At 34.7% G+C, this 72089-nt stretch overlaps 2 protein-coding genes across 3 annotated transcripts in view; both read right to left on the reverse strand.

Annotated features, from left to right (window-relative positions):
* Positions 1-22368: 22368 nt before the first annotated feature.
* Positions 22369-43909, reverse strand: LOC130800673 (uncharacterized). The gene is made up of 25 exons (XM_057664262.1): positions 43664-43909; positions 43390-43538; positions 43187-43296; positions 41335-41500; positions 40588-40688; positions 40427-40499; positions 40216-40351; positions 39809-39969; positions 38979-39103; positions 38768-38864; positions 37736-37832; positions 36786-36837; positions 36257-36358; positions 36029-36175; positions 35759-35921; positions 35432-35677; positions 35192-35358; positions 32380-32508; positions 32168-32285; positions 29395-29590; positions 29093-29204; positions 28848-29002; positions 24044-25457; positions 23480-23674; positions 22369-23217 (listed from the first exon to the last, which is right to left on the reverse strand). The coding sequence occupies exons 2-25, from the start codon at positions 43520-43522 to the stop codon at positions 22747-22749; spliced, it is 4866 nt and encodes a 1621-aa protein (XP_057520245.1). The 5' UTR covers positions 43523-43538; positions 43664-43909; the 3' UTR covers positions 22369-22746.
* Positions 43910-67042: 23133 nt separating this feature from the next.
* LOC130800674 (uncharacterized) overlaps positions 67043-72089 on the reverse strand; it is a 37687-nt gene continuing 32640 nt past the window's right edge. For both annotated transcript variants that reach the window (XM_057664263.1, XM_057664264.1), the window contains exons 5-7: positions 67480-68929; positions 67254-67397; positions 67043-67180 (exon numbers count right to left, since the gene is read on the reverse strand). In XM_057664263.1, the coding sequence (XP_057520246.1) occupies positions 67064-67180; positions 67254-67397; positions 67480-67896 (678 nt within the window). In that variant the 5' untranslated portion in view covers positions 67897-68929 and the 3' untranslated portion in view covers positions 67043-67063. The remainder of the gene's footprint in view (positions 67181-67253; positions 67398-67479; positions 68930-72089) is intronic.

The raw sequence follows: 72089 nt of genomic DNA on the forward strand, positions 1-72089 counted from the left end.
AAATTTTAATCTATCACCTGTCATGTGCTTGGAACACCCACTGTCGAGATAACATGAGTTATCCCCCTCAATAGAACCTGCAAAACAAATTAATTGTTTGAATTAGGAACCCGGTCTTTCTTGGATTCCTTCGATTTGACATGAATCATCTTTCTTAATCCAAATACAATCGACATAAATTCTATTAGAGTTATCATGCTGTTCCCTTTTGGCACACTGGAATTTTAGATCTCCAGTTTTTCCACAAAAGGTACAGACTTTACTACTTGGGAGATCGACATAGACCTTTTTCTTTTTATTATTCTTATTATAACCTAGGCCTTTAGTACTTTTAGTTCTAGCATTTAGAATCCATTTGGGAATATTTTTTATTTTCCCTTTTCCTTTTGATTTTAATTCAAGTTCTAAAATTTCATTTTTGGCTTTATTGGATTCTAGGTCGATTTTCAATTTTAGACAATCAGTACAGAAATCATGGATGGATGTGTCGTTTAAATCCTTGTTTAAGCCTAGTAATTTATATTGGGTCAATTCAACATTAAGAATAATATTCTCCGTTTTTACTCTTTCCAATGTTTCCTTTAAAATGATGTTTTGATCTAGCAAGTTAAAGAATCTATTTTGAACATCGGATCTAAAGGTATTTAAATAGGAAACATGGTCTTTACTAATCTTAAGGTCTTTTCCAATTTGGAGACATTGATCATTTATTTTCTTCTAATTTATCTTGTATCTCCATAAGCAACTCAATTAATTAATATTTATCTAATTTAAATAGATGGCTAGGAAATGAATTAGAAGACTTAACCTCTTTTCCTTTGGACTTCCAATTCTTGTTGTCGTGTGAAGTCATGAGACATAAATTGGTTTTTTTCTTCCTCTTCGGGGTTTTGGTGTCTTAGCTTCACTCTTGGATTCTCCCCATGCAGCAATCATGGCTTTGCGAAAGTCAGTTTTATTGAGATTTCCTTTGGTTGGTAGTCTTCCAGTTTCCCTTGCCTTTCCCTTGCCCTTTTCATTTATCCATATTGGGCAATCTTTGATGAAGTGATCAGTACTTCCACATTTGTGGCATTCATGGTTGGATTTGGAATTTGCAGATCTTCTTTCCTTGTTATTTCTTTGATTGACGTATCTGTTGTTCCTGAAGAATTTATTGAATTTTCGTACCAACATAGCAGCCTCCTCTACATCAAATTCTGATTCTTCATGATCAGCAGCTGCCAAAGCCAAACCTTTGTTGTGGGAACTATCTGTTGTTGCCAAATGTAATTCGTGGGTCATAAAGGAACCAGCCAGCTCTTCCAAATTAAATTTTGTGAAATCTTTGAATTCCTGGATGGCTGTGACTTTGTCTCTCCAGCGTTCATCTTGAGGGAGACTCCTTAGAATTTTCCTGACTTGTTCATCGGAGGGAATATGTCTTCTAAGAGAGAAGTTCATTTGTGATGTTAGTGAATCTTGTAAACATCTCTTGGATGCTTTCTCTAGGTTCCATAATGAACCGTTCATATTTAGACATCAACAAGTCAATTTTGGAACGCTTCACTTCACTTGTTCGCTCATTGGTAACTTCTAGCAGATCCCAAATCTGCTTGGCAGATTTAAAACCCATAATGCGATTATGTTCGTTTGGTCAAAGACCACAATGAAGCAATTTGATGGCAAGAGCATTCATCTCCATTTTCTGAAAATCTTCCTTTTCATATTCGGTTATAGGTTTAGGAATGATTTCGTTATTGGAGTTGGTAGTAGTTACCTCAAAGTCTCCAATTTCGATAACTCCCCAAACCGGATTGTTTTCGGCTTTGATGAAGATTTCCATCCTATTCTTATTCTTAAGAGTAAAAACCCACGGTTAATCCCTTATTCTTATTCTCATAACGAAAGAGAAATAAGTAGAAGCTTGATGTTCAAGTAAAAAGCCACGGATTATTTTTTCTAAGAATAGGCAAGGTAGTTTCACTTAATTAGTTCCAAAGTACAAGCCTATTTTTAAGGAGAAAAATAAAGAGAGATATTTTCCACTCTTAGAAAGTGTACGGTTATTTTCAGGTGGTTATACAATATTTTTCCAATTAATTTATTAAACAAATAATGCAACAAATTAATTTTAACTAATACATTAACTAAAAAAATCAGAAAATATATTTAACAGAATTTTCCAGCTAACTTAAATTCTCCAGACTCCAGTCTTGGGAACAAAACGCTGTCTCCATTTACTAGTAACGTCAGGTCATCAAACCTGGGAACAATAGACCTCCTGTCTACATTTGACATCCTAAGTGATTTTCCTTATCAACTTCCTTGGATACATTTGAGATGTACATCGTTCATAGACTAAGTCATAGGAACTATCAACGATCCTATCAAGACCGGATATCGACCTGCATACAATCTCTAAAATACATTTGTTTATATAAAGTGTAGTCATCATCAAAACCTAAGAGAGCCAACACCAACTGATTCCCTTTTATTTTTCCCTATTTACTCCTTTATTATTGATGTTTCTGCTCATTTAATGAGCATTTTGATGAATCAAGTCCATTGGTTTGTTTTCCACAAAATTTTTTCTTTCTCTTCTTTATTCTCTCTCCTCTGTAACAGATACTTCTGCTCACCATTGATAGAAGATCTCTTCTTTTACTTTGAATCCTTGTACCTAGTAATTGAATTTTGATTCTAATCTTGAATTTTCAAAAAAACAAGATCACTTTCGTGATTTATTTCTTTTGTTGTTCTTGTAATTCCTCATGATCCGACGAAATGAACTTAATTTTAGGTTTTTTTGTTTAAGACCTATTAAAAAGAAATGGCTAGCTTTATGGTTAATTTTCGTTTAATGTATGGATCTTGGGTTATTGTGATCGCATTGGCTTATGATGGCATTTTTTTTTGGCTTATGGTTATTGTGAGTATATAATTTAAGATATCCTTAGTCCCTTGATTTTCTTTTAGATTTATATTAGACACTTGATAAAATGATTTATCCATAAAAAAGGTATTATGATCGGCTGAAATAGTATTATTAGAATTGCAAACAATATTTTTGGGTGTTGTTCATTGTCATTATTGAATTTTAAGTTTTATTTTTCTGTTATAAATGTTAAAAAAACGTTTCACTTTCCATAAATAAATTCTGGCTTATTACTCTTTGTAATTGATGTTTATACCTTTTTTTTCCAATGCTCAATGATTACCAAAATAATAAGATTCTCTTCACCTTGGTTCCTTCCCATATTCTAAATGGGAAAAAACATTCGAGAACAAAGAGAGTAATAAAAGAATGTAACTTACATTTTTTGCCCTAGACCTTAACTCCTCCGTAGGTCATCTATCATTTATAAGGTATCTTATGAACCTCTCATCAATTGGCTTTTGAGGTAACACTTCCTCCATAACAACATCTTTTACATCATCAATATCTTGATGAACACCCTTACGTCAATCATTGTATTGATGAGTGGCTAGCGAACCCTGGAGCACATAACAACTTTCTCAATCCTTTTAGAATCAAACCTATTCCTAAGATGTTCCTCAGATATTTTCTTCATCAAAGCGAAAGACCATGTATATGGTTTGCCTTCAAATGGAAACTTATAGCGATAACAAAATCGTAAAATTAACACACTTTCATTGACAAACTTAATAGCGCCCTTGTTGTTTACTCGTCTTATTGAGTCACATAGAGTGTCAAGGACAAAAGAACACTAATCAAATGAATGAATTAAAGAAGAATCAGAAAGAGAATAATATAAGCATTTCCTGATACAAATATCAGTAAGAGGAGTACAATAGAAAGGGCATAGAAAGCAAAAATTTTAATCATCCTGTCCATTATGGGATTCTTAGTAAAACGTATTGAAAGACCCTTAGCTTTAAGACATCAACATTATGAAAACCAAAATTTTTAATCCACTGGTTGTATCCCATTCTCACTGTTTTTGCCCTGATCATGATTTGTTTGGCTGGATTTAAGGGTAAACCCAATATGTTAAACACATTATCAGCATGGATGATGTAGCCTTTCTTATTTGGAATGTTTTGGACCCTGTTCAAAGGGTTAAAATGAGAAACCACATATGGTATGATGGCATATTGAAATTTTTCCACATCTCACCTTTAACAACCCCTCAAAGCTAATATCCTTAACATTAACAACTTGGGCTGATCATGCTTGATCTCCTCTTTCCTATTGTACAAATGTATATGCGGTTTGAAGTTAATGCATAAAGGCTTGTTACCCCTGAAAAAGAACAAAAAATTTTTAAATATAAGCAACGAATTCTTAAAAACAAACTACAACATATATATACACCAAACTAGCTATGCTTAAACAAAACTTAAACCCCTACTTAAAATACCCAAAACCCATAATTGAGGTACCCTTAACTCTTACTTGACATAACCAAAATGCCTACTTTACGTACCGTAAAATCCTACTTCATATAACCTAAACCCCTAATTGACATGCCCTAAACCCTTAATCAACATACCCTAAACCCCGACTTGAGGTACCCTAAACCCCTACTTGACATATCCTAAATACCTAATTGACATACCCTAAACCTATACTTGACATATCCTAAACCCCTACTTGACATACCCTTAACCCCTACTTGAATACTCTAAATCTCTACTTTACATACCCTAACTTTACATAATCTTAAACCCTACTTAATACTGTGAACCCTACTTGACATAATATGAACCTCTACTTGACATACTCTTAACCATTACTTGACATACTCTAAAATCCTACTTGAAATACTCTGATCTTTAGCCCTATTTGACTTTATGAACACTAATTGAAATACCTTAGATCTCTACTTGACGTATCTTAAACCCCTACTTGATATGTCTTAAATACCTAGGGGACACACTCTAAATCCCTAATTTGCAAACACACAATCCACAAACGCATACACAAAAAATATATACACAAATACATACACACAAACACAGCTCATAAAAGTTTTTTTACAAAAACTAAATTCATATACAAAGAGTATACTTACATTCCTTCTTCGATTTCAAATTTGATATAGCAAAGTTTAGGGTTCTTAATTTTTGTCTTCGGTGCTTCATGTTTGATAATAACAGCATTAGAAGAAGTATCCTTCCTCTTCAATGGTTGGTCGAAAAATGATTGTTTATCGCCTTTTTATCAACAAAAGGAACTAATTTATTTATTTTTTTAAAAAAACAATTAAAGAGGGTCATCATCTCCTATTACTATTCTTGAAGAATCCATAATTGAATATAATAAAGGAAAAATTACCTTGAATAATACGAACTTTCACTGATTTCCCAACAATAATACGAGCTTTGCCATGTGTTTTTCGCTGGTATACTAATTTACCTGTAACCGGTAAATGTCCTGAGCTCTTTTTTAATTTTTTTTCTGATAAAATTAAGGAAAAAAAAAGAGCAAAGTACGCAGTACTAGCATCTTCCTCATGCAGCTGCTTCTCCCTCTTCACAAACATTCACTGATTTCCATTGATTCTCTCTCGTTCTCACGCATCAATTACAAAGATATCATCTCATTCATGGTTAGTTTATTCTTCTCAATTGCAATATTTATCCCTAAATTTTGTTTTAATCCCAAAAATTAGGGTTTGTATCCATTTAATCGAAAATAGATGAAATTCTGCATCCATTTACTCGAAAATGAATGGAATTTTGTTTCCATTTTCTCAATCCATACATGATTATTGTTTTATGTTGATTAAAAACGTTTGTGCACTCGAAAAATGGATGTAATTTAGTGTTTTTTATCCATTTATTCGAAAATGGATGAAATTCTGTGTCCATTTACTCGAAAATGGATGGAATTTTTTTTCCATTTTCTCAATCTATACATGATTATTGTTTGATGTTAATTAAAAACGTTTGTGCACTCGAAAATAGATGTAATTTAGTGTTTTTTGCTTGTTTTTAGGCTAATTTAAATGATTCAATTACGTTAAAGTTTTGGTATGATGGGGTATTAAAAAAAGGAGTTGTGGGGTTTGAGTATGTGTATGGGATATGTAAAACCATCTCCATAGACCTAGATAAGATGTCATTTTTTGAGTTAGAAGGAATTGTAAAGGAGGATCTTGGGGTAAAACATGAGTTTTGTCTTTGGTATCATTTACCTAATGCTGTTAGCTTTTTGGAAGGGTTAAAGAGAGTTACCGATGATATTTATGTTGGGAAAATGTCTGAAATAACTGTTGAGAATAGGACGTTAATCCGGTTGCTTTTGACGCCTTTAGGAAATGTGGTCCACACTTGTTTTGTAGATCTTTTGTCAAACTAGAAGGAAAGTGTGATGTTATTTTGAGCAATATGGTAAAAACTTTTAACAATTACATTATGAATGCTAGATCCCATCACTTAATAGATATGCTTGAAGAAATTAGATCAATGCTAATGAAGGGATGGCTAATAAAAGGGAAGAGGCATTGAAGAAGTGGAAGGGTTTGTTATGTCCAAAAGTACTAAAAACGTTAGATTCAAGAAAGCAAGAAGCAGCTAAGTGCACGTTCATTCCTTTAACATCAACTCGTTTCCATGTAGCCTATTGTATGGATGTTTTAGAGGTTGATATTGAAAATAGAACTTGTACTTAGAGGAAATGGGATTTAAGAGGGATTCCATGTTGTCATGGAGTTGCATCTATTTTTTACTTGCATAAGGAGGTTGAGTCATACGTTGATCAATGCTACACTAGAGAGGCTTATTTGAGAGCCTATGAAGGAAACATCAATCATTGTATTGGCGAGAGGCATTGGCCTAAATCCATCCTCCTCCAATTAAGATTGGTCCTGGTAGACCACGAAAAAACAGAATCAAGGATCTGCATGAAGATCCTAAAAAACCAAGAAAGCTCTCAAGACACGGCGTTCAAATGACATGTGGCATTTGCAATAAGGTTGGACATAACAAAAGGAAGTGTCTGGAAAAAGGGTAAAGCGATTGAGCAACCACCTCCATTGAAGAGAAGTAGAGGAAGACCGAAAAAAATTGTTGATGTCGCAACCAACACACAAGAGTTATCCCATCACAACATGCCTGCACAACCTAGTTCTTTAGGTAAAGGCAACAGGACAATTAGAACAGGTGAAGGGAGTAGAGGGGTAGGACTAGTAATGCAAGCGGAAGGAGTGGTGTCAGTACTGCTAAAAGGGGAAAGCCTAAGAGGAACCCTACTGAAATAATATCAACCCAAGCATCGACAACAAAGAATTGATGTTGCAAGACTAAGTGTCATTTTGTTGCTCTTTTGGAAAACATAACTTTTTTGTATGTATTAAGTTAACATTATGGTATAATCTATGGCTTAGAACATTGTTCAAATATTGCATTTTGGAAAACATTTTAGCACTTTTGTGTGTAAGGAATGCTTATGTATGAAAAGGTAATTCTTGAAAATATTGCTATAAGATGTATGGATTGAGGCTATAATCATTGAATCGAAGAAAATTTATTACACTTTTTCATTACATTGTATTTTCAATACCCACATCGTCCTTAGAAGGAGCTGCTACGAATTCATTACTCTCACTATTAACATCACCCCAAGGCTCAGTTGTATCTTCTAAGTTAAAAGTATCATCATTTGAGACTTGGTTTTGAAGTTGATTGGGTTCATTAGAAGGATAAGAGGAAGATGGCATAAAGGGATTTTGGGTTTCTTGGGTAGGGAAGGGCGTATGAGAAGGAGCTGAAGAGGTTACATTCAGGAATGCATTTGTTTCCACAACATTGACATCTTGATTCCCTAGGGGTACCTCTTCTACATATAACTCTAAAGAAGGAGTAGAGGTAGACTTTGAATACTCCCACATTGCATCTATAGCCTCCTTATCCTCAACCGGAAAATCTAACAAATCTTCACTCATATTGTACTAAAAACTTACATTAACAGTAGTTCTTGTAGTGTTAATGCCAATCTTAGTGCATATAAAATGTTTAAATTCATTCAAATCCATGTTTGAGTTGCATGCAAACAGTTTACGTCTTCCCCTAACATACTTAATATTGTTACTACTTGATCGAATTGAACCATTCCTAAAACATACAACAATCACACGAAATGAAGCCATTTCTACAACAATACGTACAAAATCAACATCACCATCAGGTTCATAAATATATACTACATAACAAAATTGATTAAATTTAAGTTTTGCATTCAAACATTCTCTACATTGAACTAAAACATTTTCTACATTAAATTCATGAACAAACAACCTCAATATGAAGATCATGGCAAATAACAAGTACATTTGACATATTCATAGAGTATAAGTGTAAATGACCACCATAAATGACATACATTTTAAATTCAACAAGAACTAAAAAATTTATAATAAAAACGTACCTTAATAGGCTGTAGATCAACAACAAGTACTAGATTTCAAGTTTAAGAACCTGCATTTATGTGAAATTTCATAAACATGTTGTGAACCCTAATTTTCGAAAATGGAAAAAAGCACAAAAAAATAGTACCTTTAGTGAACGTAGGAAGATGACAAGCGTAATTAGTAGTACAAACTTGAAATTTGATGAGATTAATTGAAGGATTGAAGTTGATTTTAATGGTGGAAAGAAGAGGGAGATCTCGTAGGTTGGAATGAAAAACTAAACTGAAATGACGAAGAAGAAGGAGGACTGGAAACTTAAGTCACCTGAAGTCGCTGTTAGTAACAGCGACCTTAAGCTTTATGAATTTTTTTTTTATTTCGCTGTTAGTAAGAGTGATATTACACCAAGCCTAGGTTTGGATGTACGGATGCTTATTTTGGGAATAAAATTTTCACGAAGCTTGTTTTTGGAATAAAGTTGTTACATAATCTTATTTTTTTCAAATTTTCCGTGATTGAATGGCTGACATAAACATGGTTGAAGAATCAAAAAACAAGCACCCTTTTCTTTAATTTTGATTTTTTTTTCAATTGAATCTTTCTTAAAATCGTTGGTATTTTATTTTCTTTTTGAGTTCTTATTATATACAAAATTTGACAAATTCAATCTTTCTGAATTGGTTTTTTTCGAATTGTTCTTTTAAAATTAGGATTTCGAACTTTTTGTTTCAATTTTGATTTTTACAATTGATTGCTTAGGCTTTGTTTTTCTAACTTTTTATTTCAATTTTGAATTTTTATAGGAGATCGGGTTGGTCAATAATTTTTATTGGTAAATAATTTTGATATAAATGTCGAATAACGTTTGAATATTTGTAAGACTAAGATCTTTCTTACTGGAAGTAACTTCCCTGGCATGTCTTGTTGATGTGGGCAATTTGTTCGTTCGTGTGTGTAACTATAATCTCATAATTGGCATTTTCAGTGACGTTGCTCAACCAATTCAACTACATGTGCAAGACAATTCAGCTATATGGTTTTGCGGCTACTGTGTCTACCAGCAGTCAAAGCGTTAGTGGAGGGTCAATTGGTGAAGGAACTGTGGTCGCTTTAAAACTAAGGCATTTTAAAACTGGTGGAATATTAATCAGATGTCACAATACTCCCTCTGTACCATGACATTGAGATTCTAATATTTTTTTCATATTATTGTCAATAAAAATGTACTCCTAAAATAATATCTTAAATTCAATAGTGTAACTTGGGGGACCGCGTGCGTAGCACGTGACTCTACAACTAGATACTGCAAAAATGAACGAGAAAATGGAGAAAATTCTGAGAAATAAAAGAACAACAGAAGCTAAATGAAGTATTACAATAAAGTTGAACGAGAAGAACTGTAAGAGATGGAAAGCTGTAGAGCACGATAGTTAGTTTTTCGTTTCCTTTTTTCGTTCTTTTAAAATATTTTTAGTAAATTCCATATGGTAGCAACGAGTTTGGCAAAACACGAGCGGTAACACTTTTTATGATTTTTCCACAAGGAAGCAACACGGTTTCAGGTTTTATTAAAGCCCTAGCAAATTATGTTTACAACTTGAATAATCGGTTAACTTTTATTATTTTTCATATTATTCCTTCTTTTTTGGTTTTTGTGATTTAAATTTATTCATAAAAAGACCTCCTAAACTACAGCTTCACGCTAAACACCACTCAAAATTCATCCATCTACCACCATCACTACCACCTTAACCAAACAACCACCACCATCAAAAAGGCGTTAGTGGTGGTGGTTAACCCACACCACCCTAGAAAATTGGTCGACCCACTTGGATTCAATCTTGAACCCGTAACCTTTACTTAGGCCAAAACGCAATCCCAAGTGTTTGTTCAGAGAATTAATTAGGAAGTGTTGAGTTTAGCTTGTACTTTCCATCTTATACTGTTGAGCAGTAGCCATAATCGATGGAAAACTCTTTTTGTAAAGCAGCTTATAGAGATAGTTGGTAGCATTTCATTATACTCTTAAGATTTTATAGAGATAGTTGGTAGCATTCCCCTAGAATATCAGTATTATTGTAGTAATCTAATATGAAATTGATCAATCCTCTTGAAGACCAAACCCTTTGAGTGACGATATTCAAAACACATATTAAATTAAACAAATAAATTAAGTAATTATCTTTAGTTGTTTTATAGGACCAAAATCATATTAGATATAAAGTGTTTAATTAATATATAATTTAAGACCAAATTTGTGTTGAAGTAAGTTTGAAATATGCTGACTTAAGTTTAATGTTTTTATAAGATAAGTATTTTAGACTAAGTAAAACTTATGGCTTAATTACACGTTTTTGTCTTATAGCTAAATTATACGGTTTGTAAATTGATAAAATAAATAAGTAATTTACTTGGTAAACAAGATTATACTAATTATAGGTTTTCCTATAAATATGAAGTTGCTTTTTAGTTCACCCAAAATATAGAGAAGAATATGTGGCTTATATATTTCGGTTGTTTTGTTTGAATTAATCAATATTCAATGCTTGGCATGAGTATTAACGTGGCAGGATCACAAAAATTTAGAAAAGCTAAAAAGAACAACAAAAGCGTTCGTGTTGAACAACACAAAGTGGGGCGTCAGTTTTGCTTGCTATCTAAGACTTTTGAAGACTGGTTCAGTATAACCAGTTGGAGAAAATCAAGGAATGAAGTTTTAATTGTTCTAACGGCTATGTTAGAGGCGTAACATATATATAAGAGCTTCATTCAAGAATTAAGAGAATTACAACTCAACTTACAATTTAACTTTCTACTTACTTTGAGTCTTAAGATCAAAAAGTGTAGTAAACTTAATTCATCTAACTCTGTCATTTGTAATAGGTCTTAGAGTAAAAGAGAGTTAGAACTTTAATTTCATCTACGCCTTAAAGTTTGGAATAGTTTTAAAAGTATTCATTTTATTTATCTTTTGTGAGATTGGGATTAGAACTTTTATTAAGGGAACTTGTAAAACGTTCTACAAGGGGAAGAACTTGGTGAGAAAAAATAGAGAGATTTTCTTAGTTATCTAAGGTTCATCAATAAAAGGCGTTATATCCTAAGGGTTGGAGAAGAACCCATAGGCAGGGAATAGGCTATTGATAGCTGAACTTCGTTAAAAAATCCTTTGTTCTTGTTTAAGTTCATTTTCGCATTTAGTTCTTAGATTTATTATTCGACCTAAAATAGTTATAGAAAACTGTTTTGAAATGTCTCCCAAGCTCTTGAGCTTACCTTCTAAAGAAAATTTTGAAACGGGCATACTCTCTATTCACCCCCTCTAGAGAGTATTCGATCTTCTATCAACCTTCACCTTTCTTTAAATCAGAACCATAATCTTAATCATCAAATGCCTAGTTGATATATGAAGCCTACTGAAAATTAAATATGAACTCTGTCATTTCATATCATCAAATCAAAATAATCCTGTCAAGGCCATCAAATCTGTTCTTCATAAATAGTGATGGCCGTGGGGCAATTTACTTGGAACCAAATCGGTCCCAAACCGTCGAAGAACAGTCCCGAAACTAGAACCTTCTGCCATATGTTTCAAATTAGTATGAACCACAAACCTTTAATGTTCCAAATGAAATTTCTGACGAACTTGTGGAAATGTTGACAGAAATTGGCCCTGGAACCGCAAACTTTTAAAGTTCAAATCCATTTTCCCCTCTTTTTTATTAATAATCTTTAATATTAATATATCATTTTTGATAACTTAATTTTTTTTCTCCTCTTTTTAGTAAATATTTTAATAACGATTGACAAACAATAAATTTTGATAATAATCAACAATGGTATGTCCATATTATCATTGTACTTTATATGAACTTTATATTTTTATTTAAAAGCAAAAAGAAGAATTGAACCGATTGTTCGACCCGTACAAACCGAGAGTTGAACTGCTAGAAACCGTCTCTTGAACCGGTAATGAATCATTTGGAGCCGCCTAGAACCGGAACCAAAACCGAAGCCAAAACCCAATGGTCCGAATCAGGTTACCATTTTTAGGAATCGAAATCGGCCCAACACGAACCGTGGCAATCGCTATTTGTATAAGTAGTATAATTAGATTCTGATTTTTTCTTGAATATTATATCACTCGTACTTCCATTGAAAACCATGCATTAATCATAATCAGGCTTATTGTTCAAGATTCAATCCAAATGGGTCGACCCATTTTCTAGAGTTGGTGGGTTAACCACCACTGTTAACGCCTTTAAGATGGTGGTACTTGTTGGGTTAAGGTGGTAGTGATGATGGCAGATGGGTGAATTTTAAATGGTGTTTAGAGTGATGTTGTTTGGAAGGTTTTTATTTTTATAAAAGAATTTATACTACAAAAAGAAAAAAAAAAAGGAATAATTTGAAAAATAATATAAGTTAACGGATTATTCAAGATTTAAAAGGTACTTGCTATGGTTTTAATAAACTTAAAACCTTACTGTTAGCATGTGGAAAAATCATAAAAAAAACAAGTGCTACCACTCGTGTTTTTCCAAACCCCATTGTTGTCATATAAAATTTCCCATAATTGTTTTAGTTAATGGACCGACCAATATTTGACGGTCTCTGTGAAAGATAGTCTCAAATAAGAATTCGGTGTTTTAAACAATTTCTTTTTCAAATTTCAAAATAAGCATTGTGGATAAATATTAGGGATAGGCATAGGCGTTAGATCCTAAGGATCTAAACCTAATCCGACCCAAATTTAAGGGTTTGAATCCACCTATTTTTGGATCCTAAAAGTTCGAGTCAAATTTGGGTCCATAAGCTTAGGATCTGATTTCGTATTTGAGTCCACACTTTTTAGAACCAGGTATGACCCAAATCCGACCAGAGACCCTTTACATTTAGGTTTTTTTTTTAAATTCATATAAAAACTATCATGAATCTCATGTGGGGTTGTTGCTTGTATGCAACTTAATAATAAAAGCCCAGCCTACTTCTGAATTTGTTTCTAAGACTTTATTAATGTTTAATATGACTACTTTAGAACTTAAAAAGTCTTCTCAAATGCATAAAAGCCCTAGTCTAAGTATTAAAATTCCGATGTCATAACATATATACATTCATTTAGAGATGTTTAGAATGATTATTCCAATACCCATATTATTCTATTTTTATTGTAAATAGTTTCTTATGTAAAGTTTTGAGTTCTAATAGTTTTTTTTTCAATCAAACATATTACTTTATGTATAAAGAAAAAGATGTTAACAAAATTTTATGTATGTTTAATATGACTACTTCAGGACTTAAAAGGTCTTCTCAAAGGCATAAAAGCTCTATTTCAAGTATTAGAATTATGATTCGAAATGTACTCCCTTCGTTTTTTTTTTTCTTTCCAATTGGAATATAAGAAGAAATCAAGATAAAAATAATAACACAATAGATATTATGAGAGTTGAGTAAAATAACATAAAAATTAAAGATTTATTGATTAAAGTGTAAGTGTAATAATGTCATTAAATTTCATTAGGTGTATATAAAGTAAATACTTTGGGAATTAAAATGTATATTAATTTCTATAGAGTAGAGTGTAAGTATAACAATTTCCTTGAATTCTATTGGTTACTAAAATAGAATGATTCTAAATGAGAAGAAATATTTTAAAATTTCGAAATAGAAAATATGAGAAGAACAAAAGAGAACAGAGGAAGTATCATTACTTTATAGATGTTTACTTCTCGAATGCTAAAAATTCTACTCCAAGTATTAAAATCCTAAATTCAAAACCTAAACTTACTTCTCTAAAACTCAAGTTTTTTAGATAATACAATATTGTTTAATATAACTACAAATGGTTAATCATATTTCTTCATTACTTAATTTGAGTGCCCTCACAAAAACACTTAAAAAACCTTCTCCAAAAGATCCCTACTCCAATGCATGAAAGCCCTATTTCATGAATTAAAATACCTCCTCCAAGTCTTACGTTTAATAGCAAAATTTAACACATAAAATTCATACTTCAAGGCTTAAAGGCTCTATTTCAAGTAATAAAATACCTCATCCAAACCTAAAGTCTGTTAGCCCATTTGAGAGCTTCAAATCATAAAGATCAATATTAAAATAAGCAAAAATACACAACTTAGGAAAATAAAAATTTATACACACAAATGGATTTACGCATAATACTATAACATCTTACAAAGATCTTGATTTCTTAAAGTGTACATAAAGTAAATCAGAATTAATTAAGTAATTGAAGCTTTACTCTAGTTGAGTTATTTGTAACATAGACCACATACATGTGAACAAGAAAAATAATTGAATATACGATTGGATAAAAGCACAATAAATGTAAGCAGGGCCGGTCTTGCAGTTTTGAAGGCCCTGGGTGAGAGACAAATTTTGAGCCCCTTATATCTTATTTCAAAAGTAACTTTAAAAATCAACATAATAATGATTTCTTATTTCAAAAGTAACTTTAAAAAATCAACATAATAATGCAGGAAAAGAAAAGTTTGCAAAACTATTTAAATGATTTTTGTTAAATTGAATATATTAAGTAGCTTTAAAAACTTTAATTTTAAAAAATTTCTCTCGAAAATTACAATTTACAGACAAAAATAATTATAAGATTTAATAAGTTTACGCATTTCGAAAATTCGAACGAAATGAGTACTTATTTGCCAACATTTTATTTTACTTTATTTTTAGGTTCTTTAAATAATTTTTTTTAAATAATCGGAAATAACACGTCATCTCGACATTGATTATGATGGGCAAATACATAAAATAGGTAGGATTATTTAAATACAATCAAAAATTGAGTTTATTTTTAGGAAGAGTTGAAATATGGATTATTAATATCAATTTTCCAAAAAAAAACTTACAAAATAATATTATATTAATTTAAGTTTAGCGCTCTACAAAATTCAATCTTAAAAAATCACAAAATTTTACCATAAACTCTAAATTCTTAAAAATAATAAAGAATTTGAAAACATAAAACACAATTTAATAGACAAAATAGATAAAAAAAAATTTGAAAACTAATGAAACATAACAAAGGCATTCCTTGCTTCTTAATAAAATACAATAGTGAAAGTAGGTATAGTATTAATAAATACACTTGATATTAAGAATCAAAACATTGAGTGTAGCTTAGTGGTTAGTGCATGGTTCAATTTGCTTACATGTTTTAAGTTCAAATCCTAACAACTACAACATGTATATTTATTTTTGTGAGTGGACCCTGGGCATAGGCCCACCTCGCCCCTGCCTAGGGCCGGCCTTGAATGTAAGCAGCATGTATGCGGCGGTTGCATACGATTATTTATGTTGATCTATTATGTGTATGTTTGTTTGATTTAAAAATATATCAGTTTAGTTAAGACTTAGTGAATATTTCATTTTAAGAACTTGAACGATAGAAAACTTCGTAATTTTGATCTCTCAATTAATATTAATTATTAAAAAATCATTATTAATTAAAAATATTTAAACAAAAATTTATACAAATGGACAAAAACTATATAAAATATTTTATTATATTTTTTTGAAAGAAATATAAAAATAGTTCTAAATCTAGATTCAGATCCTAAGCCTATTAGACCCTAAAGGTAAGGGTTTTGGATCTAAATTTTCTAAACCCTATAAATATGGGTACTAATTTGAGTCCAAAAAATAGATCAGTTTGAATCTGAATTTAATTAGACTCGATACAAATACGACCTATGCATATCTCTATCGGTAATCGATTGTGTAATATTAATATAAGTCATACAATTGATTTATATACCATTAGAAAATTTGAAAAAAATAAGATTATTTAACAACTTTATTCAAAAAACAAGCTTCGTTCAAACTTTATTCCCAAAATAAGCGTCCTTGCCTCCAAACCTAGGCTTGGTCTAAACTCGCTCTTACTAACAGCGAATTAAAGCAAATGGTCAAAAAAATAGTCAAGGTTCAAGTCGCTGTTAGTAACAGCGACTTAAGTAGTTGACTGGTCAACTCATATGTCGCTGTTACTTACAGCAACTTGACTATTGACCTGGTTTGACTTTTATTGACTTTTTGTATGATTTAAACTAGCCGTTGTAAAATTGAAAAATAGCCGTTATGAAGTTGAAAAGAGCCGTTGTTATTATCTTCTATAAATAACTCCATCTTCTCCCTACTTCATTGTATCCAAACTCCATCATTCTTGTTCTAGTTAATCGATTTTGAAGGTAACATAAAGTATTATGTTAGTACTATTCTCAATTTATAAATGTTAATATTATTTTCGAATGTTTACTTATGTTACTATATCATATGTGTTCCGTAGATGTCACAGGAGCATTCTATTGAAGAGCTTTGTGATTGTGGTTATGAAGTTGAGATTAATACAGATTGGAGTGACATCGATCCCGGCCGGGACTTTGTTGCTTGTCCTTTCTACTTGGATGAAGGATTCGGATGCACGTACTTTAGGTGGGTTGCTCCGAAGGGTACCAAATCGCTTGAAAAAGAAAAACAAGAGCTTAAAGATGAGGTATTGAATCTCAAAAGACAAATAGATGATATGGAACATAGGAAAGAAGAGACTGAAAGAATTATGAGAAAGTTGAAGAAGCAATATTAGTTAACAGCGGTGGTTTAACTTAACGATTGAAGTATGTAATTTGATATGGATTCGTTGAACATGAATGAAATTGTGTTGAATTTTCGAGTGCATTTTCTCTATTTGAATATGATTGTCTGTTTGTTTTTGATTAAATTCATACTGCATTCTTGGCGGAATGATTCATCGCCGAAAACTCTGAGTACTTGACACAATTTCATTCATAATAAACGTGTGATAATAAGATAAAAATACATCTACATATATATTACAAATTATACACAAAAGTCCAAATTTTACAAATATTGAATATGTACAAATGTTCAATATATACAAATTGTCACTAATGTTCAATATATAAAAACAGTATTCTAATGCTAATCCTCCTCCTGTACCCTGTCTAACTGTGACGGTTTACGGCGCCTCCTACGATAGTAAGAGGCCGTCACATGACGCTCGGGTAGGGGAGGTGATTGATACTGTGATGATGTGGCACCCTGTGAGGACCCGGCACCGTAGTCCGGGCACGTTAAGTCAACCTCGTCAAGATGAACGTCGGCATGATGAGGAGATGACCCGTACTCGTACATAGTGGTGTGGGGCGCAGTCACTTCCGGAATGAAGTGTTGAAACTGCGTTCCTCGGAGTATGCCTTGGGCCATCTCTCGTACGGGCTCCTCTTGGGAGGAGCTGATGACTTATGCAATGCCCTGTGCCTGCAGTAAGACTTAAGTATTAATGAAATGTTTAACGTGTAAGTTCTATAGATAATAATCAACGTTGAAGAATACTTAAAAACTGTGTCATTGTCGGTGTTGCGGGAGCGTACTGGGCTGCCGCATGATACCTCGTGGTGTCATCCATCGACGAGTGATGGAGAGGAACCACTGCATGTAATCCGCCGAAGTAGGTGCGCCTACAGCCTCGATCGGTGCACCTTGGGCCAGCAGCTCTAGCCTGTGATCCCAACAAGCTATATGGCGCCAGTTGATCTCCAACCAGTTCTTGGGCTCCCAACCCTTGCGTGAGCTGTGATGGAGATCCGCCACTGTGTCACAAGGCGGCGGGATGCCCTGTACCATCCCAAATTGGCGCAGTACGCGCTCAGGGAGATGCACTTCGACTATGTCGAAGCATATCAAAGGTATAGAGGCTCTCCACGCCCTTGACAAGATCCCTGAGTGCTGAGGCAATGCAGCGTATGCCTCAGCGGGGTAAGGGTCCCATCGAAACTACACGTGAAAATGTAATTAATAAATTACGCAATATGATAGTTACAAGACAAGTTGTGGTGAAGTTTTTACCTGGTCAACTCGAAGTAGATCGAGTTGATCGCGGTAGATACCTACGCCCGGTCCTGTGTGGGTCCTTGTACGTCTTTCAAAGGACCACTGCGATCCATACGACACATGTGGAGGTGGAAGAATTGGTGGCGCAAATGCACCACGTCCCACACTCCTCATCGGCTGCCCAATGAGATTGTGCTCCCACGCCCAAAGCTATGAATTACAAATATAAGTAAGTAAACGAAATACAAAAACAAATTAAGAAATAAAGCGTTAACATGTAAAGTTAGTAATACCTGGAGAATAATCAGGGGCCCAGCGATCTCCTTCACGTTCTTCCGTGAAGCTTCACACAGTCTTCTATACAGATAAGCTAGGGCTGCGGAACCCCAGCTATAACCGGAGATGACCTCCCATGGCGCATCAAGCAACGTCAAGTACAAAAGCTGTACCATGTTGCCAGTCTTGTCAGAGAACAAGACAGCACTAATCAAATATAAGAGACATGCTCTAGCGTATCTCTCAACGGTAGCCTCATCAGCACCTTTAGGGAGGTGCGAGAAGTTCTGCGCATGCCATGTTACACGCAACGCACTCCCTTTGGCTACCTCTGCGGGATGTCGAACTCCTAATAATCTATGGACTTTATCTTGCCAACTTTCGAGTTGGCGTCCAACGGTGCAGACGGCATGTCCCTCGATGGGAAGCCGTGTAAGCACAGCTACGTCAAGTAAAGTGACAGTAGCCTCACCTAGAGGTAGGTGGAAGGTATGTGTCTCTTGGCGCCACCGCTCGACTAAAGCCGTGACTAGCGCCCGATCGACTCTCCCGTAAGCGATGAGGTGGAAGTCGTACAACCTCGCTCGCTGAAGGTAGGGGATAATCCGTGCGTCAATAGCCCACGGAGCAGAGTCGGGATGCCTGGTGTATATAGTCTCCACGTCGGACACCTAAACGCAAAGATTATATTAGCATAAAGTTAAAGTATAAAGGCATGTACATTCAAAATACTAAGTTCAATAACCTGGACATCCCATAGTACACTGCTCCTGTGATCCGCCTGCATCATCAATACACTAGGGTCTCGAGGGCCTGGAGCTGCTGGATCCATCTCTACTGCAATTCAACAATAACTAAGTTTTAGTTATGATTATACGTAAAAAGACTTAAGAAATACTCAAATTGTTTACTTATGTTATTTATTTGTTTCATAGTCTTTATGTTTATATACTCAAATACAAATATTGTTTACCTTAACGTGCAAGTTCTAGTGTTGTGACTCTTCCTTACCACACCGTCGACAAGCGTTACGTGTCCTTGATCCTTGGTCCATCTCATTGGTGATCCTCCTTGACTTAGGTCTTCCTAATCCACGAATGTGATCTGGATCGTGTATCACCTCAACACCGGTGTATTTGAGGACATGACCTCTTATCAATCAACAGCATGAATATGGATTCATATGTATTTACATATCTCTGGGTAGTGTATCAAGAGTCCAAAAAACGCTCATACGATAAGAATCTTCCTTAAAGAACCACTCAACTACAGTCCCGAGGTTAGAATCTTGCATCGCTTTCAAGAAGCTTGGAAGAAGAGGATAAGAATCTTCCCATGTCCCATAGATGGAGAGAAGGGCTTGCTGATTAGCACACCATGACCGCTTATAGGTCACTTCAACATCAAATTGGTCTTTCACCATTTGTCGCAACACAGAGACCATAATTGATGGGTCTTCAACAACACAATTTCTAATAAGATTGTTAATCACGGAAGATGTCAAATGAATGTGTCTAGCTGACACATTTTCAGTACTTAATACACAACCCCCATGCTTCCCTTTATATGTAACAATCTCCCATGAAGGTGAATAGGAGCTCTTCCTAGCCCTAAGCCTCCAAGTACACCTTCTCTTACACTTCAAGGTGAGCAAGGTTTGATTTGAAGTCTCAGTTCGGTACTCAACGTTCCTACGAATATGATACAATCTAACAGCATCCAACAACGCATCCTTGTTATCAAACATCATACCCTTTTGAAACTCTCCTTCATCGGTCTAGGTTGTATCACAAGCCCAAGACCTCCAAGAGTTGTCCTCAATGTGTTCATCTAGAGGGGGAACTAGTGCATAAGGTTTGGGAGAAATGATTGTTGGAATGTTGCCTAAGCTCATGTCATTAGCTAGAGCCTCCTCGTCAACACCCACATCGTCCTCAGAAGGAGCTTCAACGAATTCATCACTCTCACTATTAACATCACCCCAAGGCTCATTTGTATCTTCTAAGTTAAAAGTAACATCATTTGAGACTTGAATTTGAAGTTGATTGGGTTCATTAGAAGGAGAAGAGAAAGATGGCATAATGGGATTTTGGGTTTCTTGGGTAGGGAAGGGCGTATAAGAAGGAGCATAAGAAGTTACATTCAGGAATGCATTTGTTTCAACAACATTGACATCTTGATTTCCTAGGGGTACTTTTTCTACATATAACTCTAAAGAAGGAATAGAGGTAAACTTTGAGTACTCCTACATTGCATCTATAGCCTCCTCATCCTCAACCGGAAGAGCTAACAATTCTCCACTCATATTGTACTTAAAACTTACATTAACAGTAGTTCTTGTAGTGTCAATGCCAATCTTAGAGCATATAAGATGTTTAAATTCATTCAAATCCATGTTTGCGTTGCATGCAAACAGTTTACGTCTTCCCCAAACATACTTAACATTGCTACTACTTGATCGAATTGAACCATTCCAAAAACATACAACAGTCACACGAAATGAAGCCATTTCCACAATAATACGTACAAAATCAACATTACCATCAAGTTCATAAATATATACTACAAAACAACATTGATTAAATTTAGGTTTTGCATTCAAACATTCTCTAAATTAAACTCAAATTTAGGGTTTGCATTCATACATTCTCTACATTAAACTCAAACATTTTCTACATTAAATTCATGAACAAATAACTTCAATATGAAGATCATGGCAAATAACAAGTACATTTGACATATTCATAGAGTTTGATATTATATGACCACTATAAATGACATACATTTTAAAAACAACAAGAACTAAAAAATTTATAATAAAAAGGTACCTAGAGAAGCTGTAGATCAACAAGAAGTAGTAAATTGCAAGTTTATGAACCTACATTTATGATTAAGAATTTGTGAACCCTAATTTTTGGAAAAAGAAAAATAAATACAAAAAACTAGTACCTTAAATGAATGTAGAAAGATGACAGAACTAATTATTAGTAGAAACTTGGAATTTGATGAGATTAATTGAAGGATTGAAGTTGATTTTAATGGTGGAAAGAAGAGAGAGATCTCGTAGGTTAAATGAGGTAGTAAACTGAAATAAGGAAGAAGGAGAACTGAAAAATTTAACACGCATGAAGTCGCTGTTACTAACTGCGACTTGACCTTGTTGACCAGTCAACTCCTTAAGTCGCTATTAGTAACAGCGACATATCTCTTGACTAAAATTTTGACCATTTGCTTTAATTCACTATTAGTAAGAGCGAGTTTACACCAAGCCTAGGTTTGGAGGCAAGGACGCTTATTTTGATAATTATGTTTGAACGAAGCTTGTTTTTAAAATAAAATTGTTAAATAATCTTATTTTTTTCAAATTTTCTATTCCATTACAGGTTTCAAGTGGGTAATGGGCTGCTTATCATTCATTTCAACTCACGTATGTGGATTCTAGAACTAAGTTTTCTTTCAGTATTTTCAATCAATATTCTATTACTTTCTTCTATTTTTGATTCATATATTCTACGTTTCTATCTTCTTTAATTTTTATCAAAGAGAAAGAGAGTTATTTTAAAAAAAATGATCATAAATAAAGAGAGAAAATAAATTATGTAGATGAAATTAAAAGAGAGTTAAAATGTATTGATAAGATTAAAAATGGTAAGTCATTATCCAAAATAAAATTCGTGTGAATTAAGTGGGACGGACAAAAATGAAAAATAGTGCAAATTCATGGACAGAAGGAGTATTACTTTCAAGTATTTGTTGAACTTGATAATCAAATCGATTATGCATTGTCATTCCCTAAGTTAATTAATCGAGAACAAACCCTAGGCAAGTTTAGGAATGAACAAATTGTAACTTTCATAATTCAATGATATCACAACTTCAATATAATTTGAATTGAACATTTTATAATTTCTCCTAAACAAAAACCCCCAAATGACAAATATCAAAACAAAAATGGCGTATGTTTAACTGGAGACAAGTCTACATAAACAATGGAAATTTACAACACTATTAACATAGAATACCAGCTAGATACAATACATTGCATAACATTCCGATTTAGATACACATGCAAGGGACGAAACCTGGTAAAAGTGAGACAACCTCTCCGACTCTTTTCCATAAGCAAGTAATCAACAATGTGGCTGGCCTTCACTCTTACATTGTAAGCGAAATGTGACCAATATTAACAATTGGTATTTTTAATAAAAATCCCTCAACTACTTCTACCTCAGCCAAATGGGGAGGGAACAGGACCTGCAAGAGCATCTGATCTTTTGATGCTTCCCATACCACAAATAATGCATCCTGGTGCTGATAGAGCTGCAAATTTAGCACCACAAAGATCACAAGCATCATAACCAATGGTTGATAAACGACTGAGGGTGGCAGCACAAAATTGGGAAGGATCTTCTGCAGGGTCGATTGATTTGTTAGTTAAACCTCTCTGGACACACAAATCAATCAGGCTCCTTAACTCTTCTTGTTTGCCTGGGGGTGCTTTAGAGAATAGAAGATCAAGCATCTGCTTTGAATAAGCATAATTTTGGACTTCCATGTTCCGTTTAATGGCAGTTCTTATACAGCTTATACGATGCTTTGCTAGAAGGGGCAATGAACCAAGATGCCGTGACAATCTGGCCATCTCATCTTTTGCACTAAGAGCACGAGGACCTTGAACTCTCTGTAGCCGTCCAATTTCCTGAAATTATCGCAGGGTGTTAAGTTTATGCAAAACAATGATCAAAAAGTGAACAAATATAAATCATGTGAGAGATGTTTGTGTCAGATCTCAGATGGTAGTGGCTATTCGCTTCAATTAAAGATTTCCTGCTGAAGGTGAAATGAGTTGATGGACTGAAATCCCACCCCAAAATCTCAGGCGACAAACTTTAGTTAAGGCAACTTTTATGCTGCATTTTTAATGAATGAATTACTTTGGAAAATAGAGCTTAATAATTAACCTGAAGAAGAGTAACTGCGATCTTATACTGAGCACAGATAGTCGCTTGGGCTTTGATATCAGAACCACGTGAATGATCTTTGGCTAAAGCAAGGAAAGCTTCATCAAAACAGGATAAAGCATCTGGGAGCTGATTTTGCTCAAGGTGTGCAAGTCCAATCTTAAAGCATACTGAAGCAGCTGCCCCACGAGGAACCTGTTCAAGAAGAGAAAGTGTTATATACAGTTGGAGAAAATCCCAGAATATCAGTACCATTCTGTTTGCACACATAATTTTCTGAAAAATATGGTATCTCCAAGGTGCATGACTGCAAGTAAAAACATATTGTTTAAGGAAGTACTGTATATTATGCACGTGAAGAAAGTTAACGAGATGGGAAAAGTTTCCCAAATATAAAAAAATGTTGAGAATTGTAATTTAGCCCCACTACTGCAGGAAAGGAAGATAATATCAAAAAACTTTGAGACTGATGTATGAGCTATAAAAGGTCGACAAGAGAGCCTCAAAGTGAATGCAATCTAAAACAATAAAGAAATTTGAGAAAGTTGGACAAGATACACTTACTTGTCCAGGACGTACAGAAGCAGGAGTAGCAGGTTCTGCAGGAGGTTTTTCAGATTCTGCCGCCCCAGGAGGAACGCCTAATACACTCAGATCCAAAGGTTGAGAAGAAATAGGCAGCTGCGAGACCTGAACCTGATGTGGTGGCTGCACCACAGTCTGAGCTACGGATTGTGGAGGGATTCCTCCATCTGGAAGTCCAAAAGATTCAACTGGAAGTGCAGGCTGTTGAGTAGCTTGAGGAGGTACACCACCATCTGCAAAACCAACACTGTTCACAGAGAAACTAGCTTGACTAGTCGCCACCTGCTGGTTTCCAGCCCCTTGAAAGTTTTGATCCAGTTTGGAAATGACTGTTCCTGGAGGAGCAAGTGAAGCAGCAACTTGAAGAGACGAGATAGTGTTCTGGAAGAAATCTTCAGGAATTGGCCCAGCATTTACCCCACCTCCCTTAACCGTGGTAGATGGCTGCACTAGTGTATCAGTACCGAACATATCCCCAGGAGCAGCGGAAATAGGGGGAGCTGACCCAGTGCTGGTTGCAGCCGAGGCAGGTGGGAAACTAAGGCCAAGGTCCTGAGGACCACCTGCTAATGACTTGGTCCTACCCATTGGCGGTGCCAAACTAAACTGCCTTGTGGCTTCTTTGATCTTATTGACATCAACGGTAGCGGATGCTGGTTTATCTCGAATTCTGATTTGAAACTTCTTAGTTTTTGACTCTCCCTCTTCATCATCACTACTATCTCCACCAGAAGCACCATACAAAGACCTCTTGAACTCCTCTTCCGCTTTTGCCTGCTCATCTGCAGCAGTAGATCCTGAAGGCTGTTTCATGAGTGTTTCTAGACCCATCAAAGAAGTACCCTTTGAATCAGCAGCAGCAAGTCCTTTGCCTGACATAGAATTTGCCAAAGTTGTGATCCCATTTGGCTTACTATCTCCACCAGTAGACGTAATGGCTTTCACCAGACTATCTTCCCTCACCTCAACAACATTGCCTCTTCCTTTTATACAGCCAAGATAAACACCAACATGATCCGTCACAATGGCAGGGATTGGCCCATCATCGGTTTTCATGTATGGTATTACCTCTGCAGCTAGTTCCCATTGAGGTATATCCTTCATATTTGTAGGTGTTTTGATTTCCCAATTTGCACCTCCCCATTCAGGTCCTTTAGGAACCACACTTTCAGCAGCAAAGTTTGCAAAAATTCCTTGTGTCCACCCAGTAGAACGAATTCGTAAAATTCTTTCACATGCTCTCCTCAACTCTGGATCAGCACCATCTTCTTCCAGTTTCTGGGCAAGACGTCTCATTGCACTAGGATTCAGGTGGCAAATAAATAGATCAAGCATGCTTTCATAGTCTGAAATAACTTCAAATGTTTCCTTAGCACTATCAAACTGTCCATACCTGCAATTCATGCGAAACCTCTATCAAAAAGAAAATACTTCACTAATGCAAATGTCAACAATATTCTAGCATATCAAAAAAATAACATGTCAGAAATTGTGCTGCCATTAAAACCTTCCATTACATAGTCCCAATATCCTGATCAACTCTTTCCTTTTTCTCCTCTTCCCTTCTTTCCCATAATAATTTTGAGATTTCAGTTCTAGCCATGGTCTTGTCCTTTCAATTGTTTACAGAGCCGTCTTTGGAATTTATTCAAATCATTTCTAACTACTCCCCCTGGACCCACATTATGCCCCACCTTACTCACACTTTAATGACCATTCTTAGACCCCTAAAATATTTACACAGCCGTCTTTGGAATTCATTCAAATCATTTCTTACTACTCCCCCTGGACCCACATTATGACCCCAGCCCCATCTCACTCACACTTTAATGGCCCATTCTAGATCCATAAAATGTGAAGAAAAATCCCACTATCTCATTTCTTATCGAAATGCCAAAAGATTGCAACCAAACAAATCATTGCCTAATACATGGTACCATAAAGGTCAAAACCATATGGTATGGAGCAGAGGCAGTGTATTGTCTCAATAACAAGAACAATTAGTTTAACGCAGTTCTTACATTAGGTAACTATCTTTCAAACTCATGTTTTCACAATGTTTGTAACTAAGAGGCATCATATGTTGCACAAGATAGATATCATGCACCAACCAAAGAAATAATGAGCTGAAATCTGGTGCCATAGAAGAGAAAATTTTGGACATGCAATTATCACTAAATGAAAGTCATTGGTCGCAAAATTCTCTAGAAACCGCAATCAGCATCTCAAAGCTAATTATTTAGTTTTAATAGGGATCTATGATAACAAATTCAACTCAACACGAGCTATCAAAGTTCATAACCAAGTTAAATTAAACCATACGACAAACCTATTGGTGACCGTAAATTGTAGATTTCTAAATTGATACATAATAGATGGTTATGTAACCCCAACCCTAACTATATGTGACGTTAATCCAGCCAAAATATGAGTAACCAACCAAAAAATCAAGCTAAATGACAGTTGAATTTTGAAGCTCGAAAATGAAAAGTTTTTTTCTCTTGACAACTCTTAATGTTGTGCATGAATACTTCAAAGCAAGCTAAATAACTAGCTTGAGAAAATACTTTCAAGAAAGCAAAAGAATGATTTTAAAGGTAAATCTCCCAGAAATCCCACTGAAAAAGTGGCAGAAAGGTGTCATTATAAAAATCCTAGATACGGAAATTGTAGCATAAGAAAGCAAAGACCAGTTCTTTCAAGTTGAGCCATCATACAGGTCTTGGTTTTGCATCAAATGTTCCATTAAGTCAGGCGAAAGCCTAGAATCAGAACTGGAACGACAAATAATAGGATTTTAGGTCAGCCAAATATGATAATGTCCCAAGCATTAGCTTTAAATCTCACACCATTAAGCTATCAGCCTAGGCTTCATTCTGTATGGCTTATCTGAACTTAACTGAATTTATTATTTTCATCTGAACTTATCTTAACTAATTGACCCATATTTGAACTTAATATGCGAAAGAAATACACCTTATTGACCATTATCAAAACTGTACTGAAATTATCTGAACATAACTATTGAGCCTTATTTGAACTTATTTTTCCTGAAATAAGTCTGAGCCTTATTCTCTAAGTGAACGGAAAACAGAGGAAAGCATTCTGTAAAGTATTAGTAATGATCCTGTAATCTTGATGCAAAACAAGTCATTTAACACAATCTTATGTCACATATCTAAGGTTCAGTAATTTGTTATTAAAAACAAATTAGCATAATGTTTAAGCAGCAGATTATATAAACCTGAATATTCTCCTACACTTTTCTCTAGTTCTAGTTATTCCATATTGTATGAGATGCCCCTCACACCAGCTACCTATTTTACTGTATATTTGCAGCTTTATCCCTAGAATTTTCTGGCAAAATCTACCATATCTTGAAATACTCTTCCCCTTGTCATTTCTACTGTCCATCTTTATTAGTTATTAATGATGATTATTATCTTGACTTTTGAAGCTAAGGTTGTGTCATGGAATAAGAATTGGCCTGCTACGTTATGTAATGGCAGTTAAGTAACTTGTTTGAGAGCTGCTGCTACGTTAAATCCCTATTAAAATTTCATCAATACCCATTGATTTTAATTATAACATAAATTATAATTGCTCATAAATTTTAACGATTAAACAAAATAATTAACTATTAATTAATTATCAACTTAAAGTATCTCATAAATAGTGTAAAAACAAGGCCGCATCGCATAGTGTCAGCCGTGCTGTAAAGTTTTCAAAAACAACGAAATGATGTTAAAAGTGTAAAGAAATTGCACTTTAGGCCATATCAAGGGGTATTTTACGGTTTTGACTGATATTTAGGCATTAGAATAACCACATTACTCATGTTACCGCATCATCGTTCCGCTACCGCAATCGTGATCGCGATTGTTACCGCATTTTAACACTATGACCTCATATAGTGCAATTATAATAGTTATGGACAAATTATAGCATAATAATAGTTCAAATACGGTAATTTGTCCTCATTTTAACACTATGACCTCATTATTATTACAAAAATGTAATTATAAGTTCAAAACTGCCCTTATGTGTTTTGTTATTCGAAAATTCACACAACGGTTGCAATCCGCGTAATAACTCTGCATTAGCGGTTTTCCGTAACACCATGACCGTCGCTGCAAACGCATTTGCAACTATGGTTTATTTACATGGGTTGCATTCATCTTGACAGGCCCAAAAGCATTCACAAAATCTGATTGTCTCAAACTTTAAGGTCTTCTTAAGCAAAAGCAGGAAAGTTTGAAAAGTCCTAATACCAACATTGATTATCTTTGTGGCATAACTTTGACTAAATTTACAAAGAAATACTCCATCCCAATCAATTTACTACATATCCATATTTTAAAATGGGTCCCACCACTCTTTTTCGTTCTCATCCACACATTTCTTCCCTCTTTTAATACCATCCACACAGCTCAAACTATTTGTCTATTTCCCTCAACAAACCAACCATCCCTTAAAAAAAAGTAAATTTTGCTACATTGCGACCGAGTGGCAACAATTTATACTTTGTAGGAACAAACTTCCAGAAGAAAATCGCTCAAGGGTTAGAGATTTCATTAGTTACTTCAGAAAAAATAAATTAAAAGAGGTAATGAAAGACGGACACACCCAATAAAAAGTTATCTTGATTAGACTAATGGTAAATTTGCATAGATAGCAGCATGCAAATAAAACCAAATATGTATGTCTCTCACTGCCAGCAAAAACTTATTGAAAAATAATATCAAGATCGATGAGAAACCAGAAACAAGAGTTATCAACATACTTGATACAGGCATATCCCAATTCTCGAAAGCGATGAAACAAATGAGATGTCGGTGGACATCGAGGATAATCCCTTGAACGCAGAAATTCATCTTTCAACACAGACAAAGCAGTAGAGAAACGAAGGGCCTTTATAGCATAACTTCCCCTCAACACCTAGGTAAATTAACAATAAAGCTCATGAGGAAAAGAGACATACAAATAATATAATAATAGCATATCTTCAAATTATAATTCGATAGTCACCTGAGTAAACTGTGGACCCGCTTGGGATAATGACACAGCAAGATCTCCACAAACTGGAGAACCTCCAGCTAATATGTCAAGAGATCTAGGAGTAATCCGCAAGCTGTCAAACCTTTACACAAAAAAAAAATGAAACATGTCAGATCGAAAATCAAAACAAAAAGGAAACAAGCGAGGCAGAGACACTAAAGAGCTTATCAAACAGCAAAATTAATTTTGAAGCTCTTAATAGCAAGAATTGCTCAAGAAAAAAAGTACAAAATTTTCCAATCCATTAAAATTAAAATTCAATCATCATGTACCTTGATGTTATCTGGTATAGTGTTTCCGGAAGGTCAAGCTTCTGCGCAAAGTATTGTTGCATCGTTCCAAATCCAATAAGAAGAGGCTCAAGAAGTCCCACAAGACAGCTTTTAATCTCAATTTTCTTCTTCTGTCTGGGATTCACATCAGTTGGGTTTGCTAGCAAAAATCGATCATTTAAAGCACCCACAAGAACTGCAGTAAAGATGTAAAATATATCATATTTCTGAGATATATTCCCAGGGACAATGGTTGATAAAAAAATATAATAGAACTGTTCACACTGACCCAGCGTTTTTATTTCTCTTTTGGGAGGAGAGCAGTTAGTCTCAGGAGTGCAATATAACAGTTATAAAGTTTATACAAGGCAGACAGCCCGATGATAAATTAGTCAATGAACAAACGTCAAAATATTCATCAAGTATATTAATGGTCATGGGCAACAAGTTTTCGCTCATGTGCTCCATCTTATACTCCACTGCGGTACATTTTCAAACGTTTATTACAGAATTCCCATTTGCATGTTACAAGAAATCAAAACTAAACACAAAAGTAGATACTAGTGCAGCAGTGAAGACAGCATAAGTATTAAGTAATGCAAGTTAAAAAAAACCATATGATAGGATTCAGAGACAAAAGTCTAACTCTTTCTCTAGTCTACAAAGGTGCATGTTAAAAACTGTTTATACATTGGTTATGGACTTTCGAACCCGAAAATTTCGAAAACATAATACAGATTAATTGTATAAATTATGAGTTCTTTCGACCATTCCCGTGACGTTATTTGAAAGGTAATAGAAGTAGTTAGTAATGAAGAACATTACAAAATAATTTTTTTTTTTTGCCAAAGTCACTGTCACGGGCAGATGTACATTAAATTAATTTTGTCAAATGACAGCATTCGACTTATGTACAAACACATATTCATAAAAATACTAACAAGTGTAATGGATTCGTTGGTAGAAGCTTTGGTGTTTGACAGTAGGGGCGCAGGTTCAAGTCTCAACAAAGACATTTTACTAAACTGATTTTTTTTCAACCTTCAATTAATGCCCCACGGGATCTTTTTTATCAAAAATCAATTCACATTTTTCAGCCTCTCCTCTCCATTTTCTGAGCTTCATCCAATCATCCTTCAAAACCCTTACCACAGAACCTGCCGAAGCTAGCCAGCCACCGACTTTAACTGCCACTTCATCCTTCACCGTCCGGCGGCAACTCCACCCAGGCAGTCACTGACCACCCCCTGAACCTACCACAGCTAGCCACCAAACCATGTATATACTTTTTTTCTTTTTCTTCTTTCCATAAGTTTAAAACTTGTGCAATATTAATTTATTATAGATTTCTCATTTCTTTGAATGTTTAACGTTAAACATTGTTTATTGATTCATGATTGATGACGATATAATGCCCCAAACTACATTTGTTAATCAATTTAGGGTTTTGGCTTACTTGATGGTAAATTCATAATTTAGGGTTTCATATTTAATTTGTTGGAATTTGTTAATATTTTAATTGATTAGTAATTTCATTTTACAATTGATTTAGGCAATTTGTTTGAATTTCTTGAAATAGGACTTTAGATAATTGATTTAGGGTTTGTTGGCAATACACTTTTAAGATTGAGAGGATGTTGAATTTATTATTATATTTTTTTTTTCTAGGTTTTAAGATTTTGATGAATCTAGCAATTAGGATTATTGATTTTTTAGAATTTATTTGAATCGGGTCTTAATAAATGGTGAATTTGTTTGTCATTTAATTAGTTTGATAATGTATTTGGTAATTTTCTAGGTTTTCCATTTGGTGAATTATGATTCATTTAAGTCTGGGCAATTGCAAGCTATAGATTGTTGTGAAATGAGGAAATACTTCTTCCCTCTCTTTGTCTTAAGATTATATCGTTTTGCTAAATTCATAACTCATTATCAGTCAATATGAAATTACTATGATCGAAAATAACAAATAGATTAAATAGTGTTAAAGACATTAAAACATTGTTGGTAAGATTAAAATAATGATTAAATGGTCACATCATGTGTTGTTTTCAAAATATGAAAACTCCGCTGAACAATTGCGTTAATCAAATAACGTTGAATGTGAATTTGTCATTTAAAAAACTGACATCACTTCTTTTTTCCTAGATTTGCCCCTAGTGGTCACTGTTGCAGTTAACCCTTTAAATATACTCCTATGTCTCTTTTATAGACAGATGTATGGCTTGTACTTTGTCTAAGGGAAAAGAGCATGACTAGTGATCTTACTACTGCTCCCAACTCAAGACTAATTTGCAGGCATCATCTATCTTAATATAGAAATAAAACATCATATCCTATAGTAATCACATGCCGAGTTCTAATACTTGCTAATTGTCATGCCTCACTAGGCACTACTCACTACACTCAAATTAACCCATGTTTTCTTAAACCTTCTTATTTGACGGTTCACTTTTCAATATACAATTTCAAAACCCTAGATTGCACAAATTCTAATGAAATTTCAACATCAACTCCAAATTATGGTCAATGGGTAAAGAAAAAAATATTAGAGACCTAGTCAACGGACAGATCAACCATATTCCAAGTCTGCACCAAGAAGTCACGGGTAAAGCTAGGCTAAAATGTAAGTCCAAGCATCACAATAAAAAAATGAGATTCATTTTTGCTCATGTCAAAACAAGACCGACGGATTTTCCTTTTGGCATTGACACTGAATTATAAACAAAAAGAATTAATCTGACAAAACCAAAAGGTCAAAAGATTCAGATACCTGCATTAGGCAAGCTAGTGGATAATATCGTTCTCACTTTTCCATCCCATCCAAGCACACTGATAGCAGTAGCAGTAGAAAAAAGTAGAGCAGGACCAATCCATAATAAGGATCTGAAGTACCAAACAAGTTAAGTTCAACAACTTTTGAAACCTCAATATTATTAAGATACTACACCAGAATTGGGGGAGAGAGGATTTATCAAAGGATATTGTAGGGAGCCCTCTATCAAATTTTGTTGAGCTACTAGCCAAAATCTCCAACTCTGCAGAAGCAATAAGAACTCTACGAGTAGTTAATATCCCAGCCACATGACCTCTAAGAGTTTCTTGCCAATGAACCTGCAATAGAAATTAAATAACCAACATTAGCATCACCAAGCATAGCTCTCGTGTGAAGCAACTAATGCACGCATGAAGCTATAAAAGTACTTTCTTATTAATACTAGATCTTCTGTTCAGTTTTAGAATATTTTGATTCAATTAAGTGGTAATTTCTTAGAGTCGTTTGGAGTACATAATTGATTTATTAATTTGCAAGAAGAATGAATACTTTCTTTTATTGAGATTAGGAGATTGAAGAAGGGCTTAATTGGACGTAAAGCAAGAAAGATGGTACTGCAACAATGCCAAAGCCTTAATCCCAATCTATAGGATCGTCTACTTGACCCAATGTAAATCGACATGAGTGATTGTTGGTCAATGTAAGTCTTTTCCATTCATCCCTATCTAGCACTTTTTACACATGAACTAAAAGTCCACTTCCAAAGACCATCTACATGTATTCTTTTCCTCCATTGATTGAACCCAATTGGTCATATCATTCCTCACTCATATCATTCTTGTAAGATCTCTCATATACCAATTTTTACTTTAGTTTCCTAACAGGTGCATGTTATATTAGGGCCATAGGGTAAAACCAAAGTCGCATCGTATCGCGTCAGCCGCGTTGTAAAGGTTTCAAAACAACGAACCGATACTTTCCGTGATGTAGAGGTGTATAAAAACTGTGTTTTGGGCAGTATCAAGGGATATATTATTGTTTCGATTAATGTTTAGGTGTTACATAACCGCATCAATCTTGTTACCGCATCACTGTTTCGTTACCACAATCACAATTGTTACTGCATTTAGACTCTATGATTAGGGCTACTGATTGTGTGAAAAAGAAGGTAAAAAAAAAAGTGCACAAGTTAAAAGTTTCAATGTATACAGACAGAAGAAAGGATGAAGAATATATGGCACTGATAGCAGAAGAAGGAAGAAAGAAATGAAAGAAAACAGATAGAGAATAGAATACTTGCATTGTGTAATGGACAGCATAGAGCTCCCTGAGCTCTTTGAGTAGCTCAGTCTCACCCTACTAATCATAGAAAAAGCAAGGTCTATCGCATCACATTGACAGCGTTGTAAGAGTTTTCAAAATAAACAAATCGATATTACCTATGTTGTAAAGGTGAAAAAAAAACGTATTTTGGGCTGTATCGATGGATATCTTATGGATGGATATCTTATGGTTTCGACCGATATCTACGTGCTATGGTAACTGCATCACTCCTGTTACCGTATCAGCGATCCGTTACCTCTATCGCAATCGTTACCGCATTTTTACATTATGCTACTAATACAACACTACAAATATACTACAAGCATGAAGTAAATATATTCCCCCTTTGATTATATAACTAGTACAGCATTAGAGGATGCTCCGCCATAATACAGCTCATCATTCGTAACCGAAAGATTACAATGTATAACAGATTTTTTGTTACTCTTGGGTAACAGATTTCTTCCCTTATCTAGAATATACATGTTGAATGGTAGGCTTGGGCCTTCCTTCATCCTATGTTACTCGAACTTGGCCATTTTGTCGCCTCAATGGTGTCCGGTACGGCCAATATAGATACCGGTGTTGGATACGTGTCCGGTACGTCGGTTCGAACATGGGCTTGACATTTGAAAGGTAGAGGGAATTGATTATAATTGTACTGTTATAATTGTGAATTTTTCAAAACCCTAGATCTGAAAATTAAATCAAGGGTCGAAAATTAAGGCTTATGGTCACCCAATTGATGAAAGTGCACCAGAATCATCTTTATGTACATCATCGTCATTCTTAACGTCTTCTCCATTGTTTTTCTGCACTTTCTCTATCTGTATTTTTCTTCATCATAGACCATAATGGGTAGCAAGACTTAAAGGCTGAAAGAATGCAAGAGGTCACGTGATACTAACAACTACTATTTTGTTATTGTTCTATTTTTTTTATACACTTGACAGCTATTCATATTTATTTTATAGTGATACAAGTTGACACCTATTTTAGTCATGTCATCCAACCAACCCCCTCTTTGTTTCATTCTCCCCCCACTAAATTATTTATCTAGTGTTACTTTTAATTCTTCTAAAGCAAGTAAACTAAAAATAATGACGATCAATTGATCCTACATTTAATTTTTATTGATTATATATATTAATGAAAATTTTTTCCAATATCCCCGTATCTGTATCCAATACTAGGACAGTGTACTTGTATCCTATATATTCAAAAATGACGTATCGGATACTAGGATCCGCACCCGTATCCGATACTCATACCCTCATACCCAAGTCCTGGTAACATAGCCTTCATCCATCACAATGCATTTCCTTGTTGTCTTTTGCATATGATAAATCCAACACAATGATTATTTCAGCAACTCTTCAATATGCACGGCTCCAAGACTCCTTCCTATCTCCTCGTTACAAATTCTACCCAATAAAGCACTCATTCATCTCGACATACACGTTTCAGCTACACACATCTTTTTAATGTTGATTCAAGCCTTCAAGGTATTTTCAATGAGGCGCACTTAAGCTGCAACTCTTTTGTTTTCATCTGCACCCTCTTTCGCAAAAATCATCCCTAACTTACAGTATAACAACTCATTTCGATAAGGTGTGCACTCTTTTGCTTTGCACCTAGGCTCTAGGATACTATTGAGCCTTTGCTTCTGAGCATAAGGTCTATAAAAAAGAAAAATACCTGAAGTACTATCTCATTCACTTTCAGCTTGATTGACTTCCTCCCTTCACCTGTTGTTGATATATAATGGCCATGGCCATGGCCATCACCGTTGGATAGGCGATATCCCTGCACAAGCTTTGCCAAGGCAATCTGATTTCCATGTGAAGCAAACATCAAGGTTGATTCTACAGTCGAAAGAGACTGACGTTAGCAAGATGTTCTCAATTGTATATAAATTAAAAACTCAGCAATTATTACCTAATGGAGTAGAGAAGATACGATCAACTTCAGATTCAAACATAAATTGCACTGGGCCCTTGACAGAACTTGGGGCAGCATCTGCAGCTAGATCTGCAGTTGGATTTTCTTCAAGAGCAGCTTTGTTGTTTTCATCAAGTTCATTAGATGACCTTCCAGGAAGTTTATATAAAGCAAGTCCAATCTTATCATTTTCGAGGATAGCAAACTGGTTGTCATCAGTGCCAATGAACGCTGCATCTTGACCTAGATCAACATAATAATCCCTTAATGAGAATATTTCCATCCATAACTGAATTAGGTTTGTATATAAGTATATAGATTAACCTTTGACTGTGCTGTCTTTACTATTTGCCAATTGAGTATCAGTATTTTCTCTGTAGAGAACAACTTCATTTGCTGCACCACTCAGCTCATAAATAACAAGAAATAAATTCTGCTTCCAACTGTACACAATGCCCTTTGGATGATGTTCAACATTGCTAGGATTCTGAAAGCACCAAAATAAAGATATTTAAAAAGCCTATATGACATGATCATAAAAGATGTATAAAAACTCAACTAAAATCAATTTTGCATATGAGCCCATTGTACTACCGCAGTGTAAAGCTTCTTGTAAATACTGTCAGCTCCAGAGCACAGATTATATGCCATCAGATTTACACCTTCCAAGTAAAACGCCCGAACAGGATAATGTAGAACCCGATTTGCTTTATTGAAGAAATTAAGCTCCAGATGAAATGGCTGAAATGCAATATAAATTTCAGACAAACTCAACAGAAGTACAAGAGAATCCAGTTAGCTTGTGTCAAATGGAAGAAGTACCTGACAAACAGGAAAGTTTTTGAGATGGTTACTAGTATCAAGTACGGTGATGAGAGGCAAACGAGCAATTGGAGTGCTTTTGGCATGCCCCTCCAGGAAATGCTGTGATACAATATGGAAAAGAACATAATACATGGAGGAATAAGTATCAAGAGAAAAATGCTTCAAATGGAATAGCGTCCCAACTAAGATCTTGCGCTTAATAATAGTACATCAAACAAGCAGCAGTAAAGCTCCAAATCTCTGACTTCGTCGGAGCTTATCAAAAGTATCAACACAATGTTACAAACTTGATTATGAGTATTTGCATTAGCTAAATCGATAGAAAACTAACAATCATGGATCTGAAAATCATCATAGAACTTCTCCATTTTTCAATCAACTGTATAACATCTCAATGTGGCTCATCCATGCAAAAGAAAAAGGCAAGCTATGGAGGCTAAATTCCAGACAAAAGGGACCAAAGTTAAGAATAAAAATGCCATGAAGTCACTGATAAAGATAGATATGAGAAAGAGCAGCAACATACACTGTACAAAAAGGCCTTTCGCGCAATGTCAGCAATTGTAAGCTGGTTTTCTCTGGCATACATAAAGAAAAAGTATACCAAATCAGTGAACATAGATTTTTAAAAAAGAATTTTAAAAAACAGAGATGCATCCCAGATGGATCAAGCTTCCTGGCCTAAATTAATAATGCAACCATTTTTCATTTAGACAAACAGTGTAACACTGCCTCAAAAAAGGATCTTATAAAAGCGTAAAATTTGTGTCCATTACAGTTGCTTTTAGTTTACGATAAGCTAAAGCAAAAAAGGTCATTCGACTATGTGTAATCTTATTTGCGTGGAGTAGCATATGGTGTTTGCAATAAAGGGTCAAACTAAAATAGCCTCTTTGTTATTGCAAGGGTAAGGTTGCCTACATCCAACCCCCATAACCCACCAAGAGCCAAGTGATATTGGGACAATGTAATGCTACTGTGGTTATTGTAGGAGGGTAAAATTATACACTACAACCCACATAAATAAGACCAGCATTTCTCACACCTATTTTCCATTTGCCCTTGCCCAGCTCTTATTCAAATGGGTTGTGTAACAAGCATAGCATGTTCATGGACTTTTTTACATGATGAATTTATTTGAACAAAATAAGTGTCCCTTTTATAGCATGATTTTTAAAGAAATATTCTGCTATCAAATACCCACAGATTAATTCTTCACTGTTGGTTTCACAACACTGAGTTCTGAAAGCTTCATGCTCATACTTCTCATTACAAGATTCATCTTTGCTCAAGTCTGTCTAATAGAATCCCTTGCAGGCTCTTATTGGAGTAAACTTATAATACATTGACATAAGTTCTTAAACAGTTGAACAATAAAGCTACTTCAGCTATCAATATAAACAACCTCTCAACAATGTTCATAAGTGAATGACATGAAAAAAAAAAAAGAAAAAATAAGATATCATCTTCACCCACCCTTTCGAATGATGCTCTTGCAATTGTGCTTGCAACTGGTGATCAGCCAACACTCCAGAAGAACCCAAGGCTGCCAGTTTTTCCTTCAAAACAGATGCTGCAATAAATTATCGAACCATAAGTATCCAATGGCCATGGAAGTTAAAGGTTATCAACTCCATGATAAAGCAACATCCCAGATATCAAATATGTCTCATAAACACCAAAGAAATAGGATGCAATTGATACAGTGCATTTTGGAAAGGCCTCCAATGATCACAAAAATAAACAGGTACCACCATGTTAGAAGGATAAAAGGCACATTATATGGATCGGGTAATAATATGCAAGATCACATAAATTAGCATGTACCTTTAATAAAGAATTCCAACAAAAAAAGGAGGGATACAAATTACAACCACATGACAATAAGCTTTCTATAAAAGAGCTAAGAACCAGCTACAAACTGGAGATAAATATAATTAAAGTCGAAACAACATTCTTTACATTTGAAGCATTAGTCTGGCACTAAATGGAAATTTATTAGAATGTTTCCCTGCACAATTGTCTCTATTAACTTAATGAACTGGTGTCATTAATGCAGAACCTGCTTCAAATACACCAAGCACGAATCTTCAAAAGTGTTAGCTGTATACACTCAATCCATCTAGCATCATTGCCATGGTATTTCTGTTCAAATGTCAACTTCGACTATTACAGCAAGAAAAACTACCTTCATAAGAAACAAACACTAAAAATTTCTAAAAACCAAATTAGGGAGAAAGATGAATTGCTTTGGAGTTATTGTTCAATGATGATATATGACCCGCAGTGTAAAACCCTAAAGCCTTTTATTAGTCAATAAAATTGCAAATAAATTATATCTTTAAAAGGTTAAGAAATTAAGATCAAAAAAAGCTCTAGATTCCTAATAATAAACTCTAGCTCAGCATGTATGTCTCTCTGTTTTAGTAAATTCACAGGAAGAAGGCAGATGAACATCTCAGTGAAAGTTATTGACAAAGCATAGAGAAGCTAAAATATCACTATCACCTGAAGATCCCCTTGCACTTTGGAGAACAGCAAAGAGTTGCTTCCGCCCATCTCTAGTGAATGCCCTATTTTTCACATTGTCCATACTAGCCATTTTCTGACAAGACATGAAACAAACCTCCATTTATGATAAAGAATTATGCAAAAAAGATAATCACATATTCATATATTAGTAATGAGCCAAGAAAATATCAAAATGATTACACTCAACTGCAAACAGTAATGTCGCCATGTTCAGCTTTGTATGAACTTCAAGAGCTTTGACACGTGGTAAAGGATAAGCAACTTCTCCACCCTGCTGAGATAGAATCTTTGGAATGTCGAGGGTCTCAATTGCTATACGAGAGCAAGAGAGAAGACATCAGAAAAAGAAAATGATAAAAACTTCAATAGAAAGATCACACGAGGCAGTGGCCACAGAGAACTGTTGCAGAATAAAGATTCATGGTTGAGTAGAAGCTAGGATGGAAGACTCACAAGAATGTATGTGGAGAGCAAATAAAATTGTAAATTACTTTTTCTTACTTTTAAATGTAACAAACCAATTCTGTTTTCAAAAGTTGCCTTGAGACTAACATTTACAAAAATCTTTACCAAATTCAGCAAATTAGAATATTGTTTCTCAAAAGAAATGAAGTGGATTATGAGTGGTGTTCCACATTTAATTATAGTTCAATTCATTTCTGATCATAGCCTATATGACTGAGCAACTACAAATTTTTGGCAGTGTAAATTTTTATTCAAAAAGCAAACATTAATTAAATAACAAAACTCATTGGAGGTTAGGGATGGTGCATCCCTGAAAAGAACAAAATAATAGCTTAGGGACGAGGCATCCGTGAAACGAAGCAGATAATTACATTAAGATTCTCCATTCATTCCTACAAAGATCATCTAAAGCAAAATCTGAAACAATCCATTGGACTTAGCTCAAAATGTGGCTAGAAACTTGGCTCTCAGTCTCTCATTCAAACTACATGTAATGGATGATCACTTTTTAAAACCAAATCAGCAATAAGATAAGATAAAGAAACAACTAACCAGCAGACTCAAAAAAATTTGCTTGCATAGGTGCTCTATTAGGATTTAGGATCACCCGTGTTCTCCAGACTTGAAGAGCACCATCTTTGGATAATGTAGCAACCATCCGCAAAGCTGGAAGCCAAGCAACTGAAGTAATAGGTTGCGAACCCACTTGTGTTCTGAAACAATATTAACAAAATAAATTATAGTGTATCACATAATGTCATGATAATACATATTACACAAGGATGAGAAAGGAGGAACTTGAACGAAGAAATGGCAACGCATGTATCACCCAAATTTTTTCGATTGCTTGAATTAATAATAGCTAACCCAAAATAAGGCACAAGTACCTTAGTATAGGTAATGAACTCAAAGATTTATAATTCAACAATAGGAAAAAGGAAAATAAAAAGAGCCCATACATCCCAATCATATTTGGTCGCTCTGTAGACACATCCCAAGCCAAAAGTGTACCCCGCCTGTCACCAACAAATACCCATTCTAATGTTGGATGGAAAGCAAAGGCACCAGCACCAAGTAGCTTTATAGTATTATCAACTGCAGCATCAGGTAAAGGTAAGGCATATCTATATCCATTTACATTCAAAGCAATCTAGAGAATAACTTTCTCACGTTGTAAAGTGTAGAGAACTGCATATGTGTGAATGTTGTAAGCTCTAATCAATCCTTCAGCATAGGCTACATACTAAAATCAGTCACCAAATAAGTCAGAAAGCTGCTAACACACACCAGCAAAAAATAGAATGAGAACAATATTAAGCCAGTGGAATTACCAAGACTGGAAGTCGGGGGTGACAAGCAAGATTCACAATAGGTTTCTTCAAATCAGTCTTTATTTTTGTGGGTGACCTGCCTCCCTCAATAGTTCCTACAACTGTATAAAGAAAAACAAGATAATTTGAAATGCTAAACGTAACCACCAGTATATATTTAGTCAGAAAATCTCCAACATGCACTAGAATATTTTCTCAACTCTCAAACAAGGATGTCGCATGTCTCCATCTGAGTATAGTTGCAACATGAATAAGTAGAGAACAATGAACCCAGTCTAATGCAACTTATGTATCTTTTTACCCAAAGCTACTTTGTCTGATAAGATCAGATTAAAAGGTGGGCAATCTGTCACTGGGCACAACAAACTTTCAGTAACAGTTCTAGTATTGAAAATAGTTACAGGAACAACCATACATAAGAATCATGCACTTGACATGACAATAAAAAGAGCTCTACACTTAAGGTTTAAAGAAGGTGGTAATATTTAATGTTCATGATAAAATGTAGTTTCCAGATAAAGCAAAGCTTCTGCCATTTCTGCCAGTATAATATTATTCATACCCACATTAGAAATACCAATATCTATACAAATAAAAGGCAACAAATGCATTGAAGCTAAAATAATAATGAATAACATCCTTGAATTCCAGGTCAACTTCAACAAACCCTCCCCATATAAATATTGGAAGAGCCTTACAAATACCATACTCTAAAAAACTACTTCAGAGGCTTAGAGACAAACAAACCTGTTACACTCATCCTCTTGTGAAATCCAAAAAATACAACAGGTTGGAGAGGGGTAAGGGCCATATGAACTTCAGAATCAGAAGAGATTGGCTCCGTTTTTTTCTCCGGTGAATGCAGAACGCATGTTTGCTCTGCATCAAAATCACAGGAGCGGATGGTAGAGTCCTGTAAGTAAAATTCTTCATCAGCATATGACAGATCAACAATAAAACTTTCATTTGTTAAGGATACAAGGAACTCAAAATTTTGTTTTTTTGTCTACCATCATGGTATTTAAGGATGTAATGCACATTATACACTAATCAAGTGATCTAGTGGTCAAGTGCATAAGCACAAGAAATTATCATATTGACAGAGAACAAAGATGGAGGTCAGGCATTTCAAGGAGAGCTATGAAGTTACCATGTACTCATACGAATGTCCAAGAGTTTCAAATTATTCAAAAGAAGCAAAAGGTTCAAAGCCAACAATAAACTTCAAAGTCCAAACCCACTCAAAACAAGCATTTTTGACACAATTTGTTAATGTTAGCTTGTCACAACACAAACATTTTGGCTCATCTTTAGGGATTTAAATAATTCAATCAATAAATTCACATCTATATTATGAAATTGTGGTCAAGGATTTCATTTGGACATTATATGGGTCTTCAAATGATAAAAAGGATCAAGCCTACGGTAAAAGTCCAAATTTAGCTTTTTACTACAAGAAATATGCTTTTGCTTGAAAAGAAAGGAAAACTAGATGAGTAAAGCATACTAGTTAACACAAAATTTGATATGCTTTGTCTTATACTTACACTTTGTCTTATACTTAGATCCAATAGTGGGCTACAATATTGTGCTCTTGTACTATTATCCTATATAGCAAGTCTTGTATGAAACTGTCTCGTGAGACGAGTCCATATAAGTAGTTTATTTCTTCAATTGATCACTTTAAGATTCTAAGTGATCACTTCAGGGTTATAAGTGATCACATCACGATTATAAGTGATCTCCCTAAGAATATACAAAATGATCACTTTAAAATTGAAAGTAATTACTTTAAGCTTATAAGTGAACACTTTAAAATGGTAAGTGTTCATTGGGTCAGCCACTCAGCCCATTAGAGATGGTCTTATCGTGATACCGTCTTATTTGAAAATTTTTGTGTATCCTATATATGGCAGAATAATAAAATAATAAAAATGAAAGAAGTGTGTGATATCAATATTGAACATGTTTCTTGATAGAGACTCGCTATCTCACTATCCGTATCCTCATCAAGACTTGAGTGTTTGTCGATTGATTAGGATTGATAAACTAATTCTGGATATGTCTTGTTAAATAATATTAAAATCCTTTCAATTCTTTTAATGTGTCTTAAGAATAGAGAATTCAATTTCCTAGCATTTAAACATATAGAACTATCATCAAAACAAGGTCACCAATTTAACTCCAATTTACCTTGGTCTCTTAAGCATGTATATGCTGAATTTAATTCACACATCAATATATTCAAAAGCCAAAATCAAAATTGTAGTTCTTGTTGAATTCTTTAATTTAGTTCATACATCAATATATTCAAATCTGACAGACAGATCTAGGCAGATCTATGTTAATAACAGTTCACGGGCAAAAATAACATAATGTAAAGTACCAAAGAAGAAAAATGAAGATAAATTACAACACAAAATTGCAGAAAACATTGGCTGGGCTCAGACCAAGCATAAATGGCGAAAATGCATGAGTAAAACAATGTGGAAACTGGAAACCAATGAACTAAGCACCTTAGTGGAATCCGCAAACGACAGTCAGAATATCATATCAACAATATTGTACATTTGATGACAAAAAAAATCGTGAACATTACCTCAAGAATAGCAACAACAACATGGCCACTGGTGGGACTATACGCCATACGAACAACAGGAGAACCAATGTCAATAGTAGAGATCTTACTCCCGGTAAGTGCATCAAATTCTACAACAATACATCAAATGAAACCAAAATTACAAAAGTACTTGCAATATCAATCATAAAAACGGTGGATTCATATTCAAGTAAATCAATTACCAATAATATATCTTCCAACAGCTGCAGCAATTAGGGCTAAAGTAGGATGAAATGCAGCGGCATGAGGCTGTAAAGGCTTCGCCTCTCGACCTACATGTCGAAGATCAAGATGTTGAATTGTTGCCCACTCCATTTTTGAGCTATGTTTCCTGCATATTACATCGATTTGAAGAGCTTGTTACGGAATCACTACGATTTATATCGTATAAAATAAGTAGATCCATTAGGGAAGTGAGATGAATTTGAACAATTGAACAGTGAATTGCGATATTACCTGAAAGATAAAGGTATGGAATATGGATGATTATAGTCGGGGATTAGGGCTCATCTGGAAGTTAGGGAAGAAGAATGATCGAAGCAAGATGAGCTTTGGAGAAAATATGGAGTACTACGAATTTCTGTTGATTTTCAATTTTTTGGACTATGGCTGCTTAGCGCAAAAATAATATAAAAAATTAAACACAAATTCTCCTTTGTTGCAGTCTATCAAGGAGACGACTCGAAGTGAATCGGCTCAAACTTAAATAATAGGAAAAAAAATATCAAAAAATAAAAAATAAAGCTCGAAAGTTTAAATATGCCATGCGGTCTCTCTATTCGGTTTATTTTAGGAATATTTTAAATGTTAGGTACGAACTTTTACAAAAAATTAGTGATAGAAAATTTTTTTATAAATTTCACAAAATAGCATTATATTTTTAAAATTCAAGATGTCGTAACATTATGTATTAAAAAATGTTTGATTTCTCGTTATTTTGGGAATTTTCTTTTTGCCCTTGTGTTATTTCCTTATAATAAAGTAGCCTCTTCTCCTTCCTATCTTCTTCTTCTTGCATTCATCTACTTTCATAATGTTATGCAACTTGATTTCCAAAAGTATAATGCTTTTTTATGGAACTTTTTCTAAGATTTGCTACCATTAGCCTTTTGCAAAAGTTCGTACGTACCGCGTACAAAATCCACTACCTTATTTTCAGCTTTCTCCTTCTTCTATTCTAATGTCTTCATATGAGTCTATTCTTAGTGGAAAAAAACATATCTGTTGCGCTTCATTTGCTGCGGTTTTCTTTAGACGCAGCATTAAATAGCAAAACAAAAAAAATATGATACAAATGTTGCGGTTCACCTGATGCCCACAGCATATAAGCCCTTATATGCTGCGGTTTTTTGTAGCCCGCAGCAAATAGCTAGCACCAGTTATTTCTGAAAAATTAAAAACCCGCGTTTCAACGTTCATTTGCTCAAAACCCTCATGAAACAGTTTGTAACACCCCTGAATATCCGACCCTTTAACGAAACCAAAAACGTAAAGGACGGGAGGAAATTCGGGTGTTACATAAAAGAAAAGGAAAAGAATTTAGATAAACGTTAAATATTAACTTTAGGTGAGTGGAAATTTTGGCAGCATCTGCCTTAAAACTGTGCGCCTTTGTAGAAAAACAAAAGTTAATTTAGAAACTAATAAAGTAAAGGCACCAACAACCTATCAAAGCTATGTCACGGCGGAATGATTCGTTGCCGGCTTCTCAAATCAACATGCCAAGCATGGATCGTGGTTCCAGTGTCGACGTTTGCGTTTTAAAAAGACTTACTCCTTAAAACCATACAGAGTTATAAACTACGCAGCGGAAATACAAATATACAAGGGAGGACGCAAGGCCTCATAACAAAACATATACAACCAAAGTTTACAAAAGATAACAAAAACTACAAAATCGAAAGATAGCAGTATGACACAGGGTATGCTTCGCCCTCATCACTCTCCCCAAATGCAATGCAATGCAAAAGAAGCTCCAGTACCTGCTACGCTTGTCTATGATCCCCCTGCTGCTCGACATTAGACCAAAGGCCAATGTGTCATAGCAGGACAATCATAGAAAGTCATCTACAAACAAACATAAACACAAACACGTACACGTCAGTAACTAGCATTAAATATAATAAGGCCAACTACTAGATAGCATTATATCATAAAACAACATAAGATGATTTCATAAAACGCAAGCACAGATAGTAACCGTTTATCGGCCACTTATACTTCTTAATTTCATCACGTGCTTTCCAACCCGAACCATGTGCTCTTGGGTAAAATGCATGTCTTTACGCTCCTCTTTTCAAACATAAACTCTTGCAAAACACGCATAGTTTAACTCGACCAAGGCATAAACAGAATACCTAACACATGACCTTATAGAGCTTGTCTATCTTAAGGTAAGTGTGATCATAGTCCGTAATACCCTTGAGGTAACTTAACTTAGGCACACTTCTCACTAGCATAAACTATTCTATCAATAAGTAGATGTTCTATCAATGAGTAAATATTTTATCAAAGAGTAAACTTTCTATCAACGCGTAAGCTTTCTACCAAAGAATGAACCTTCTATCATGAAATAACTTTCGATCAAAGAATAAACTTTCTATCACTGAATAGTTTTCTATCAGTGGATCTTTTCTCTACTTCCTGGCATAGTGACACGGCCAAGGGCGTTATCGGCCACCCGGCGCCCATGGCAAAGTATGAGCTCATGCCCCCTCCAATTGACCCTCTTGGGTCCTACCTTCGGGAAAAACTAACACACTAGGGTACTAAACCAGTGAAGAGGCCACCATATTGGGGTTTGCAAGGCCCGCATGGTAACACCTCGGTCAAGGGGCGTTATCGGCCACCCGGCGCCCAATGACCCAAGCATGCTCATACCCCCCTTACGGCGGTCCCATCGAACCTCACCTAGGGGACTACTAAAACAACCAGACATAATCCAGTTGAGTCACGTCAGCTAATCATAATCTAGTACCTTATCAGATGGGAATAATTTCCACTCTCAACTATTAATGAGCGCCCTGGGATAGCAGCACGCCAAAACCCACTGAGCCACTCAATAGAATAGGAAATTCACCTATAACGGAGTCATTCTAATTCCAATTAAGGCATAATCTAATTCTTAAATAAATAAGGGGGTGGTTCCTGCCTTCTATTAACACTCTCATTCTCTAAACTATTCTAAGCGCAAGGATTTCATAGTCGATAGCTCTTCATATAAAGTGTACTCACTAGTACTTCATAGTTTCGATACAATGCATACTATCAAAATAAACAATAATGTCTTAAAGAAAGTTGCATATAAGGGTTATTACTGCGTGTACGTACCTGTAAGCGTCACTGCACGATCAAAAGTCACAAAATCACCCAACTAATGCTCTACTTTCCTCTTACGAAATGGGCACCTATATAAGTTATGAGTAGAACTAATAAGTTCCCTTAACTACTTTGACATACCAAACTAAATACCAAATTAACCGCTATCAACCATTCAACATGAGTTTCCGATTACTCTAGCACGCACACAACTCATTCAATACAAGTCAAAATCATTGACTCAACACAGCATAAGTCTTTCCATCAATTTAAAGTAGAAGTATGTGTGAATCGTTTCTTTACATTAACTAATTTTGAGCATATCGGCTCGCGTTACCCAAAAATAACTAATCACAACTAAATCTTACAATTTTAATATAATATTAATATAACGATAAAGCAAATCTTAGATTTATCATATCGGGATATCATTTGTTGGATTCTCCAAAGCTATTAAGAACTATAATCAAAACAACACAACAAATAACTTTAGCAATCATCGACGATAAGTTGACATTATGCTCTTGGCTTACCAATATCATGTATCTATAACTTTAGTAACAACCTAATAAGGGTATTTGTAATTTACAACAATCAAACCACAGTAATTAGTAACTATTATTCCCAATTTAATCAATCGAAATCACTTTTATAGTCAACTAACATCATCACCATTACTAATTATTCACAATAATAACCAATCGACCAAATCTTAAAACAACTTTTAAAGTTATTTAATCAATCATCACCAAAATATAGTATAACACACACATCATTGGTAATTTCATCTCTAAATCCAAGCCCTAATCGTGTCGTGTTCAAAGATAACATTTAATTACTACCCATACTAAGATTCAAAGAAACTAATACAAATAAACACACAAACCATAATTTCAATCACACTTCAAACCCTAAGTCATAAACATGTTTAATTCATCAATCAAATTCTTACCCACAAAAAGATTCAATGAAAATAACACAAAAATCAACACCTCACTCATAAACTTCATGAAACTTCAAATAAAACTAGACATTAATTGGAGAAAAGAGAAGAGATGGCTCACAATGGAGAAACTAGAAAAGGGTGAGGGTATAGGTGGTGTTGTGGTGGTGGTGGAGTACGAAGATGGTGGCGCTGCGCTCGTGGAGGGCTGCTGGTGTGCAGCTGGTTGCTGCCGTGGAGGAGGGAAGGGAGACTGCTGAGCAGCTGCTGTTTGGGGAAGAAATCGCAGCCCCTGCTGCTGGTTGCTGTTGGCGGCTGTGCAGGTGGTGGTCACGCAGAAGGCGGCAGCTGGTGGTGGTCAGGCAGAAGGCGGCAGCTGGTGGGGAAGTGAGGAGGCGGCTGCTCTTGCTTGTGGCTGACCCGTGAGTGAGGGAAGGGAATTGAGAGAGGGAAGTGAGGGAGTGATGGCTAACGGCGTGATTCTTGTGAGGGAGGGAGTGATATCCCCTTAAAACCCTAACTCATCCTATTTATTAATTTACACACTTATGTATTTATTTGTTTACCTAGGTTCATCTTCTTGCGAGGCCCAACTAAGAACTCACCTTCGTGTGCTCACACATTTCAATAAAATAATTATTTTGATTCAAACCTCTTTATTCAGACGTCGTGATTGTATTTTTTAAATATAAATATATGTCAATATTTAAATTCGTATATGAAAGAAATTTATTAAATTACTTCAAAATTAATTTAATATAATTATGAAATACCCAAAAGCCATTAAAATATTAATTAATGATGTATATATGTAGTTGTATATCTGAATATGAATAATTTACTTATGTATGTAGTTGTATATTATTAGTTTCTTATTATTTTGATTTATGTGAATTAGATTAAAGAAAATGGTTTTTTTTTGTTATATATGTTTTGTAATTAAAATATAAAGAATTTGATTACTTTAAATAATATAAAGGCTATATAGGGTTAAATAGGGTTAATTATATATGTTAAAAGTTGTGTATTAATTTTTTTTGAATTAATTAATCACACTTAGGATGACAAAAGATCGTTCTTGGATGTATGAAAGCACTGAGTCGTCAGAATTTATTGATGATGCATTAGAATTTTGTAGTATTACGGTTGAACATCAAGTTAGGACGAGGGAAGTTGGTTTTTATTGCTCATGTGTCACTTGTGACAATGTATCAAAGGTAGATGGTGTTCATATCCTTAGAGAGCACATACTTCGACGTGGGTTTAGGCCTCAATATCATGTTTGGGTCTGGCATGGTGAGGAGGGAGCCTACAAAGAGAAAAGTGTTGTTGAGGATGTCAATAATGTGGCCGATGTCAGTGAGGATGTAGTAGATTGTGTTGATGGGTATGAGACAGATGAAGAGAATGTCGATGAGGATGTGGATCGTGTTGATGAGATGATGGAGAGGATGAGTTAGGAAAACGTCCTCGTGTTTTTGACTTGTTGACAGAGGCTTCTCAAAAGCCTTTGTACCCTGGATGTACAAAGTTCACCAAACTAATAGCAGTGTTGACAATTTTTCAACATTAAGTCAAAGTTTAATTGGAGTGACGCTAGTTTCACAATTTTATTAGAAGCGTTAGGTGAGATGCTTCCTGAGGGAAATGAACTTCCAAAGTCAACATATTATGCGCAAAAGCTCATGTGTCCTTTTGGCTTAGAGTACCAGAAGATTCATGCATGTCCGAATGATTGTGTATTGTATCGGAATGAAAACGAGAACTTAGAAGAGTGTCCTAGGTGTGAGTTATCACGCTACAAGCGTAAAGGGGCTCGGGATGCTAAAGGGCCCCCGAATAAGGTATTGTGGTATTTTCCAATAATACCTATATTCAAGCGCTTGTTTTCTATAAAGAAAGAAGCGTTAAATTTGAGGTGACATGCAGATAGGGTGAAGAAAGGTCACTTGCTCACACATCCATCTGATTCTCCGAAGTGGAAGAGCATTGATAGGTTGCATAAGACTTTTGGGGATAAGGTTCATAATTTAAGGCTCGGACTATGTACGGATGAAATGAACCCATTCGGCAATCTTAGTTCTCAACATAGTACTTGGCCAGTACTGTTAGTGATCTATAATTTGCCACCTTGGTTGCGTATGAAGCGTAAGTACATTATGCTTTCGCTTCTTATCTCGGGTCCTAAATAACCTGGCAATGACACAAATGGATATCTTGCACCTCTCGTTGAGGATTTGAGAAAGATGTGGAATGAAGGCGTTTTCGTGTTTGATGCATATGCTAATGAGGAGTTCACCTTGCATGAAATGCTTTTATGCACCGTTAATGATTTTTCGGCATAAGGAAACTTATCGGGGTATAAGAACAAAGGGAAGAAAGCATGCCCAATATGTATCGTTGACCAGTTATGAGGTTTATGAACAGGTTAAGGGAGTTGAGACTTTATTTGGTAAAACAGGGCAAGTGCAAGGGGGTTAAGACCGATTATGGAAAAAAGAATCAATCTTTTGGAAGCTTCAATATCGAAGAGATCTACAGGTTAGGCATTATCTTGACGTTTTGCATATAGAAAAAAATGTATGCGATGCCATACTCGGGACTCTCATAAACATTCCGGGTAAGACAAAGGATGTTAAGGTCGTGCGAGATTGGTTTGAATGTAAGGGTCTTCGTCCGGAGTTGTGAGCACATGTTAAGGTGAGTAAGAAAAGAAATAGAGTTGATGATGTTGGTGGAAGTAACAAGGGAAAGGGCAGTAAGAAGAAGATGAGTATGACAAAGTTTATTTGCCTCCAGCTTGCGACACATTGTCCAAAGTAGAGAAGCGGGCATTTTGTGAGTCTTTGTATGACATTAAGGTTCCGTCTGGGTACTCATCCAACATGAAGAGATTTGTGACCCTAAATGGTGAGTTGAAGTTGGGAAGCATGAAATCTCACGATTACCATGTAATGATGCAAGTGTTCTTACCAATTGCAATCCGTGGAATATTGCCAAAACATGTGAGATATGCTATTACCGAGCTATGTTCGTTCTTCAACACAATTTGTAGTAAAGTTCTTGATCCCTTTAAACTTGATGCTCTTCAAGTCGATGTGATTGTAACTTTATGCAAGTTTGAGATATATTTTCCACCTTCTTTCTTTGACATAATGGTTCATCTTATCATCCATCTCGTTCGTGAGATCAAGCTTTTAGGTCCAATTTTTTTTAAGGTGGTGTTATCCTTTTGAAAGACACATGGGTGTTTTACAAAACAAGGTGAGTAATCCAACACAACCCGAGGGAGTATGATTCAAGGCACTGTGAGCGATGAGATTAGTAACTTTATAGCCGAGTATTTGGCCATGGCAAAGCCTATTGGACTTTCCACCTCTCGACATGAAGGAAGGCTTGAGGGAAAAGGAACAATTGGCTCCAAATCGATCACATCTCTTCGAGACAGTCTTCTACAAGCACACTTGTATGTGTTGCATCATATTCCAGAAGTCCATCCTCTTTTGAGTGAGCATTAAGATATATTGCGCGCAAAATATCCTTGTAAAGGGGATAGGGGATTGATGCAGTTGCATAACATGACGTTTATTGATTGGTTTCATAATCGAGTAAGTGAAGAACTCAAGGGTGTATCTGAAATTGTTAAGTGGTTAGCTTTTGGTCCTCGTGATGATGTCAACAAATATGAGGGTTACGATGTCAGTGGCTTCACATTTTGGACTGAGGGTCAAGATAAGAAGTCATCTTATCTACAAAATAATGGGGTTTCTATATTGGCATCATCTACATTTTACGCGAGTGCCAAGGATCAAGCGTCGATTGATGCTAAATTGGTATACTACGGGTGGGTACATGAAATATGGGAGCTTGATTGCTCTACTTTCACTATTGGTCTTTTCAAATGTAAGTGGGTAGATAATAATCGACGATGCATAAAAAATGACGGCCCTTGTGGATTCACTCTTGTAGACTTAGCTCGTTTGCGTGATAGTGAGGAGCCATTCATACTAGCCACACAAGCCAAGCAAGTATTCTACATTATAGACCCGTCTGATAAAAAATGGTCTATTGTTGTACCGGGAAGAAGAAGTATCCTTGGTATAGGTGATGTTGAGGATGAGGAAGAATATGAAGCTTTTGAAGACTCCCCGCCCTTTATCAATCAAAAATCAGTGGATCAAGATGATGTAAATGTTGGTTATATGTGTGTAGATCATACGAAAGGAATACATTTGAATTAAAGTGATCCACAAGGTATGAATTTTAAGGTTTTCAAAGCCTTTTTGGCACTTTCGCGCATAAAGTAGCTCAAACTTGGTTTGTTTTGCATGAAACTTTGCACACAACACTATTTGGTATATATTATTGTGTTCAAGTGCTTAGAATTTTAAATCATAGTCATATTCTTAATATTACTTTGCAAGTTGCGATTTTAAGGTTTTTTAAGTTTTTTTTGGCACTTTCGCACATAAAGTAGCTCAAAATTGGTTCGTTTTGCATGAAACTTTTCACACAACACTATTTGGTATATATTATTGTGTTCAAGTGGTTAGAAATGAATTTACGTTCCTATGTTCTAATATATATATGTTCATACTCATTCAGGTACTCATATACAATGCATCTTTTCAGCGACAAAATTGTCCCCGAGATTAAGACCTTGGATGATGAGCATCAAAGTTATGACACTGAAGAGGACCGAATTGTTAGATACGAGCGTATGACTGAAGACGCTCCACTACTTAATAATGATTATGACACTAAAGACGCCCCACCAACGGATGCTCCCACTACCACTAAGAAAAGAAAAGGCGGAGGTCCTACGAAAAACCTCAAAGTCACAGAACCCATGCATTTGAAATACAATGCATTGGGTCAACCCTGTGGAAAATGACGTAGGCAATACGGAAAACAAGTGGGCCTATGTATCCGCAAGATTTTGATATTGTACGCATGGAACGAGGTTCCAGAGGGTTTGAATAATTCTCTGTGGGATGATACTGTGGTAAGCAATAACTTACTATTTTTATTCATTTAGTTTCATTTTAAAATTAATTTAATTGACACTAATAAATATAATTTTTTCTTTTGTAGAATCTTTTTCACATCGAGAACGATGAGGAGAAGAAAAATATGTTTCTTTCAACTGTTACTGAAAGATTCAGAGATTTCAAATCCAAGCTAGTAACTGGCGGGATCAACCAGAAGCGTGCCCGTAAGACCAAAAAGGTTAAAATGTGAAACGAAGGTGGAGAGCAACCACATTCAAAGATGCCCTATGAAATATGGGGTCATATATCGAAGAATGAATGGGAGGCTTTTGTTACCAAAAGAACAACTCCCATTAAAATTGTAAGTATTTAATATTATATTATAGCTTTTGATTTAAATTTACTTCTTTTGATTCATTCATTAAACTAATATACGACATTTGATTTCTATTGATTAAGTAGGAAAAGCGTGGTAAAGCTTCTAAATCAGCAAGCAAAAGGAAGTTTTACCATCGCTTGGGCCCAAAAACGTACGATGAGGCCCGAAAAGACTGGGTGGATGCGGGTTTATACCCCAATCAAAGTCCGGCCACGACCTCATCTACGACTACCTTCGCATCCGTGTATACTCCTGCTGGAGATCGGGTGCGAAATTGGTATTGCGGACTTCATTCCCGAGATGCAAGTGGTAAATTTACCATTAATGATTCGGGAACGAAGAAGGTTGCTGATGTTGTGGTGAGTTTTGAAATTATTAAGTATATTCTTGATTTGTTTTGTATTTTTTGGCTTTGATTTACTTATACTAATGGTTATATATGTCACTTTTTGTTTGAACAGATGGGCATGAAGGAAAAAGAAGCTACTGGGGAGTTCACCCCAAGAGGCAATGTTGATGCATTGCATATGGACTTAGGGAAAGACCATAGAGGGCGGGTAATCGGAAAAGGAGGCGTTCGCGTGGGGTTAAAGAAGGCATTTGGCAAATAGTGTGTTGCTACTCAATCCCGAACGATGCCACCTGCTGAAGTAGCAACCCTCAGAGCAGAAATTACGAAGGACGTTCTCGCCAAAGTGGCACTCATGTTGCAGAAGATGGGAGCACCCACTGTAGACTTGGCAAATCTGATTATCGAGGATCAGCAAAGTCAACATAGGGATCCTAACGCTTCGGTCGAGCCAACACACGAGCCCATTACCCCCTTAGCACCCCAGCCCATTACTACCCCCGAAGGGAAAAAACCTACACCGGAGACCATGAACTCCGTTGCTCAAAATCCAGAGCCAACTCCCCAGCCAGTGGTAAAGGTACATAGTTTTTAAATTTATAAGCACTTATTAATTTAAATTGAAACGTGTTTTAATATTTTATTATGATGCTTATTACATTAAACGACACAATTTTCAAGAGGCGACTCCTTGTTCTCTTTTGTTGCCTCAGTTAGGTGTTGCTAGTGATGGCGACTTAACTGAGGTTGCATATGGTTTGGCACAGCCAACCAAAGAGGGCCAAACACTGCATTCCATGCCTGTTACAAGTGGCCACATCAGTGTGACCGTAGAAACTATTCTAAAGGGGTTTTAAAATTTCTCACTTCCGGTTCCAATGCCAGAATGGAGCCTTAAGAAACTATCAGACGCCCTAGGTAGTTTCGTCACATGGCCATATGCTTGGGTCCGATTCACTACCATGGTAATAATCATTTGTATCTTTTATTTTTATTTTTTAAATTGCATGTTTACACTAATTTAATTGTATAAATTGAAATAGCAAAAGAGTCCAAAGGGCTCTAGGAGAGAGATCGGTTTCTCATCAAAGGTGTCGATTGGGTCAAAGTCGATGGGAATCACTCCAATTTTGACTGATGTAGAGCTAAAAGCCCTCTCTCAAGATTGCAAATACCTGCACACATGTGCATCTCGCATGCGTGAGGAGGACCCAATCGTTCTAACCCTGCAGAAGGAGCAATTTTGCTTTGTTGAGAGCCCTTTTATAATTATTGGTCCTAGTGACATTAGGCAATTTTTAAGAGGAGAAATTTTGAATGTAGCTCTTATCCATGTCTACATGAGGTGATGTTCATTATCTTACAATTTAGGCATTATTGTTTAATTGTTTTAATAACCGAATTACTGACAAATTTTCTTATTCGTGAGTTTAGTGCGGCTTACGAGGAGCTAAATTCTTGCGAATCTCCAATAAAAATTGGATGGTTTTGTCCTGAGTCGATTTCGAGTACTAAAAGCGTAAATGATCCAGAAGACGTCAAAGCATACATTGAGACTACTTTGAACAATTCCTTTGCATCTAAACACACGTTCATTCTGGTTCCATATGTGGAAGAGTAAGTTTTATTTTTGAAATTGAACTTATCTTTTGATTTTTAAGTTCACATAATCTCTAATTTGTTGATTTTAAATTTGCATTTGTAGTTTGCATTGGATACTTTTGGTTATATGTCCTTTGACGAATACTGTGCACGTCTTCGACTCATTACAAAAAGCTCAAAGCCTGCCTCGCAACACAAATTTCAAAGCCTTGTTGAATGCGTACGTAATTTTATAAATTTTACCAATTTCATTTAATTAAGTGTTATATATACATAAATAGTATTACATTAATATTATTACATGCATTGATATATAAATAGTTATACTTTTCCCATGCGTTTCAACACAATGAAGAAAGTGCGTGGAGAAATGGGATCTATATCCAGAGCAATGTTTCTGAAATGAACAGCAGTAAAGGTACACAACACTATTCGAAATACGTTTCATTTAAGTGTTTTTTGGCACTTTCGCGCATAAAGTAGCTAAAACTTGGTTTGTTTTGCACGAAACTTGGCACACAACACTATTTGATATATATTATTGGGTTGAAGTGGTTAGAATTGAAAATCATAGTCATATGCTAGAAATTACGTGCTAAGTTGCGATTTTAAGGGTTTATAAGCTTTTTTGGCACTTTCGCGCATAAAGTAGTTAAAACTTAGTTTGTTTTGCACGAAACTTAGCACACAACACTATTTGGTATATATTATTGTGTTGAAGTGGTTAGAATAGAAAATCATAGTCATATGCTAGAAATTACGTGCTAAGTTGCGATTTTGAGAGTTTTTTAAGCTTTTTTGGTACTTTTGCACATAAAGTAGCTAAAACTTGGTTTGTTTTGCATGAAACTTGGCACACAACACTATTTGGTACATATTATTGTGTTGAAGTGGTTAGAACTGAAAATCATAGTCATATGCTATAAATTACGTGCTAAGTTGCGATTTTAAGGATTTTTAAGCTTTTTTAGCACTTTCGCGCTTAAAAGTAGCTAAAACTTGTGAAGACTCGACTCTCCTAAATGATGATAATTCAGAACACATATTGATTAAACAAATAAATTAAGTAATTCCATTTATTTGTTTAAGTTAGTCTAAAATCATATTGGATATAAACTGAATATTAAATATATATGTTTAAGCTCGAATTATTGGAATATGCTTAAATAACTTAAGGTTATCTTATGGTTAAATTTATAAGTCTTAAAATTAGTTTCAATGTCTTGAAGGTAATTACATTAGTTTCGTAATTATATTTGAAATATTTTAATAGGTCAAGATTTATTAGAATTAACTTTGAAATATTTTAATAGGTCAAGGTTTATTAATATTATCTTTGTTTTATTTCAATAAGTTAAAATATTAAAACTAAGTTTGAATATATTATTACACCATTTGTTATTAACATTTGAATATTTGAATTTGAATATTTAAAATATGTGCTTAAAATAGTTGGATGATTAAATATGTATAGTACAAGCTAATACATGTTTGGTTATTTATAGTACACGCTAATATTTGAATTTAAATTAAGTTTTTAAGCTAATTAAAGAGTTTCCTATAAATAAGATCGCTATTTGAATTGATACTAATAATAGGAAATGACTATTTGAATTAATGCTAAATATAGGAATTAATTTGAATTAGTGTTTACACGTTGATAAATCTAATTTTTGCTGAATTTTCATTATCTTGTATGAGTACTAACGTGGTAGCACAACATTGGTTATTAAAAACAAATTACAACACACAATGACGAAATCATCCTAGCTGTCAGTGCAACGTCAGTTTGAAATAAAGCTCAAGGTCTTGAAAGTTGGCACAGAATATCCAGATCGACAATTTAACGAATGAAGCTTTTTTGCTCTTCAAGAAGATGTTGAGGCGTAACATCTATAAATACAAGGCTTCATTTCAGAATTAGGGATGCAACACTTCTTATAATATTCTCTCTTCCTGTAATAAGATCTAGTATTCTCAAAGAGTTGTAATTCTTAGTCAATTTAGCTCTTAAAATTTGTAATAGGCTTAAGTTTTAAAAAAAGGAGTTAGATTAAATTTAATACGCCTAGATTAGAATACTTTTTAAAAGTGTTCAACTTGTAATCTCTATTGTGAGATTTCAAATTTGCTTTTATTAAAGGGACTTGTAAGACGTTTCTTCAAGGGGAAGAACGTGGTGAGAGAAGATAGTGAGATCTTCTAGTTTGTCTTAAAGTCGGATTAATAAAAGGCGTTGAAATCCTACGGGTTGGAAGAGAACCCATAGGCAGGAGTAGTTTGTTTAGAACCGAACCTCGTTAACATATCGTGTGTTATTCTTTAAAGTTTATTTTCCGCACATACGTTATTGTTTTAGGAATTGACTCAAAACTGTCCCAAAAAACAGTTTTGAAAGACTCCTCAATCTCTTGAGATAAGCTTCCAGACCAAAATTTTAAACGCCCATACTCTCTATTCACCCCCCCTCTAGAAAGTATTCGACCTCCTATCAACTTTCAACTTGGTTTGTTTTGCACGAAACTTGGCACACAACACTATTTGGTATATATTATTGTGAAGTGGTTAGAACTTAAAATCATAGTCATATGCCAGAAATTATGTGCTAAGTTGCGATTTTAAGAGTTTTTAAAGTTTTTTTGGCACTTTTGCGCATTAAGTAGCTAAAACTTGGTTTGTTTTGCACGAAATTTGAAACACAACACTATTTGGTATATATTATTGTGTTGAAGTGGTTAGAATTGAAAATCATAGTCATATGCTAGAAATTACGTGGTAAGTTGCGATTTTAAGCGTTTTTAAGCTTTTTTAGCACTTTCGCGCATAAAGTAGCTAAAACTTGGTTTGTTTTGCACGAAACCTTGCACACAACACTATTTGGTCTATATTATTGTGTTGAAGTGGTTATAATTGAAAATCATAGTCATGTGCTAGAAATTACGTGCTAAGTTGCGATTTTAAGAGTTTTTAAAGCTTTTTTGGCACTAACATCTATTTTCTCTTAGTGCTTTCAACAAAATTATAATATCGTTGATTGCAGCTACTACACTGTCAAATACATGGACGATATCTTATAATCCGTGAAGATGGTTGGAGTCGAAAACATTGATGCCGTAAGTATTTATTACGTTCTTAAATTATAATATTATATATTTACTACTATTGGTAAAATCTAATGTTTATGTATCATTTAATTTAATATTATATTATAGGTTTTATACTACACTCCAAGGGGAACACGCCCTTTGAGAGATGGGGAAATGCGTGAATTGAAAGACAAGATTGCCGCGTATCTTGCTAATTTTTGTTCTTGGTAAATAATGTAATTATTTAGTTTAGATTTAGGACTTTAATTTGTATATATACATATTATTATATATACGATCGAGAGTTTACAAAGAGATTATCGGTCATAATTGGTGATTATCATTGGATTATTACATTTTACATTAATCATTGTTTATTACATTGTACATTAATCATTGGATTATTTATTAATATTAAATGAAAAAAGAAAAAAAAATAATAATACGCTACATGCTGCGGGCCTACTATAACCGCAGCATATAGTGTTACACTATATAAGCTTTTTTTGTGCTGCGGTTTTAAACCGCAACATTTCAAATAGGCCATCTGCTGCTATCACTAATGTTTGGGCCTAAATCGCAGCATATTATGGCCAAAAAACCGCAGCAAATGAACATTTTTCCACTAGTGATCTCTTTGTGTTATTGTATGTAAAGTAGATGTGTGTGGTATATATACTAGGTCTTTATGTTTCATCTAAAAAATATATTAGATCTTTATGATATGCAAAGTATTTTTTTTGTATATCTAACATGTGTTAATACTATGCAAATTAGGTATTAATGGTTTATATGTAGTAGTTGTTTATGCAATTTTATCTCTAGTGTTGACGAACATGTATTTACAAACTACAAAACCTATTTATTTTAATATAATGGGAAAGAGGAGATTAAGCTCACATCAGCTCAAGTTGCCGATATGAAAGTTATTGGATTTGATGGTTTATTGAAGGCAAATTTGAAATTTTCCTTTCAAGTATTATACCTTTTTGGTTGTAAATTTTGACCCTTAAATTAGAGTTTAAAGCATACTAAACACCCAAAGCTACATTAGTTAAGCAAACAATGTATTTGATACGTTGGAATTACCATTTAAGTTAGGGTTTCATAATATTGAAGCCATCAAATTGAAGGATCTTTTGGGGCTATTTGTTATAATTATCTTGATAGAGGGAATGATAATCAATTTTGTTCTATTATGTTGTTTCCATCATTGTTGCTCTATATTCTGGCTTTTTTTCATTTAAACAAGTCTATTATGGGGTCAAATAAATAAACTCGTAATTTATTTAGTCAAACCCTAACCACCCAACTCGGTTCAATAACTTCTTAAAATAACTACACACTACTCATCATAACCTACCACTCACCCATCATACCCATGATTCCCACATTAATTCACCATCCAACCTCCATTCTACCATTATAAATACATGTCGCGTACATCATTTGCACCGGACTAAGCTTTTATATTGCTATCGTTACACCACAATAAATATTCACCCGCCTACGTACAATCTATACTGAACCAACTATTCCTTCAATTGATCTGAACTCATCCTACAATCCGTTAATCTTGTATTCATTCATTATCATATATTCATTACTTTTTGTCTCCCGATCTGACTTGAGCATCGGAGGGGTTTTCCGGGAAATCACCCCCCGGATAAGGCTAACGTTGTATTGTTGGATTTGAGGTCTCATCAGCGGAAGGATCATAAACATTTTCAGCATATTGATGGTTGTACCCGATTGCACCTATCTCCAGGTATTTTAAGTGTCTTTTGCACTTCCTCGTTTCACAACCGAAACAGTTTGGTGCCGTCTGTGGGGATACAAAACATAAAAGTCATGTTTGTTCTACCAAAAACACAATCAACCTAGATCATTTTGTTTTTTCCAATTACGAGAGTTTCTAGATGAACACATGCACTCTTAATTTTTTCCCTAAAAATTACTTGCTCAAATGACGAGTATTTTTACACTAAATTAAGAGCCACCATTTTCTTTTATGCTATTTATTTCTGATTTTCGCGAGTAAGGGCACGTGACTGACTATGCTTTCTATAATTATCATGGAAAGGATAAAAAATGCCTAATATATCAACATTTTGTGTCAAAGTGCATCAATTATAGTGACATGGCCTGGGTTTCCTAATCTACTGTTTCTTAGTCTTAAATATTTTGACGGTGCAAATGGAAGTTTTATTATTGTCCCAATATTTTTTCTCGACCAGAAACAAAGACAATCATGTTTTGGTTGAGTATTCATCATCATTGGGGGCTAATGACTTACCCTATAGGTAAACAAGAAGAACAATGATGATGATCGTTCATATATTTTTACCAATCAAAAAATGCATATATTTTTCATGGCTCGTTCGGACTCTATTTAGTCCATGAAATCACGATGGGAATAAATTAAATTTTTACCGATCAGATCGAGAATATTTGGGCCAAATCATCTCACGTGTTTGTCATTATTCAAGGATATGAAGTTGGATGTTATTGCTCTTATTCATCAATGTATATCGTTTCAATGTTGAGTTCGGTTTGATGCACCTTCTAAAGGGTTATTAGATCCGTAGAACGTTTCCAAACCAACTTCAATTGACTAAAAATTCCAGTCTTAATGTTGAAGTTCGGTTTGATGCACATTCTAAAGGATTAGATGACCCATAGAACGTTTCCAAACTAGCTTCAACTAAGTGCTTTCGGTCTAAAGGACCATGATCTTATCTTTACTGTGTCGTATGTGAATATTTCCTGAATTTTTCTCGGCACCCATTATTTTTGAGGATTTGGAAATTATTTTTTAATGATGAAGATTTGATTTGAAGATCATTTTGCTATGAGGAAAAGAAGGTTCCCGCTTGTGTGTGACCGTCTAATTATGTGATATATTTAATGCAGCTCTTTCATTTCACCATTTTTTGTCAACTCCAGCTATGTGACCGTCTAATTAATAAGCTATATATCATAAGCGATTCGGATGCGATGAGTCATTCTGTACCATCGAATAGCCGGATTCTCTTGTCTAAGGTTATTATACAAGTTTTGTCTTTTGCCGTATCATCAATTTGTCCGAAATATTAAAAACTCGGACCCCCCAAGGGCCTCCAATAATTTCGCAAAATTGTCTGAGTATTGAGAGTAGCTGAGTTATGGTATGACCGAATCATTGAAGACCCAGTTGAGTAATTGTCATGATGTATTATTATAAAGTCGGACCCAAGTTCGGTTTGATTCACCTTCTAATGGGTTATTAGATCCGTAGAACATTTCAAAACCAACTTCAAATGACTAAAAAATTTAGTCCTAATGTTGAAGTTCGGTTTGATGCACTATCGAGAGGATTAAATGATCCGTAGAACATTTTCAAATTAGCTGCAACCAAGTGATTTCCGTCGAAAAAATTACTCCAAATATTGCCCAATTCAATGTATTGGTTGGATTCGGGTACGATCTGACAGTGGTTCAAACTATCTTAATCAGATTCCCGGAAAACTACCTATGTTGATTGTAATGGCTGGATCCGGGTATGATCTGACAGTGGTTCGAACCATCCACCCGTGAGAGAACAATCTCAAGTAACTTGATACATAAAGCAAAATCATCACCATGGCCTTCTAATGAAATGCTACATAAAGGATGCAAATCTTTGACTAGTATTGCCAAGTGAAGAATATATTGTATTAATCTAATGATGATCATATGGTTATTCTTACTTTTATTCATCAACGTATATCGGGTGTTCCGTATTTGTTGTATTCATGGGTCGATGTGGAAAGTGATCAAGTATGATATTGACACATATTAAAAGAATTATTTATTATTTATGCGTGGAAATTCAATACTTCACCATTATTATTCTTAATATATTGGGTCTTACTTATATGTGGTTTTCAATGATGAGTGTATAAAGTCATCTGAGCTTTCACCTAGTTTGAAAGTCATATTATTATTGAAGTTCCAACACGTGGGCGTTATTTGTCACATTATGGAATCATCTGAGCTTTCAACTAGTTTGAAGTCATATTATTATTAAAGTCCAACATGTGGGCATTATTCGTCATATTATGGAATCATCTAAGCTTTCACCTAGTTTGAAAGTCATATTATTATTGAAGTCCCAAAATGATTGATTTTGGGCGATATTTTCAAAGTATTTATCTTAATTATCAAACTTTCACCTAGTTTGAAAGTGAAATCCTTGCGAGTGTCACCTAGCTTGGTAACTCGGACTCTTATTAAGCCCCAAAACGAGTGATTTTGGGCGTTATTTGTCAATGTATTCATAGCGACTATCACCTAGCTTGATAACTCGATCACTTATTAAGCGGACCTATGTCTGATCAGTATATTCATCAATGTTTTCGAAGGATTCACCTAGTATGATTCCTTATCTAAGTCCCGGATGATTGACACCCTATCAAAATATTCATCAATTCTTTCGAAGGATTCACCTAGTATGATTCCTTATCTAAGTCCCGGGTGATTGATGGCTGGGCAATGCGGACCTATGTCCGATCCAAATATTCCTTAAATGCAGACTTATGTCTGATCCGAATATTCATCAATGCTTTCGAATGATTCATCTAGTATGATTCCTTATCTAAGTCACACGTGTTTGACTACCAGGCCATATCGTCATACCAAGCTCAAATGTCGAATCATCATATCAGGCTCAAATGCCGAATCATCATATCAGGCTCTAAAGTCGAATCATCAAAAGTGGCCCAAAGGCCAAATATTTATAATTGATGGGGCTTCCACCATCATGGGCCCATCGAGGCAAGAATTCGAAGTTTACCTTCTTCGGACCTTATTGCATGGTTTCTTCCCAATATTTATTTGATCTGCATCACAGGTATGATTTTTTCCGCATAAAGACTGATACCCTCGCTACAATAAATTCCCTCATCTATCGCTCTTCATGCGTGGGGCTAATGTTATGGGGTCAAATAAATAAACCCGTAATTTATTTAGTCAAACCCTAACCACCCAATCGGTTCAATAACTTCTTAAAATAACTACCCACTACTCATCATAACCTACCACTCACCCATCATACCCATGATTCCCACATTAATTCACCATCCAACCTCCATTCTACCATTATAAATACATGTCGCGTACATCATTTGCACCGGACTAAGCTTTTATATTGCTATCGTTACACCACAATAAATATTCACCCTCCTATGTACAATCTATACTGAACCAAATATTCCTTCAATTAATCTGAACTCATCCTACAATCCGTTAACCTTGTATTCATTCATTATCATATATTCATTACTTTCTGTCTCCCGATCTGACTTGAGCGTCGGAGGGGTTTTCCGAAAAATCACCCCCCGGATAAGGCTAACGTTGTATTGCAGGATTTGAGGTCTCATCAGCGGAAGGATCATAAACATTTTCAGCATATTGATGGTTGTACCCGATTACACCTATCTCCAGGTATTTTAAGTGTATTTTGCACTTCCTCGTTTCATCACCGAAACAAAGTCTATTTATCCTACTTTTCTCGATTGTCGCCTATTCAATCTTTTGACTGGTGGTCCTTTGTATTGGACACTCTTTCCGAAGCTGTCAGACATGTAAATAATAAGGGTTATGTAAAATATGTAAATAGTTGTTTTTGTTTTACTTTTTGGTTATTGCCATACTAAGGCAAGTCATATTCACGAACTTTTCCCTTAGTTAAGAACATTAAATTGAAATGAACATTTGAAGGTTAGGTTTGAGATTGAAATGACTATAGGGTTTGGAAAAGGCGTGATGGTTTTTGATAGAATGCCAAATCATATGCGGATATACCAATACAGTGATTGGTGTAAGGGTAATTCTGAAGGTGTTGAAAGACGTAAATAAAGATGTTGTTCTACAAGAAATTTTAACTAACAAGTTGATTAATGATAGGTATGTGAAGTATATCTTCTCAATGATAGATGGGCAACGAATAAGGAGTTGAGGTCCAAGGGAAAAGATGTAAGTTGCATGCTTTTATAATCTAATAAATCTAATTTTACATTTCTTTTCTATTTACATGCTTTTGTTAATCTAATTAATTATCACATTAAGATTTTGTATATTTTAGAGTATATATTACTAATGGTTTTAATACGTATTTATAATACATGTATTAGGTGCTTATAACTTTTGTAGTAGGTATTTATAACGGTTACAGTAGGTGTTTATGGTATGCAAAGAAGGAATTGTTTGAATTTAAAGTAGGTGTTTATTGTATACAAAGTAGGTAATTAAGGTATGTAAAGTAAGTGTTTATATATGCAAAATATGTGTTTATGGTATGCAAAAAAAGTTTTATATTATCTGTAGTAGGTGTTTCTAGTTTCTGAATAGTGTTTATTATATGCAAAGTAGGTGTTTATGGTATTCAAAATAGTTGTTTATAATATATGAAGTAGGTGTTTATGCTATGTAAAGTAGGTGTTAATGATATGTTTCGAATGGAGATGGAAGGAAATTGGGGTTTTTGAGAAGAAAATGAATACTTGAAATGTTAGGGCCCAAAATCTAATTTTTGGTTTCTAGCATATAGGGATAATAATAAAAGAATAAAATTAAATATTAATTGGAAAAGTAAGGAATAGGCCAAATATCTATTTCGTTATTTTAGCTCATAATTATTTATTTCACTTAACCCAAAATAATTCTCATACTAATATTTGTTTTAAATTTCCAATTTTAATTTGTCAAATGTTACTATAAAAGGGTTATTGCATTCAATTCATGAGGAGGTGGTTATGACTGAGGACTAAGTGTTGTCCCACTCAAAAAGAGAAAATTTCATAATAATGAATGGTTGGCGACTGTTGATGTATTCTATGAATTGTTTATAAAAACATCAAATGTTGTTGATGGAGTACAAACAATTGGGGAAGTGTCTTTTGAGCAGACAACACTATTACCAACAAAACCCAATTGTATTGAGGATGAAACTCTGATTCCATGATGTCTCAATAAGTTGTGTAGTTTGAAGTAAGGGAATACTATTGAAAAAATTATCCCTGCATCTGAAATTGTGGACTCAAATTTGCAATATCTTAAGAGGGATTAAAGAGATTGATTTGATGGTCTTAGATTACTGCAAGTAAAAAGAGAACATGAGGTTGACGTAAGTGACTAATTTTATTGAATTTATTGAACTTAACATTACTTTGTATACTCTAATAGTTTTGTTTGCACAGGGAGATTGTATGAACATATGAAGTGGTTATATTCGTCGCTGGGGGGATGCTTTCACAATGCACAATACTGGTGAGATTGCATCGAATTTGAGTGATTGATGGTCTTTGTATCTCAATGCTTAAAAGAACAAAAGTTGGCAGCTAATCCAAGAAAACAATGCATGTTTATTTGTTTGGAAAATTGTTAGAAAATACCTAGAAAAACACCATTTTTGTGAAAAACTACATAGAATATTTTTTTTTGTCAAAAAATACCTAGAAAATTTGGTTTGTTTGTGAATTACTACCTACTGACGGAAAATATTTAACTCTGTTAGATTTAATATTTAAAAAAAATTAAATTCTTACTTACCTTCTTAAAAGCCACATGAGTCTTCAATGTCTTCTAAACTTTCATTTGGTTTCTTTTCAGGAACCAAACTCAAACCCTTTCTAAACTTTCATTTGGTTTCTAAACTTTCATTTGCTAGAATTAGGGTTACAATCTTTATCATCCTAATCACAATCAATCAATTTGATTCTTTAAAAATTCATCTTCCTCAGGTTCATAATTCTACTCTTGATAGAAAAATTGCATATGGGGTCTTCATCTACAAGTAATTGGAATGGGGATTTATGTTTTTGTGGTGTTACATGTGCAAAGAGGGTTTCATGGACAAGGGAAAATCCTGGAAGAAGATTCATTGCTTGTAAAAACTATGACCCAAATAGCAAATGGAGGGGATGCAAGAAATTCAAATGGATTGATGAAGATGTGGTTGATTGGCAAAAAGAGGTTGCATTGTAGCTTATTGATGAAAAAGATAACTTGATTATGGAAGCAAAGATTATGAGTTCTAAAGTATTAAAAGGCTCAATGAAGAACTTGAGAAGACAAAAAAGAAGTTGAAAATTGAAAGAAAATCTACTTTGACTCTTGAAAGGTTGGCAAGAAGGATAAAGTATTTAGGATTTGGAATTGTAATTGGTTTTTTTATTAGTTGTATTTTTATGAATGTAGTGTAATTTAACTTAATACAAAGTTGATACAAAATGTTCTTAGAAACTTCTAACATAATACAAAATACCATATTGTTCATAGAAACTACTAACCTAATACAAAATATCATAGTGTTCATACATAATATTCATAGAAACTTTTAATCGCAAACATGATTAGAAATGCTTGATTGTTGACTGGAAATGAGAGAAAGCCTAGATTGATTCCTTTCAGACCTAGTAGTTGTGTTTCTTGCGGAACCAATGCTTGCATTTTTACTTGGTCTACCTACCTTGGCCTTCGGCGCGCTTGTAGTAGGCTTGGGTGGATTCTTGCAAGTCTTCTTGTAATGACCAAAATTACCACAATTCGCACATTTATTCTTCTTTCCCCTACTAACCAAACTCTCCTTTTTCTTCTTAACATCCCTACCATCATCAGCTTCTGGCTTTCTTTTCTTCTTTGACGGCCTCCCTAGCATATTTCTAAAAGGTGAAGGAAGAGGTTTGGCTAATGTACTTAATGACCATTGTTTATGTCCTGGCATACCATGAAATACTGGAGAATATGTTCTTAAATATGTACTTACGTAATATGCTTCATTGACATAAGGAACAAAATCTAATTTCCTTCTCAAGATACAAGCCATTGCATGTGTACATGGTATTCCCAACAAATTCCACTTGTAGCAAGTGCATTTCATAGTTTGTAGGTTAACCACGTATGTTTCATCATCTTCATCCACTTCAAATTCATACACATCAACCGGTATCACCCTTAACCCCATGACATTCTTACTCAAGTTCTGAATCATTTTAACTACAGAAAGCATCACAAATCCATCAAATCTGCTCAGGCCTTCCCTTTTTGCTGCACACCTTTGCATGACATATCTTCTAATCCATTCCATTAATGAAATTATAGGCTTTCCCTTAGCCTCTCTCAACACATTGTTAAAGGATTCACAACAATTGCTCAGTAACATTCTAGAATTACTCTTTGTTGAAAACGCATGTCTGGACCAGTGGGCACTTGGAATGGTAGCTAAGTACTCGTACGCCTCTATTGATATGTCTTTTAATTGCAGTCATATGTTGTTGGAAATGATACTGCATAACAAAATAAATATATCACTATATGAGCACAACAAAACAATCAATTATATTTGGAAATGATACTTACACTAGTTGTAGCTCTGGCCGCCTTCCAAAATAAATGCCTAAATAGCTCTCCAGAAAATTGCTTTTTAAAGTTTTCCCATATATGTCTACAACAAAATCTAACTTCTGCCTGTGGGACAACATTTTTCAATGCATCTATCAAACCCTGCGCATAAACACTTTTGAGTGAAAATTATGTTCCATGATAATATATATCTAGTTTTATATGTTAAAAGAAAAGGTGATACCTTTTGTCTGTCACTCATAAATGTAATTTCAGTATCCTTGTCTATCACTGAGTTGATGTCGTCAACTAGAAGCGCTAAGAACCATGTCCAAGTATCTGCACTCTCTGTTTCAACCACAGCCCACGCTATGGGAAATATGTTGTTATTACCATCCTTAGCTACTGCACTCAGCAATATTCCAGGATATGGCCCTTTTAAATGTGCTCCGTCAATCCCAATGATACGTCGACACCCAGCCACAAAACCCTCCTTACAAGCTTTTAAACATATATACATCCTTTGAAATAAAGGAGGGGGGAACTCTATCCCAATGCATTTCACTATTGCTGTACTACATGGATTAAACTTTCTTATAGCTTCAGCATAATCCCAAACCCTATTATACTCCTCGTTTGTATCCCCATAAATCATCCTCATGGCAAATCTTTTTGCGTTATAGCACTTGTGATATTTCACTTCACATCCACACTCCTTATTTACTCTTTTTATGAAAGCATTTAAATCCCAACCCGGATTTTCTCTCCAGTCTTTTAAATACTTCTCAGCCAAATACAAAGCAGTAACTTTGTTGTTTTCATGTTGATGTCCACAAGTATGCTCAGGTCTATAAGTTTTAATCTGAAAAGTCTCCTCTTCCCTCAATTTCACAGCATAAATCTTAAATGTGCATTTTTTTTTGTGTACAAGAGCATTTTTTAAACTTTCCTTTCACTCTATTACAACCACACTTATTAAAGCAATAAACACTCACCCTTTTACCACCATTGTGCAAGTAATAGTAATTGTATCCATTTTCAATAGCATGGTGCCTTAAAGCCTTTTTAAACACATTATTAGAAGGAAATTTTAATCCTAAAGAAAGGTTTACCTTACCCTTAAAGTCAACATCAGGGTTGAATACTAGATAATGATTTTCCTTCTCGTCATCAGATCCATCCAAGCTATTTAATTCAACATCAGACTCAACCAATTTGTCGTCAGTATCCTGATAATTGTTCCTAGCTTCCTCATCTGCAAGCTCTCGATTCAATACATCCACAACATCAGACTCAATTCTTGGAGCTCCTTCTTCCAACTAATATCAATGTTCTCAGCAATAAGATCATCAACATTACTGTCTTCATAATCTCCATCACTTAGCTCGACATCACTATCACTATCAACATCACTATCATTTTCTTCAACATTAGATTCAATCCTTAAAGCTTCTTGTTTCTTATCAAAGCATTTTTTTTTGGAAGAAATCACCTTCAATTTGGGCCTGTTATCCTTCTGATGTGGTCCATTAATCCTACAAACTCTACTTTCTAAGGCATTGTCCACCTCAACATTAACCAATTCTTTCTCCCCCAAATCAGTCCCTCCATGTACTACATAAAGATTATACCATCCATCCTTTTCAAGAGACTTCAAAAAATTACTGATTTGACTATCATCAATGATCTCTTTCCTACCATTGAACAAACTACAATTAGTGTTTCTAAAAAAAATTCTACCAACATCTAGACATCCACAATCATTTTTTAATCCAATCAACAATCTCAAAGTAAGCAATTTCATCAACATTAGTCACTAATTTTACCCCACCCCCTTCATACATTGTACTTTGTTCTTTAGTAACAAAAAAACCCCCATGAAATTGTAACACCCTGATATGTTTTCCGATATATTAAATGATTTACTAGTAATATTATTATTATTATTCTTTTTAGAAGAGTATATATTTTTTTTATTATTTTTTTTATTTTTGTTAGTGGGTTAGATCATGAGATTTCAACTTTTAAGGCAATTAAAACCATTTTAAGCCCAAACCTTTTTTCTAACCTATCTTTAATTTCAAAAAAAAAAAAATAAAAGAGGGAATTTGAAAAGGGGTGGCCGGCCATATGGAGGATTTGGGGAAGATTTGTAACTTCCATTTTGGTAATTGGATGGTTAAGGCAATTATCATAATTAAATTTCATAATTCCTTAATTGATTTGTTACCTTACATCCTTTCATTTCAAAAACATTTGCAAGAAAAAAAAACACTCCCTAATGCTCTCTAATCCTCACGCCTAAATCATCAATTGGTTCATCAATTTGGTGTTTTGTTCTTGTGCAATTGTGAGTAATTCTTAACCTAGTTTTATTTTTTAAGTTTTAATTTAAATTTCTATGATTTTTATGTGTGTTATTTTATAATTTATGATTTGTTTATGATTTAAAATTCATGTGTGAAAGTATGATGTATTTTTCTATCTAAATTAATGTATAATTTTTAGGGTTTTAGATATGTTTATATGTGTGTGAAAGATTTGTTTGATGGATGATTGAAAAGTATATATATAAAAAATGGATGCTCATAGAAAAAATGTATGTGGTGTTAGAAATTTATTTATTTTTTTTATTGATTAATAGAAGGAATTTATAATGTTGGTAGGGAAATATACATGTATATATATGATGTGTATGTGTGTGTACATTTGTGTAAAAAGAATTATTTTTTTTGAGGAAAAAAAAATAATTAATTAAAATTTATTTTTGTAGATGATCATGAAAATCATGAAAATTTTTGTAGATTGGAACTTGGCATGATCAAGCTGCATTGAAGTGAGTGATAAATGTGATCCTTAAAGACAAAATGGAAATTTGAAAAAGACGATCAACCACAAAAATCTTGATTGAAAAATCAATTATTGAAAGAATCAGGTACGCACTATTTAAAAGTATATACTGTGAGTGCTCTTATGATTGCATGTTTGATTTGATCAGATTGTAGTAGCATAAAATTTTCATTTATCTTTTATTATCATAAAAATTTTTTCTTCATAATATTAAATATATATATTTATCCAGCATTTTTTTTAAGAAGTGGGAGTTAAATCATCATAGTTCTTCACTAAATTCGTCTGTTTCCATTTCACATTTTGTGTTCATATGCACGAATTAAATAAGGAACTTGAATTACCTAAACACACGTCCCCTCACATGCATTTTATACTCTCTCTCACGTTAAATCCTTCACTTCATCATCAATTGCATTTAACCCCCAAAACCGTCTTCAACCTAGTTTTTCTTTCTCTTGAACTTTCAAACCACCATGAAAACCAAGAATCAAACCCCAAAAATGAAACAACCCACACCTCTTCAAGTCATCTATCCAACACCACTCACTCCTAAAACTGAGTCTTCATCAAGAAAGCAGCAGGACATACCTAATCCTTCTGAAGTGCATGAAAGTTCGAAGCGCAAAGGAGATGCTACAGTGAGGAAATCATCCTCAAAGAGGGCAAAGGTTAATGTTAAGGTATCTGCTGAAGAGATATCAAAAGAAATGATTGTTGGCTTCGGATTGGACAAACAATGGTATGAATCAAAGTTTTTTCCTCAATTTCACGCCATATTGCAAAATCAAGCTTGGGAATCTTTAATGGGAAACTATTGCTGTAACCCAATGTATCCCAACTTAATGCGTGAGTTTGCTTTAAATTTTTCTTTTGACCATGGAATCTGCACTAGTGAAGTAAAGGGGATCAAAATTGAATTTAATAACCTGATTTTAGGAGGATGGTTGGGTGTTCCCTCGACTGGTTTTGATAGATATGTTGTTGGGTCAAAAATTAATTTTTCCGGTATAAATGAGAAGTTGGTGTGGAAGTTTTTAGGGTTGAATGAGAAAAAGGGAAAAGTTAGTCATAATGTGCTATCACCTATGCACAAACTGTTGTACAACATAGTAAGAAGATTCATTTTGCCTCGCACATCCAAAAGAAGTGAGGTTAGTCTTAGAGATGCTACGTTAATCTACTGTCTGGCGAACCACATCAAGATTAATTTTCCTTCTTTAATGATTTGTCATTTAAATGATTGTATTTTTAAAAGGAATGTGTTAGGATATGGTGGACTGTTGACCTGGATATTTAAGAAATTGGGTGTTCCTCTTGATGGTCCAAACTATCCCATGGGTCCAAACAACAAAGTGGGTGTAAAATGTTTGAAAAATTTACGCCTAAGATTAACTGAAAATGGGACCCTTGAGAACATTATTGAACAATCAGAGGACACCAATGAAGAAGAAGAAGTTGAAGAAAATGTTGAGGAGGAGGAAGTAAACAAGGAGGAACAGGAGGAGCCTGTTCCCTCTGCCACTGAGAAGGCAGAAGGGCATTCTGAGGAGGAAGAACAGGAGGAAAACTCTTGTAAGGGGGAAGTAGAGAAGGAACTGGTGAAGGTTGCTGTGGAGGAAGAAAAAAAGAAAAATGAGAAGGGTTCTTCACCTGGTTTGACCCCTAGGAAGAGTAGAAGGCTAGCTTCTAAAGGAAAGAAACCTGTTGTTGTTATTGATGATGACTCTACCTCATACACAACAGCACAACCAAGCCAACCTTCCTCACCTAGACCTGCCACACCGTCATACCATAAACCATCACCACCACAATCACCAATACGACCATCTTCACCACCTAAGTCACCTATACCATCACCATCACCTGTACCCCCTTCACCACATCAAGGTTTAGGTGACACTACAGTTCCCAGTGACCCTCTTACCTCTATTCTCCTGAAACTCAATGATTTGCAGTCAAGCTTCCTTGTGTTTAAAGATGAAATTCGTGTCTCTATAGCCT

The sequence above is a fragment of the Amaranthus tricolor genome, chromosome 15 (genome assembly GCF_026212465.1).
Source record: "Amaranthus tricolor cultivar Red isolate AtriRed21 chromosome 15, ASM2621246v1, whole genome shotgun sequence".
Classification (NCBI taxonomy): Eukaryota; Viridiplantae; Streptophyta; class Magnoliopsida; order Caryophyllales; family Amaranthaceae; genus Amaranthus; species Amaranthus tricolor.

What these genes read in the sequence shown, in the direction of transcription:
- LOC130800673 (XM_057664262.1), bottom strand. Translation starts at nt 43,522, where the DNA reads ATGGAGTGGGCAACAATTCAACATCTTGATCTTCGACATGTAGGTCGA. An exon ending in AGTTCTCTACACTTTACAAC is followed by an intron (nt 40,352 to 40,426) that starts GTGAGAAAGTTA and finishes CTGATGCTGCAG; the next exon opens with TTGATAATACTATAAAGCTA. An exon ending in TTGGGATATGCCTGTATCAA is followed by an intron (nt 25,458 to 28,847) that starts GTATGTTGATAA and finishes CATGAATTGCAG; the next exon opens with GTATGGACAGTTTGATAGTG.